The sequence below is a fragment of the Callorhinus ursinus genome, unplaced genomic scaffold (genome assembly GCF_003265705.2).
Source record: "Callorhinus ursinus isolate GAN/ISIS: 27379988/994484 unplaced genomic scaffold, GSC_fseal_2.0 scaffold3, whole genome shotgun sequence".
Classification (NCBI taxonomy): Eukaryota; Metazoa; Chordata; class Mammalia; order Carnivora; family Otariidae; genus Callorhinus; species Callorhinus ursinus.
In genome coordinates, this window is record NW_027397065.1 from 86,758,857 (window position 1) to 86,830,945 (window position 72,089).

The following is a 72,089-nucleotide window of genomic DNA, read 5'->3' on the forward strand; positions in this document are numbered from 1 at the left end:
TATTGACCAAAGCAAGTCAATGGCCAAACCCAAAGGCAAGGAGTGTGGAAGGGCACCCTGGCTATTGTGAGGCCGTTCTCCAGAGCAAAGAATTGGGACCCAAAATTCAATCTCCCACACTAAATTTGCCATAAGTAAAAGCAAGTTCCCTGTCACGACCACTCCCACTTTCTTTCAGGAAAGGAAAGAGGAAAAGTGAGCCTAAACTTTTGAAGAGTGTGTATATGGGGGTGTGTGTGTGAACAAATGCTAAATTCAGTGTTTCCCTGAGGGCCAATCCAGGATCAATGATGCTCTTGGGAGATAAAGTTCTGGGCTCAGACAAACTACAGAGATTAAAAAAAAAAACCACACTATTGCAGTGGGAAACATGTATTTTAATCATTTATAGATTAAGTAGTCCAAAGATGAGACAAACTACAGATTTCGAAAATATAATTAATATTTGACTTAATAGGTACATACAGAACTGTCCCCTGACTAATAGTGAATGTTCATAAAAACACTTGAAATCTAAAAAAAAGATTGACAATAAACTAGATCACAGAAAATTTCAGAGAACTGGTATTATATACATTATATTCTCTAAAATTTTTGTAAATCAAATCAGAGGTTAATAACATAAGATATACAAAAAATATCTCATATAGGTATACACTAAAACATATGCTTCTAAATATTTACTGGTCCAGGAAGAAAGGGTAATGTAAACTTTAATAACTCAACAATAATAAAAATATCACAAATCAGAACTGAGGGAAAACATTAAAATAAGCACTTAGAGGCAAATGTGTAGTTTAAAATACTCATGTTAGAAAAGTCTGACAATTAATAAGTTAAGCATTAAGTCTTTAAGCTAGATAAAAAAAAAAACAACAGAAGAATAAGGCCAAAGAAAAGGGAAGAAAATGGAAAATACAAGCAAAAAGCAATGAAACAGGAGACAAAGTCACCATAGAGAGGACCAATGAAGCCCAAAGAAGTTTCTTTAAAGAAACTGAAGAAATGAACAAACTGTTGTAGACTAATTAGGAAACAAAACAAAACAAAAGAAAAAGCCCAAATAAATAATTTTAAATATGAAACATTTAATACAAAAGGAACAACATTTATATATAAAAGAGGAATTAAAAAGATCACATATGAGTGCTATGAACACTCATACGACAGTAAATGAGAAACTGTAGATTAAATGGAAAAGTTTCTAGGAAGATATTACTGTTCTGGGGGTCCCAAGACCCCCCTCAGGGTTGAGGGTTTGCTAGAAGTCACAGGACTCAGCATACAGCCATATCCTGGCTAGGATTTGTTTCAGCAGAATCAGCAGAAGGAAGAGGCCTGTGGGGTTAAGTAAGGAGGCAGCCAGATGCAAGCTTCCAAGTCCTCTCCCAGGACACGGTTCATTCCTCTAGGAACAAGCTGTGACAACACGAGTGGAGTGTTGCCCACCAGACCAGCTCAGGAGAGACCCTGCGCCCAAGGTTTGCAATGGTGCTGGTCACCTTAGCACTCTGCTTGGCGTGTACCAAAATTTCAGACTCCCCAAAGGAGGGCAGGGGTGCAACTGAAACCACAGCTTCTACAAACAGCTTAGGCACAATGAACCACTCTAAACAGTTTGTGGAATCATGGAAACCCTCCCTACATCCGGGTTTCAGGTAACAGCCAAGGATCAATCTTGTAAGCAAGACTTTCTGTGTTAGGATAGCAATCTCAGGCCTGCTGTGGTAACTTTTCCACACAATTACACACCAAAACTAACTCAAAAAGAAAAAGAAAGCCCGAATGGCTATGTAACCATTAAAAACAAAAGCAAAACAAAACAAAACCAGATCAGTCGTTCCAAGTATTTCCGTAAATAAAATCATTCCAGGCAGAGATAGTTTTACAGTGAGTCCTACCAAAATTTCAAAGAATAGATCATTCAAATATCATGCAAACTCTTCTAAAAATGTAAATAACAGGTTGCACTCCCCGAATCAGCTCATATACTAGGCAATAAATGTGATACTATGCAAGAACAGTATGAGAAAAAAAAAATACAGGTCAATCTCATTCTTGAATAAAAATGTTAACATTCAATACAAAACTTACCAAAAGAAGACCTAGAATCTATTACCAAAAAAAAAAAAAATGGACTAAACTGATTTTTTTCCTTGGAATGCAAATTTATAACTAGAAATATCTATAAATGTCATTTCCACATGAACTGATTTAAAGGAGAAAAAAACAAGATTATTTCAACAGATTGAAAAATAGCAATTTATACCTGTTCATGAATGGCTAAGATATATAATTCTGGAAGTCCAGGAATCGATTAGAATCTACTGACCTGATAAAATCTATCAAGCATTTATTGCAAACATCATTCTTGATGGTATAACATTAGAAACATTTCAAATCAGAAATAAGATATGCATACCTACCATTACCATTTACATCCATTGTTACTAGAGCTATACACATACTGTAACGTTACAAACAAATTAGAGAAATGTAATGTATATGAATATTGGTAAGCCAGAAATATAACTCACATTTACATACAATATTTTTCTATACGTTAAACCTAAAGAATCTATAGATGAAGTTTTAGAATTGATGAGCAAGTCTGCTACATATACAAGATTAATTCAGAAAAATCAATCATACTTATATATACTAGTAATTATGGCTTAGAAAACGTGACTTTTCAAAAGACACAATTTTAAAAGATTTATTTATTTATTTGAGAGTGAGAGAGAGCAAGCCCATGAGCAGAAGGAGGGGCAGAGGTAGTTCAAGTTCAAGGCAGAGCAGGGCAGACTCCTGCTGAGCATGGAGTCTGCATGAGGGCTCCATCTCACACCCTGAGACCAGGACCTGAACTGAAATCAAGAGCTGGACGCTTAACCAACTGATCCACCCAGGCGCCCCACAAAAGACACAATTAACAAAAAATGGGAGAGATTTTAAATCTAAAAATAAATTAACAAAAGATGTACAAAACCCATATAAAAAAAGAGAAAACTTTAGTGGGAGACACTAAAACCCTATATAAATGGAGAGCTATAACCTGTTCAAGGACAGAAAGCTATAAAATGATAAAGATTCCATTCCCCAAAAATTGATTCATTGATTCAATACAATAACAACCAAAATCCCAAAAGTGTTTCTTGAGACACTCGACAAGAGAATTCAACATATAATTATATTGAATTCAAAGACCCAAGAATAGCCAAGATATTCTTAAAAAAAACAAAAATAAGATTTTCCTAACATAATATTGAAAAGATGCTTGAATTTGGACATATTACCACCTTGGAATACATATAGCAGTACAAATGAAGTAAATAACTATTACAGCCAACAGCATGGAAGAATCTTGAGGAAAGGAACATGAACTTGCAGGGCAGCCTGTGTGAGGTGTCCTTGCTTGGAAAGCATTCACACCTCCTACAGGGAGACAGAGCCCAAGTAGGGTGAGAAGAGCGTCCTTGACAAGAAGCTTGGTTCAGTGTATCAAAGTCCTAGGTAGGTAGAGAGATGTCCACGCAGGGAAGGGTCAGCCTCATGAGAAGTGTCGAGGGTTGAGTAGACAGGAGTATGTTCAAGTGCACAATCAGCTGGCATGGGATGCTGGGACCCAAGGGGGAAGTGGACATAGATGGGTTTGGGATGTCAAAACCTGAACATCACGAGGAGGGATATTTTATATGCCTAGCTCTGTTCAGTGTGATCATCTTGGAACAGTGATAGCCCAACAGTAGATCCTGGTTTAGAATATCATTCTCTGCTAAAAGAAACTGGGGTTTCCTGGAGAAATGGCTAGTACCTAGGCAGGGGTAGGAAACCAGTACAAGATGAGTTTGGAACATCCTGGGCCCCAAAGCAAAGAAGGGCCACAAGAATCTTGGTGACACATGTATAGTTTCAGAGAACTTCACCACAAAACATACCCTCATTACCAAGGAAAACAAGTAATTTTACAGTGGAGAAGCCTGATCACTTGCCCTCCACCTTAATCAAGTGTTCAAAGTGAACATTATTGGTACTGGGACAAATTGAAATTGCTTGCTACCTGATAGAATGCAACGAGATACAGAAATTGTTCTGTGACATTCCCATCAAAGACACATAACTTGAACTTAATCTCAAAGACTATCCAACTGAACTTGAGCAAAGGTCTACAGAATAACTGGTCTGTAATCTTCAAAACCATCCTCATGAAAGTCAAGGAAAGATCATGGAAATATTCTAGACCAAAGGAGACTAAAGAGCCATGACAACCAAGGGCACTGTAAGATTCTGAACTGATCCCTTTCACTATAAAGGGCATTACTGGAACAATTTATAAAGATTGAATGGAGATTGAGGATGAGAAGGTGGTAAGGCATCAACAGTAATGTCACGATTTTGATGGTTGCATTGCAGTTAGGCAGGAGAATGTTCTTGTTTGTGGGAAATACACACTAATGGGGCATCAGGTTGGTAAAATTCTCAAATGATTCAGAAGAAACCTCTTTCTGTTGTACCTGCAACTTTTCCATACATCTTAAAAGCCTTCAAAATTAAGAAAGAAAGAAAAGAGGGAAGATAATGATAAACATAATACTCAGGTTACTGGTTTCCTGTGGGGGATCAAAGAGGAGGATGAGAGAAGAAAGAGCCTCAAAATGGCCACAGTGATAGATCTAATGGTCCTCCCTGTTCTGAAGTTGGGTAGTGACCTCATGGGTGCTCATTTTATTATGTGCCATAATTTACATATATGTAGCACTTAATATTTTGCATTTATAAAACACTATATATTATAATGATTTTAAAATCTTATGTTTTAAAGACCATAGATTTAGGAGCACAGCAGACCTAACTTTGAAGCCTGACTATTTCATTTACTATCCACATGAACTTGATCAAGATACTTAAGCTTTTTGAGCTTAAGATTCCTTATCTGGAGAATGAGAATAATAACTGATCACAGAACTGCTGTAAAGATTCAGTAGATAACGTGATGTGATGAGCACTGGGTGTTATATGCAACTAATGAATCGTTGAACACTACATCAAAAACTAATGATGTATTGTATGTTGGCTAACTGAACATAACAAGAAAAAAGTTTCAGTAGATAATATACACTGTCAACATCCTTTAGCCAAAGCCCACCAGAAATACACGTGATGTAAACAGGTTGAATTTATTACTCCATGTAATGAGGCAGAATGCACATCACAGGGAGTTACGGGAATCTCCCAGTAAGAAAGAACTTACTAGAGGATTGGCGCTTTGGTTGGGGCATTTGGTGGGACATTTAAGGAAGTGGAGTTTGCCCTAGATTGGAAGATGTCACAAAGCTGGGTTGATTCTATAACTGAGTATCTCAACAAATCCTACCTATAGGGAGGATACACTAGTGTGAAGAAAAGCTGTAAATGGCAGAGCCCTTGGCACCCTTTCAGCGAGTGAGAGCAGTGTTTGGTGGTTCACGTCACCCAGTGACCTTGTTGATTCTCTCTGTGGTCGTCCATGTCCACGGGGAGAACACCACAGTCTAGACTTGCACATCAGACTAGCTTGTAACAACACTAAGGTCTAACTATGAACTCCAGATCAGTTCCCGACCTCAGGGGCTGTTTTGGTGAGTTTTCCACATAAACATTTGGCACAGTGTTTTAGCTCCCTTCATCAGGAGCCCTGATGAACTGTGTAGACCAGGCAAACATCTGCAGCTACACCCCTTTCCAGAATCTGAGCTGGGCCTTTTCTTCTCTGGCTTTGCCACTGATCATACTAATGAGATCACACTGTTGCAGCACTGAAGATAGATTGGTCAGACATAAACTCATCTACTTTAACATCGTCTTGCTCTGACAAATTCTTTTAAAATATTTCTTATCCTGAGAAAACCCATCAAATCCTCTAGCCATGAAAATCTACGGGATGTCAAAGACAGTATCTGGATAATGCTAGCATTAAATAAATATGGCTGAAAATCTGGAATTGATTTAACATCAACATATACTCACAACAGGACTTTTATAAGCATTTGTGTGAATGTTCGTATTCGAGTGGGACTTTACCATATCAGTTGAAGTATTTTAAACTCATTTATATTATTTGTTTTTATGGTTCTGAGGTACAAGCTACTTTGATGTGTAGTCCACATGCTTCAGAGCCTACGGTTTTAACCATCATGTCTTGCTGCCCCTCCCAGGAGTTGTGGCTCCTAAGTTTTCTGACTCCAGACCTCAGGACTTTTCCTGTATATCACAAAGATGTAGATATGGGGCCAATAAATCATATCAAGCAATGCATATTCTTCTAGATATTAAAAAAAAAAAAAAACCTGGGGTGCCTGGGTGGCTCAGTGGTTTAGCGTCTGCCTTCGGCTCAGGTCATGATCCCAGGGTCCTGGGATGGAGCCCTGCATCAGGCTCCCCGCTCGGCGGGAAGCCTGCTTCTCCCTCTCCCGCTCCCCCTGCTTGAGTTCCCTCTCACGCTGTGTCTCTCTCTGTCAAATAAATAAATAAAATCTTAAAAAAAAAAAAGAAAGCAATCCCAAGAAAAAGTTTAAAAACAAAACAAAACAAAAACCTCTTGTATCTACAGTTACATACCCCTTTCTCATCATGCTTATTGCTCCTCTTTTTCTTCATGTCGTCATCAATCATTTCAAAGAACACAGATTTGGGTTATATTGATTAACCGCAATTTTTTTCCTACTCTCTTTGCCTAATTTTCCTCGTTATTTGCTTCCTTCTACTTGCTGTATTTCATTATTCTTTTATCAAGCTCTGTTTCTTGATTCTCAGTGCCTTGAACTTGACTTCCTGCACTCAAGCCTATGGAAGTGACCTACAGTCCCGAGGGACCCCCATTCCTCCACCACATCCCTTTTAAAACCACTCTAGTCAGGCTCTGTGCCCGCCACTCCACGGAAACTGCTCCTCAGCCCCCAAGACCTGCAGATTGTTAACGCCCACGCATATCTCCCTGTGTGCCTCTTATTTTTTTTTAAAGATTTTATTTATTTATTCATAAGAGACAGAGAGAGAGACAGGCAGAGGGAGAAGCAGGCTCCCCGCTGAGCAGGGAGCCCGAGGCGGGACTCAATCCCAGGACCCCAGGATCATGACCTGAGCCGAAGGCAGATGCTTAACGACTGAGCCACCCAGGCGCCTCTTACTTTATCTGTCAACAGTGATGGACCCATCGCCACCTACATTCCCCTCGAAACACTCCATTGATCTCCAGTGCGTCACATTCTTCAATCTAACTGGTCATCCCGGGCTCACTTGCAACTCCCTCCTGCCCCAAATCTCTTAACCAAAAATCTGTTGATCTGGTCCCCAGAGCATGTCATTTAACACCCCTTTCAATATACAACAAGAGTATAATTATGTAATAATTGGTAATAATCATGTAATAATCATTATTTTCTTGATTCATTAGTTTCAAATAACAAAAAAGAAAAAGTTTCAATTTGAAGTTTTTATTTAAATTGAGAAAAATATTTTTTTAGAAAAATATTTCACGTTTGAATGAAAATTTGTACTTTCCAAACAAAAATTTACAATTTGCAGTTCATACTGTCATAAAACTTAAAAATGTTGCATTGTCACATAGAAGGACAGAATCAAAGTACTTGCTATCTGCTTTCTTCATCCACAGTTGCTGTGCTCCTGACACATTCACCATTCAGCCAGAGAGGTTCCTCCCTCTCAAGGCCCATGAACCTTAGACCAAGGCCATCCACAAAATCTTCAAATATGATGCTGTTGAGATGGCCACAGGAAGTTATAAAAATGTAAGTGCTCAATTATCATTTAATATTATTTCCTTGGACATTTTCAGCTTAAAATGGCTGTTAACTTGGCCTTCAGTTCCTTCCCATGCATCCAGTATACATAAATCTCTTATTCTGAAAGTCCTGGTAGAAGGGACTAGAGGTAACTCACAGGGTTAGGGGAGGGCCAAAGATAGGGGGTGGATTAAGTAACACCTGGAACAGCTCTAAGCAGAAAGAGAAATCCCATTTTCACATCTCTGCAGGAACCTCCCCTAGCGTCCTCAGAGTTCAGTGTAATGCAGATTACATCTGGCCAAGGACCTCCCTGTGCTACTTTTCATACATGTTGCTACACACTTGCCACAAACTCAAGGATGTTAACAAAGACATTTCTGCTAAGTAATACTTTATATCCTGGGTGGCTCAGTTGTTAAGCGGCTGCCTTCAGCTCAGGTCATGGTTCCAGGATCCTGGGATCGAGCCCCGCATCGGGCTCCCGGCTCGGCAGGAAGCCTGCTTCTCCCTCTCCCACTCCCCCTGCTTGTGTTCCCTCTCTCACTGTGTCTCTCTCTGTCAAATAAATAAATAAAAATAAAAAAAAATAATACTTTATGTCCATCATCTTAAAACATACAAAGCCGTTTTCAAAAGTATAAACTCATCCCAAATGAGAATTGTCAAAACACAGATAAAACTTGATGCGGTATTTCCTTGCATTAAATTACAAGTATTAAATTGCAAAGAGGAGTGGCTGCTGTATTCCTGCGACATTGATTTTGGCCTGGCCTGGAGCTAAGAGCTGTGGGTATCCTGTGTGGGTATGGGGGTGGGGGACGTGAGGCAGGAAGACTGGAGAACAGGTGTCAGGTGGTAATGAGTACAACACAGATTAACTCCTGAAGCTCAGTGGCTTAGCAGGACAAAAGTTTCTTATTCACACTTTCTGACCACCACAGGTCAGCCGTGGGCTCTGCTCTACTGAGTCATTCAGGGACACAGATAAAATGGAGGCCATACCCTCTGGGTTGGGATATCTCCATGGTCTCTCCACAGCTGCTGCAGTGGGGGACACCAATTGGAGGGTTACATGTGGCCCTTAAGTTTTCATGTCCAATTGGCCGGACTAGTGTCGAGGTCCCTCCCACCGCAAGAGGCCTGAGAACCTGAGGGGAGTGCATGGATGTCCCATGAGCCATCATATCTCCATTGCTGGTGTTCACAGGGAGTCCTCTCTGACACAGTGAAATCTGACCGGAAATTTAACAAGGAAAGAAGCCATACAGGTATTGGGAGACGATATTTATGATTCTGACAAAATATGTCCTGCCTGCTATTTGTGTCTAGCAAACAGCTACACCAATTTTTCTTTACTGGTCCTCCCACCAAAGGACTGGATTTTTTGTTTGTTTTGTTTTGTGTGGGTTTTTGTTTATTTGTTTAAGTAGGCTCCACACCCAGCATGGAATCCAATGTGGAGCTTGAATTCCAGATTTTTAAATTAGATATCCTGATAGGAATAACTAATTATCTCAAAAATCTGTCCCTTTCTCCCTCTGTTCTCCAACCTCCATCCCTTCCTGGTTCAAGTAGTAATTAACATCTTTCCTTGAGTAGCAGCCCTGCAGATCATGTAACATCACTGCTCTTACCTTACACCCTTCAGTAACATACTGACATCAGAATTAGAATTTAGAATTCACCCTTAGAATTAGAATAAAATCATTCAAAAGGCTGATGAGAGGACATTCCTGATCAACACTAACCCACATCCCCAGCCTCCTCACTCACTGCTTTTCCACATGGACTCTATTGCTCTTGTGTTTTAAGTAATCAATATGAGAATATGAGAATCAATATGAGAAAATCCATTTATTACCAAGCACATGTGCATTGTTTCATACCTGCCCTAAAATGGTGTGAAATTTGACAATGTCAGTTTCATCAAAGTCAATGTTAAAAGTGAATATTAAAAAAAAAATCACAACGAAATTTCCAAATGTACTTTACATTTCCAGCCTCATAAAACATGAACTTTATAAGCACTTTAAAATATTATCAGAGGGGCGCCTGGGTGGCTCAGTCGATTAAGCATCTGTGTTGGCTCAGGTCATGATCTCAGGGTCCTGTAATCGAGTCCCACATCGGGCTCCCTGCTCCTCTGCCTGCTGCTTCCCTTGCTTGTGCTCTCTCTTGCTGTCACATAAATAAAATCTTTAAATAAATAAAAAAATAAAAATAAATAAATAAAATATTATCAGAAACGTAGCTTTGATAATAATTGTTTGAAAAAGTTCTATAAAGGGCGCCTGGGTGGCTCGGTCAGTTAAGTGTCTGCCTTTGGCTTGGGTCATGATCCCAGGGTCCTAGGATCTAGTCCTGAATCAGGCTCCCCACTCAGCAGGTTGTCTGCTTCTTACTCTGCCTCTGCCCTCCCCCACGCCCCTGCTCTCTTTCTCACGTGCTCTCTCTCAAATAAATGAAGTCTTTAAGGAAAAAAAAAGAAAAAGTTATATTAAATTACAATCTGCTATTCTGTACACGTGCATTTAAATGCAGTACTCCAAAAATTCAATATATTATTAAGGGGACTCCTCCTAAGAATTCTAAATTATTTTTAAGTTACTAAAATAATTTTGGTAAAGTTCACAAGAGTTAAGTAGCTACCCAGTCAATGCTGGTAACTATGTTATATCAGGAAGCCTTTACACATATACAGATTCCCTGTGTATTGGTTAAGAACTCTGCCAAGTCCTCCGGGATGTACACACAGCCCTGGGCAGGTGCTGAAGAGTAGTGAATGCTGCCTCTTAGCTCAGGGGCATGCAAGCAATGTGACAGTTTGGGGGGTGGGGGTGGGGCGCAGGAATAGACTTGGCAGACAGAGATCATGTCATATCAGATCAGGGTTTCTTTTTTGTCATTCAGTGTTGACCAACCCTGTCTCCAGACAAATACATACAAGACAAAGTCTTAGCTTCTGTAAAATGGGGTTTCAGAGTTTTGAGCCAAAAAGTCCTCTTTTCTTCCTTTAATTTTTGGTTTTCTGACCTCATGTCCTGAAGATTAGGCCTGATTCCCTTTGCTTTAAGTAGTCAGCATTTTCAATGCTCCTAGTTTTCCAGCTCGGACTACCCATCATTTAGATCCTTGGCTATTTCTCATCTCTAGAGAAGAAAACAAAGGAATATTTGAGGATGCAAGGATTTTTACAACAAATCTTCTACCAAATCCTCCTTAATTCACTAAACTCTCTCTCTTGCTCTGACTCCAAGATCACCACTAGAGTTCTTTCCACACCTTCTTTGGGAAATGGACCATTTCCTACCTGCTCTCTCCACTCCTCCTCCCCCATAGCCTTGGGCCTGCAGAGAAGGTTCTAAAATGCAAATCCTGTCAAGTCCTGCCCATACTTAAAGTCTTTTCAAAAACGTCCCACTTACTGGCCCTTGGGTGAAACCTCATTTCTTCAAGAGCAGTCAAAGGACTTTCCAGCCTGGATAGTGTTCACCTGTCAGCTCCTCTCTGGCTCCCATTCCCTTCTCTCATCTTTCAAGCACACGGGGGACTTACTCATCTTCAAAGTATCAAGCTTTTTTACACCTTTAATGCTTTTTCACTCTTGCCCCTAGGCTTGGAATATTTCCTGGCTTTAGTTCTCAGCTCGATACATGGCTTGGAAAAGCCCCCAGTGATGACACTTGCACACAGCGCACACTCTCTCACAGGGAAACGGGAGGTGGTCCTTCTCAGGGTTCTGCTGCACAAACTGAAACCAGACTGCACAGATACACTGGCTTGGCCCCTGAAGAGCCCGCAGACCTCTGGCACAACGGTCTCTGTGCCTCAGTTTCTTCATCTGTAAATGGGAGTAATACTAGTCACTGGTGTAAAGATTTAATGAGTTAAGTTATGTTTAATACGGCATATGTGCTATGTAAATGTTGCTATTACTCTTAATAGACACACTGGGGACTATGTGCCTGGCCCTTTTTTTTTTTTTTTAGAGACAGAGAGTGTGAGCGGTGGGAGGTGGGGCAGAGGGAAAGGAAGAGAATCTCAAGCCGACTCTGTGCTGTTCATGGAACCCAACATGGGGCTCAATCTCACGACCCTGAGATCATAAACTGGGCCAAAATCAAGAGTCAGACACTTCACTGACTGAGACACCCAGGTGCCCCAATGCATGGCCCTCTTCTTAGTGGTTTTACATGTCTTAACTCATTTAACTGACAAGACAGGGTGAAGAGCCCCTACCCTGTGCTCCAGCAGCCCTCTAAAATAAACTGTCCTGAGTATTTTTGTGACCTTCCTCCCTGAGGGGAGGGCACATATCATGTGTATCCTTATATCCTACAACATCTTAACGGTGCCTGCCATTTTGTATGCAATGAAGAAATGGATTTTGTTTTAACCTGGCACCTCTTAGCAAAGTACTCTGAAAAGCTTTTTGTTAGGATTCACCTTCTCCTCAAACCCTCTGACGTTTACCGCTCCTCAGCTAAAACTTCACAAGGTCACCAGTGCCTTCAAGTTGTCAAATCCAGTGTCTCGACAGCATTCAACCCAGCTGACCACTGTCCTCCTCTCTGAAACATTTTTCTCCTGGCCTCTATGTTGTAGGAGTTTTTGATGGGCTAAGTTTTGAAGTACCATGGGTGATTTAGCAGCTCACAGGTCATTCTGTGGTATAGGAGCTTCTGCTAGCTGGAAAAGTCTGAAACAGTACAATACAGAAGTCTAGAGACAAATAGCTCAATGTAGAACATGAAACTGCTCTAGGTCCTATATGCCCTTGCGCAGTAACTTCTGCAGAGGCTTTACTGGCTAACAGTGTAGGGGGACCACCAGAACACCACAGTAGGATACGTACATCCACTTTCAAGCCCAAATTTACTACCATTCTCTCTCTCCTTCAGGGTATTTTCCCACTAGCTCCTTTGGTAATAAGCTTATACATTCATAAGCAATCTTAGGCCCTACTCCAGTGATCTCTCGTGGGCCAAATATCTTGTTAATAATTACAGGACTTGTAAAATTAAGCATGGATTCAAAGTCACATGATTAGCAAGTAAGAGCATGAGGCAAATTCCCTGCACAAATTACACCATTGTTCCTCAACCCCAAAATCCTTATCAAAATAATGCAAGGGGTTTGGGTCCCTCAGTAAAGGTACTGAATCAGACTAAGAAGGTAGGATTTAGACACGTATAACCTACAGAGGCTCCCATGAAGATTCTGATGAGTCGCCCTGATTAAGGCCTCAGATGAAGGTGACTGTGAACGCATATCCAGATTTTACCCTGAGCTAGGTGAGGTGTTCCAAAGACCGGCGAAGCAATTCCTCACTAGCAAAGACATAAACACAAGGCCACAAGTGCCCATTACCTAAAGAAAGTTTTAAAAAATTGTCATAGCATGTCAGGAGACTTCGCTTGCTATAAGCTACACAGCAATGAAAAACAAATTTAAAGCTTTTTTAAGAAGATTACACAAAAACAGACTTGCAAAGACATCAAGTCCCTCAACCTTTAAGACTACAGCAATAGCCACACAAAAATGCAAATAAAAATTGTTTCAATAAAAAAATACTAGATTTTTTCTCTGAATGCTTCTGGCCCCTCAAGGATTATACAATGCTCCTATGTGTTAAATAGGAAAACGTCCCTTCACGTACAAAAGCAGACAGGTAAGACATACTCTAGCACAAAAACTCTAGAGAAGAGTAAACGTGTACCTGCTCTGCTGGAGACTCGCTAAATGGGCCTTCTGACTAGAGTTACAGCATTAACTCTGAATGTACTTAAAATATAGAGGGAATATTTACCGTTAAACAGGGTTAATAGAGAAACTAATCCCTAATTCAGAAACAGTGCTACTCAGTCAGCATCTGAGGCAGACTACGTGTTTGAATCCCAGGATGGGCCATTTATGAGACGTTTAACTATGATCAAGCTACCAAACTGGCCTGGTTTTAGATTCCTCATCTGTAAAATGGGCACAATAACAGCTATCGGATAAATGCAGTTGGAGAGTAACTGGAACACAATACTCACAAAATGGACTTTTTTGTTTTTGCTCTTTTTGAGAAAAAAACAACAAACAATTCAATTAAAATGTGTAGGTTTCTTGATGGGTCTTGCATTCTAAAGCTGAACAAAATAATCATACCACACAGGGGAACTTGCCTATACCCTTCAGGAGTGAGGCTATCATCGCTGAAAAACATTTCAAATATGCTCTAACAATGCTGCTTTTGCAGAGATTATCAAGAGTAAAATAAAACTCATTCACAGAATTTCATACTCATCACAGGGTCTCTATCTAGGGCAACCGTCAGGAAAGAGTTGTAAGAAAGACTTAAACTGAAACTCGAAACGTAATTTAGGCTTTTGAGCTGAGTTAAAACTAAGTTGATGCTCCTCTAGACAATTACACCTGACTAAAAGCAAATTAAGTCTTAAAGAAGGTAATTTGTAAAATAATCATGGTAAACAACACATTAAAACAAAAAATCACTAAATACACCTAATTCAATTCTGTTCCTAGGCTTCAGAACAGTACCTGGCGAACAGCCCCAGACACTTATTTGCTAAATGAACGGACACTTCAATTCTCAAACGATAATACAGAAAGGGCCATATACAGTGATTATCCACTACCGTGAAAATTTAGTAGTGGAAACTTAACTGCCAATGACATACCACTTCAGGGCGCCCCCGTGCAGGAGCGACCCCTCGGACCCACCACCGCCTTCCACAGGTCTGTGACCCGGTTCTCAGAGGCGGATCCCCGGCACCCGCAGAGCACCGGCAGGCGGAGCAGGGGGAGCAGCACCCCGCGTCACCCCTTCCCGGCGCCCCCGCGGGTCCCGTCGCCCCCCAGTCTAGGGAAGTGTTCTGGACGGAGACGCCCACGGAGGGGCCCGCAGCGACCTGCGGGGCCAGCGCCATGCGTGTCAACACCGCCGCGCGGACGGACCCGCTCCCGGGGGGGGGCGACGGGAAGCCCCAACCTCCCGCGCAGCCGGCTCCCCACCCGCGCCACCAGGGCAGGGACGCGGAGCGGCGCGGAGGCGAGCGCCCTTGCCCACCCTGGGCCGCCGCTGAGCGGATGGCCCGCCCGAAAACAGCCGACGCCCTATCCCCGGCTGTGCGCGTGCAGCCCGACCCCCTCCCGGGGACCGTGGGGACCGAGGGCCCTGCTCTCGCGCCTGCGCACAGTCTCGCGGGATTCCCGCTCGGCGCCCGGGACCAGTAAGAACCCGGGCCCGTTAGCCCGGAGGGGAGCTGGAGCCAATCACAGCGCGCTCCGCGTGTGGGCGGTGCCTTGGCGGCCGCCCGCCCCACAACGTTCCGGGGAAGGCGGTCGTCGGACCTCGGGACTCGGGGGCTGGCGGCGGCTTCTCCTGCGGCGGGGCCTCCGGTGGCCCCGGGGCGCGAGCTCAGGTGCCCTTGGGTGCCGGGCCGTGGGGGTGGGAGGTGCCTCCCTCTCCGTGGAACTCCCCCGGGCCGGGCGCCTCGGGCGGGACGGGCCGCCGCGTCCTCCCCAAGCGCGGGCCTTCTTTCTCTTCTCTTTTTTCCTGTTCGCTGAGGCCGACCTTCTTCCTCGGGGCGGCCCCTAACTCCTAGAGTACCTCAGAGCGCCACCCCTGCCTTGACCTACCCGAACTTTGACCATGCTACCCAGAGAACCCTTGAATGTCTGTGGCTACCTTTTCCCTTACGTTTGATCTTGAGCAACAACCGCTTTGTTGAACAAACAGGAAATGCACAGGCGGTGAAGACCCACGGCCAGAGTTCGAACTCCTGCTACTACGTGGGTGGGGCGGCCAGCGCTCTTCCCCGTGCTCGTGTCACGCGGAACACGAGGGCGGTAGTTCCCTCGGGGGGAGGGCGTGGCGTTGTTAATGCGTGGGCGCGCGAGAGCGGTGCCTGGCACTTAGCGAGCGTTCAGAAGTTGGTGTCATTAGGACCGGTCGCCGTTGTAGGCTTCAGGATGTGGAGCTCGAAGTCCCCGGTGTCCTGGTGCTTAGAATTTAGCGCGGACTCTGCATACAGACCCTTATTTCATAAACACTGATCTTTTTTGTTGAGTGAGGCATGTTCTCAATTTAGAATCTTTTCCAGTGTTTAACCAGACTGTATTTCTTTTTTCTTTTCTTTTTTTTTTTTTTCCAGGTACTGTTCAAGGGAATATTAGAACAGCATGATTTTGACAACGTTGTAGAGGAATCTTTTCGTTTATCTGGTCCTGCCATATGCCCACCTCTGGCTGTTCTGAAAAAAATCAACCTACGAATCGTGTTCGCAGAAAACAGCTCTTCCCGTGGTTCTTTGCTCTACACCCAACATCTTTCAGGCTCAAATTTTTCATACCTGCTGTTAAAAGTTCTAGGGCAGAAAATGGAATTGAGCTCATCTAGGTGGTGTGCTACTGTTTTTGCAAGTACGCCACTGGGATAGTGAACCAGAGAATGAACACGTAGAGGAATAGATGTTTTACTTAAAAAAAATCATTTCATCAGAGGAACTGCCTGATATTCTGCAGCGGAAGTTTTGCTATAAATTTTGAAAAGGGAAGAAAAAGGCATTCTAGAGAATAACATCTTTAGTGTTTATAATCTCATTTTGAATCCTAAAAACTTGAATACTGGTGTGGTGACCGCTTTGTAAGCCCTGACTGTGTTCTCGTGGATCCCTAAAGTGACTTGTCAGTAAGCCTGATGGCAGAATGCCGAAATTGGCTTAAAAGAATTCATGGAGAAAGTCCCGCTAGTGCAGCACTGGGAATGCAAAGTGAAAAATGGGAAGACTTTATCACCAGTGGTATTGTCTCATTTAATAGACTTTTCTGGGCTGAAAAAGTGGGGATATACAGTGAACTTTTTAAAATAAGATGAGCAACATCTCTCAGTTGATGGTTTCTAACCTGAGGCCGACATTTAATAAGCCAAAGTGCAATGTACTGGTGCTTCTTGATCAGACACGACCTCTGATAAACGTGTTAACGGTGCTATAAAACACATCCCTTTATTTTTTCTAATGAAGAGCAAGGTAAAGCTTCAGAGATATTCACAATCATCATTTTCTTAAGTCTTAGAGTAGCATGTTGCTGTACTTTGTGTACATCGGTAGAAAACGGATTCCCTCAAAGCCCATTTTGGATACAATAGCAAAAAGTTGTTTCTCCTACTTGTCAAACAGAAACTTTCACCCAGCCAGGTTTCTGAGTGAATCAGTACAATTAGAAAAACTTACTTGCTACTTGCTACCAAGACCCATACTTTGTTTAGAAAACTAGAAAATATGCCATTCCCTCATTTTGATTGTTTTCTGCCCTGAATACTGTTGAAATTCCTGAATTCATATTTGCTGATTAAATGTCATCTATTTGACTTTATGGTAAACATATTATTTTCTTCATTAGTTTCCAGGTAGGCTGGATATAACTTCTAAGACCAGAGAAACATTTGGAATTTTGATGTTTTATTAGAGCCTAGGAAGACTTTAGGTGAGCAATGTTTTGCCTCTTCTCCATAATCTAAAGAGGTCATGAAAAGGCGGAGTACTTGAATGATTAAGACAAAGGTTAAGAAAGATAAACCCTTTCATGGAAAAGGGAGCTGACAGTTTCTGGAAGTACAGGCTCTTTACTGACCTGGCTGAACAGTTGTAATATTCTTTTAGGGATGAAGGTGGGTGGTGATAGTAATAGTGTGATAGTAATCACAGTAACAGATGTTAGAATCTCTGATGAAAGAGACAAAGTTGCTTTGTTGTCTTTGAGAGAGTTTATTTTTTGGTATCAGTTCAAGTCCACCTAAATATGTCAGGTGGCTGGATCTCAGTTAAAGGGAGTATATAGTGAGAAATAAACATAGGCTATAATAATCTTGAGATTTTATATAAATATAAATTTATTGGGGCGCCTGGGTGGCTCATTGGGTTAAGCGTCTGCCTTAGGCTCAGGTCATGATCCCAGGGTCCTAGGATTAAGCCCCGCTTCTCCCTCTTCCCCACTTGTGTGTTCTCTCTTGCTTTCTCTCTCAAACGAAATCTTAAAAAAATAAATATAAATTTATTAAAATGTATAAATTAGCATTCATAACTATTGGAATGTGCAGAAAATTATTTTAACTAAATCAAAATGATTTCTCAATGTGAAATTGGGGAGGATAAAAATACAAAGAGGTAAAAAGGAACTTAGGGGCGCCTGGGTGGCTCAGTCGGTTAAGCGTCTGCCTTTGGCTCAGGTCATGATCCCAGGGTCCTGGGATCGAGCCCCACATCGGGCTCCCTGCTCAGCGGGGAGCCTGCTTCTCCCTCTGCCTCTGCCTGCCTGCCTGCTACTTGTGCTCTCTCTCTCTCTCTCTCTCTCTGTCAAATAAATAAATAAAATCTTAAAAAAAAAAAGAACTTAATTCAGGTGAGCTGTTCATATTGGGATGGACTCAAGGGACACCTGATTTTTTAAGTCAAAAAAGGGGAGTTATTTTCATTTAGTCAAATACAGATGGCTTATTGTCTAATGGTGGTCAGTTTGAGGGACGGGAGGAGAAGGCAAGGAAGGCACGAGTGAGGGTTTGTGGGTATGAAAACCTCTGGAGTTGGGAAAATGGAGTTCTAGTCCCTCTGCTTTCCAATAGTTATGTTGAGAAAGAACAAGAAAAGGGGGGGAAACCCCTGTTATTATTTATGCACTTAACTCCTATTTATGTCAGACCCTGTATCAAGAACTTTGATCACGTGCCAACCATGTGCCTTATGACAAGTTAATTTCCCTCTCAAGCCTTAGTTTCCTTGGAGATGGTAGTACGGTTTTTACATCAGAATTAAATGATTTAATATATATAAAATACTTAGGAAAAAAGTGTCTGGCACAAAGAAAGTAAGTACCGTGTAAATATTAGTTATAATTTTTATTTTTATGTGTGATTTTCTATTATGTCATAATTGTACTTCACCTTTTGGGTTTGATTTTTCATCAATAAAATCTGGGCCAAGGGAAGTTATGTTAGTTAATCTCTAAGATCATTTACAAAATTTTATGGTTCTTTCTTTAAAGAGCAAAGCAGAGAAAATAAATGACGCTGGGTGGGAAACAGACAGAATAGATTCCGGTATGTTTAAGTATCCAGTTAACTGTGCCCCTTACTTGGGGGCTAGGTCCCAAAGGATTTTAACTTCCTTTTGAAATCTTGTAATTAGTTGATTCCTAGTTGTTCACAGATCTGTATTATTTAAAAGATTTTCTTGACCTTGAGTCAAAGAAGTTTGTAGGTACAGCTAAATTAGAAGGTTCATGAGCCTCTAGAAATCATACAGTATGGACAGTGTGTGTGTTTTTCTGGATAGAAGCTCTATATAGCATTAAGTTCTTAAAAGCATCTGTGACTGTCCCCCAAGGTCTAAAAAGATTTGAACTTTTTTCCTACTCCCTCCTATCCTCCTACATTTCTTTCTAGCATTGACAACAAGATGAAATTATCTCTATACTGTGAACATTCAGAGAAATCTAGCCTCTTTGTCACCCATTTTCTAAATCTGTTCCTTTGAAGTTCGTGATCACCCAGCCAACCTGCTATCCATGGCTTCTGAGTCAGTGTGGGTATGTACCTCTGATAACCTCTCCCCCTCCCGTGAAAATAAACACCTGCGGCATTGCTGGAAGTTGTGACCACTGAAAGGGTTTCCCTTTGTCACAGTACTTAGTGGCTCTGAAAAGCAGGGTTGTGAAAGGGTTCCCCAGAGTCGGGATGTCATGCTGCAGCTGTCCACGTTCAGGTGATGCCAGCATACTGTGCAGCGTATCTATAAGCTAGACTTGAGTTTTTTCTTCCTTCATCAGCAAGTCACAGGGAAGTCCCCATGTGGCCATGTGTGGCTTGGAGGAGGAGGCCGTGCAGCAGGAGGAGTCATGTGAGTCTTAGTCCCTTGTCTTACTTTTAGCTTCAGGTCCTGTTGAGCCAGATCTCATATCTAAAACTTCAACTGGTTGGTAGAGTGCTGCTGTTCACACTCAGCTTTATTCCATGGTGGCTCAGGCATCTCCCAGTTCTTGAAGGGCAGAGCAGGTCAACAGGTACGCTATGGCACATAGTCAGATATTGTGTCCCTGCTAGAGTACAAGCCAGAGCTATCAGAGGAGAACGCATCTGCAGAGGTTGAAAGAGCTCTGCTGCAAAATCCTAAAGTTTTGCAATGTGATTTTGTAGAGACTCGCCAAAGGCTCTGCGTAGCATTTTCATCTGTGATAAACACCCCAAGCACTTTTGGATCTACTGGGACATAAGGCCGCAGTGGCAGATCAAGTTGTATGGTAGCCGAGACCTATTGCAGAACAGTATTTTGATCTGGTCCTCATTCAAAACTGATAGCCTTTTAGGATTCTTTTTAAGTAAGTCAGAGTCACACACTACAGATCCAAACGGCGTTCACTTTGGAAGAGATAGCTCAACATACCTACAGAACATTGAACCTCTAGATATTTTACCAAAGTAGTAGGGCTTTATGTTTTGAAGTGTCCATGTCTCATCCCTGGCATGTAGGTGTGTAGACAAGGTATCTAGCACATTTGCTACTTTTTGCTCATTGGATCAGATCAGCATGACATCTTCAATGTAGAGGGCCAGCATAAACATATCGTGGGATATAAAGGCCCTCACAATCCCTGTGAACTAGATTATTACATAGGGCTGGAGATTTAATACAGTTTTATTGATCTTTCCAGCTGAATGCAAACTGCTTTTAATACCCTTTATTCCAAGGTATGTCATAAAAGCCACTGATGTAACAGGACTCTGGGAAATGTAGGTCACAAGCTTAGCCAATTTGAAACAGTACAACCCAGCAAAAGGTAGATAAGTGTAGAGTTGGTTACAGTTTAATGTGATGTGCACGCTCATATTGAGGTTTATGCAAAACATTATGGTAGTAAGAAGAATTTAGACTCCAGGGAAATCAGGATAGCTAATGAGTGATTTATGATCTGAATTTTGGAAGGAGGAGAGGTGATGGGTGTGAGAGGAGAACATGTCAGGCCACAGCCAGCAGGTAGGACTCATTTGGCCACCGAGAGTGGTTTGCCATGGCTGGAGCTCGTGATTCAGTGCATGCAGGCTAGTTCCAGGAGATGGGGCAAGATGCGACTTCTTCCTTCCTGGTATAAAAACAATATTTAACCTAGAAATTGTGTACCTGTTCTATAAAGAAAATTTAGGCTTATAAATAAATTAGGCTGGTAACTATTAACTTGCATTCATGAAAATAGGAGACACATTGAGAATTAAATGGAACTTAAGTATTGCCTCCATGTTGTCCACTGATCATATTTAGTGGAAGCACTTTACTGGAGACACTGGGACAGCTCAATGAACAGTTATTTTTTTCCCCAAACCATAATATAACATTATTTAATGGTCAAATACTATCATATTAATTATTTGGATAAATTTATTAACTAATTTCCTTTGTTTCTTCTGAATACACACATTCTGTTTCTGTCTTGGAGGGAAGAATATCAAAACTGGATATGGATGTTTTTGGTGGATGGTGATCACATATTAACCTGTGAAACCAATGCTTTTACTCCTGTCTATGTGAACCACACAGTATGTCTTTAACTTGAGTCATAACAGAACTTAATGATACAGGACTATGACCGTTGACTCTATGTGTTAACATGACTAGGCCATGGTAACCAGTTTTTGGTCAAACACCGGTCTAGATATCATTGTGAAAGTCTTTTTTAGATGACATTAACATTTTAATCAATAGAGTTTAAATAAAACATTAACATTCGCAAGTGGTGGGCCGCATTCAATCAGTTGAAGGTCTTAAGAGAAAAAGATTGAAGTCCCCAAGGAAAAGGGCATTCTGCCTTTGAGGTTAAGACGGCAACATCAGCACTTCTGTGAGTCTGCAGAATGGTTGTCTGCTGTGCAGATTTCATGTTTGTCAGCCTGTACAATTGTGTGAATGAATTCTTTAAAAATAAATCTCAACATGTACACATTCTATTGGTTCTGTTTCTTTGGAGAACATTGATGAATTCAAGGATAAACCAAACAGCGGTTTAAAATATCATGTTTAAAATGTATCTGTGCACAAAGGAGTTCCTGCTTAATTTAAAAAAAAAAAAAAACACTTGTCAACTTGAATAAATATTTCATAATTTATATTCAAGGCCGGATTATTAATAATCTTCAGAACAATATTGGCATGAATAATTATGTTTAAACCTGATTTTCAAATTCAGTTTTTACTAGCAATTTTCAATCTATTTACTAAAGAATCAATTGGCCCTAAAGTGGAATGATTTTCTCCTATTTTACTTAGTTGGTGAGGTACTAATAAGTATTAGTGTAGCAAACAGCTAAGTTCAAAAGAAAAAGAACATGTTTTCAAACTGGATAAGCAGCCTATACATAACAAATAAATTAATATGGGGTACACATATTGGAAAAATAGGTACTATGGTTATCAGAGCAAAAATGGAATTATACAAAATCCTAGTTGTTACAGGTTAAATCGCATCCTATAAAAATCTGTATCTTGAAGTCCTAACCCAGAGCACCTGAAAATATAACCTTACTTGGAGATTATTCCCTCATAAAGGTGGGAACTTGGAGACAGACATGCATTCAGGGAAAACTCCATGCTAAGATAAAGGCAGAGATCAGGGGCACCTGGGTGGCTCAGTTAAGTGACTGATTCTTGATTTCAATTTAGGTTGTGATCTCCGGGTCCTGAGATCGAGCCCCGAGTCTGGCTCCACACTGAGCGAGGAGACTGCTCAAGATTCTCTCCCTCTGCCGCTCCCCTGCTCACGTTCTCTCTCCCTCTCTCTCAAAAAAAAAAAAAAAGATGAAGGCAGACATCAGAATGATGCTTCCATAAGCCAAGGAATGCCACACATTGTCAACAAACCACCAGAAGCCAGGAGAAAATCAGGGAACAGACTCTTCCTCACAGACCTCGGAAGAACCAACCCTGGCCACAACTTGATCTTGGAATCCTAGCTTCCAGAGCTACGAGACAATAAATTTCGGTTATTTAACCCACGCAGTTTGTGGCACTTTGTTACAGCAGCTTTAGAAAAGTAACTTAATAGTACTAATTAATTTTTAAAAATTATAATAAAAAAACAATAAATATTGTAAAATTCCTGATTATTCAACTAATCTCAACTATTATTTATTAACTACCATTTTATTATTTTCAAGTTAATATTTCATTATTAGAAATAATTATGCTAATAGCTAACTCTTATGGGACATTCATTATTTTCCAGGGAGTTTTAAATGCTTTAAGTGTGTTACCTCACAGATAATTCCATTAGCCCCATTTTACAAAAGAAACACAAAAGCACAGGAAAGTTGAGTTGTTTCAGTTAACGTATGTCGTCGTGGTAGGTCCAAGGCATGAACTCAAAGAGTTTGGTTCTGAAGTTTTCAGTTTTAACCACAATGCCATATTATCTATTGGTGACATAAGTAATAGAGATTTTCCTGCCCCCCAAAAAGAGTTTTCCATGCTCAATGACTGGTTGCATTTGGGATACTGAATTCGCAACAAATATCTACATGATATTGGGATGTCTGCCTGAAATATTTAGGTCCCAAGGGGCTAAATATCCTCATACATTTTCACATAACACACATCATTTGGGGCTATTTACTATATTTGAGATTTATTTTAAGAGAAGATAATCTATACCAATCCTTTATTTTGGTCTTTATTTCTGTTAATATTTAAAGATTTCATTTTTATTATTATTTATTTGTCGGAGAGAGAGGGAGGGGGTTGGGCACGAGCAGGGGGAGCAGCAGAGGAGGAGGGAGAAGCAGGCTTCCCGCAGAGCAGGGAGCCCAATGTGGGACTTGATCCCAGGACCCTGGGATCACGACCTGAGCCGAAGGCAGATGCTTAACCGACTGAGCCACCCAGGTGTCCCAACTTCTGTTAATATTTAAGTCAGCTTACTTAAGAAGAAAAACATAATGATCATTTATGCATTTGTAATAAAAAATATACAATAATCTTATTTGCATAGATAGTATTGACTTCATATTTTGTAAATACCCTGTGGCTTAATGGCATGGATTCCAGTGATTGCGAAAAAGACACACACACACACACACACACACACACATACCCACACACTCAGGGGCTCATTGTCTATCCAGGACTATACACTGTTATTTCTGTCAAAGTCAGAGTATAAAATGTCTTTCATTTATTTTATGATCTCTGGAGAGCTTGTTGTAAATACTTCAACTAAGATGCTGGTGGAGTAAACTGTTGGCATCATTAAAGGGGTTTCCACGGAGAACTAACTTTGGGTCTCTCCTTCTATTCTGCAGTTGAGTAACATGACTGAGATGCCCCCTACAGTCCATGGCTCTCCTCCTGTTGAGCAGGGAGCTCTGTGCTTCACAGGCCCTGCATTTCCGGGGACAGGCTCCCACTATTTCCCGAAGTCTGGATACCTTATCTCCCGTCTGTGCTGTGCAGTGCAGCTCCCAGTGGCTCAATGGTAAGGCATTTCCAGTTACCCACCTTGGTTTTCTCTGATGCCCGTTCCTTAGTGCTTAGAGGCAAATTTTCAAATTTCTAAAGAAAAAAAAACTTAAGAAATTAAAATGTTACGTATTTAATACTCAGACGTTACATATGGAAGGGCACTGCATGACTCTTTTGTATAAAGAATACAAACTATTTCCAACATCACAGAAGACGTGGAAAATTATAACAGGTTAAACTTTAAATGTTAATTAATCATAGATTTAAGGACTGGTTTTTCTATACAGGTTTCATCTTTTAATCTCATATACTACATACATATTACATATACTCTTATATACCCATGTATACTACCTATAGTGCTTTGAAGTATGAAATTTAATGCCATGTCAAGGATTTCTATCATCTGTTTATGTCCCTCTTTTTTGTTCTTTGTTAGATCTCAGGGAAGTAAAATAGGCAACACTTTTAATGAAATTTGCAGCTAGTGTCATATCAGTTAAAATGCTTTTGGCGCAAAATTGCTTAAACAGGAAGAACATGATTATTATTTCGCATATCTGGAAGTTGACAATGTCCCTTCATTTACTGCCTCCAGAGGAAACAACCCCACATCCTTCCCATTTTCCACTCTGCCATCCTTAGCTTGGTCCTTGGACTAATTACCTGGATGGATGCAACAAGGTTATGTAAAATCGGGTATCACATCTGTAAAACCCAGAGGAACTCTTACCTCTGTGGGTCTCTTTTTTCATGAAGAAACCTTCCCCGGCAGCCCCGCTGGGCAGACCATACTATACATCTCCTTGGCCGGAAGCATCACAAGCCGATCCTTGAACAAGTCACTGTCAAAGGAAGGGGATCCTCGTCGTTCACTTAGACCTGACGTCCCCCAGAGCCATGTGATGGAGGGGTAGATATCTGAAAAACCAGGGATTGATCTGCCCCACAGGAAAAACGGGATAGGCATTTTGGATAGGCCACGGACAATCATGGCTTCCAGGCTCTGCTATATAAGGACTTGCTATCTACATGGGGAAACATAGGGAGGTTCAGAAAGTTGGGGAGATGGGAATCAAATCCTCCTGTGTCCTGAGCCTCTTTGATTTCCAGCTGCCTCTTCTTGCCTGGCTCACAAGCCTCCTCTGCTCCCGCAAGCCTCTTCTTCCCATAATTATATGCATCTCCTAAAATTCTGCAATCTCTCCCACATCCTTGGTATTCTCTTGCCTTAGAGACCTTTAGGCCTTCCAGGTTCCTGCTAGCCAACAGAAACACCTGCCTTCCTCTGTGGGCTGGGTGTTTTCTCCTCCCAGGGCAGACGAAGAAATGGCCTTGGCCCTGGTGGATCTTTCCTCTGATCCTACTCAAGCACTGTGTTGCTTTGGTCAGCTCTCATTCCTGCAGCTGGAATTTCCTCTCTAACAGCTACTTCCTACTAACTCATTAAAAACACGCTCAGGGGCACCTGGGTGGCTCAGTCGTTAAGCGTCTGCCTTCTGCTCAGGTCATGATCCCAGGGTCCTGAGATTGAGCCCTGCATCGGGCTCTCTGCTCAGCCGAAAGCCTGTTTCTCCCTCTCCCACTCCCCCTGCTTGTGTTCCCTCTCTCGCTGTCTCTCTCTGTCAAATAAATAAATAAAATCTTTAAAAAATATATTAAAAAAAATAAAAACACACTCAGATCCCTTTATCCTTAAGCAATGAAGCCAACAAAGAGAAACAAGCTGACAGCAACTCACCTGTCTTCTTGCTTTGGTGAAGCCAGTAAATAAAAACTCATTCTCTTCATGAATTTTCACCCAGTTCCGACCAAGTTCAGACCAATTTCAACCAAGATACGAGAGTCTGACAGATGAAGATCAAATACGTTTTGCTTGTGTTGCTGTTTGGAGACAGATGGTTCGTGAAATTGTGTGAGAAATGGTATGACCTTCAGATTTTCTGTGTATTCCCTCCTGGTGAGAGAATAAATATTTTCTCTTTTCTGTAAAAACGTCGGAAGAATTGAATGAGTACTCTCCTCCATCACTCATCTGCTGTTCACAACCAAGTTTCTTGAGTCCAATTAATCTTAGTTTATTACTTTTAACAACTTCTGAATGTCCCAGTTGCTGCCCATCTGCTTTTTTGGCTTGTGACCTCCATCCCTTGACTGAAGCAATCCTCCCTATACCAATGATGTTGAATTGCTAAACTCAAGGAATGATTTTTCAGCCCTAATTGTTATTGGAAGGCTTTGACATCATTGACTACTCTTTGTGCCTTGAAGTTTTTATTTTTCTTTTTAGAGAGGTTTTATTTATTTGAGAGAGAGAGAGAGAGAGAAAGCATGAGCAGGGGGGAGAAGGCAGAAGGAGAGGGAGAAGCAGACTCCCCATGGAGCAGGGAGCCCAATACGGGGCTGGATCCCAAGACCTTGGGATCATGACCTGAGCTGAAGGCAGATGCTTAACCGACTGAGCCACCCAGGCACTCCTAGAAATACTATTTTTCTTTAATGAATGAATGAACAACAGTTTACAAACTCCTTGAGGTTCAGGGTGACATCTTATTCATTTGAGTGCCCAGCATCTCACTCATAGCCTAAAACATAGTCCAGACTCAATCAATAACTTGTGGATGAATAAGAGAGAAACAAACCATCTTGAGATTTAGCAGAAATATTAAAAATGTTAAACAAGAAGGGGAAAAATTCTCCATTACTTATGACCAAGAAGAAAACAATAGGTTGATCTATTTTAAACAAATCAGGGGGCAGGGGGGCAAGAATGGACAGATCTTACTTTTTCCATCTCTTGTACCTGTATTTTCAGCTGCTTTGTTAATCATCTATTTGGGCAGTGGAATCATCTAGATATATCACTAAGGGAAATAGGAACACAAGTGATGTGTTTAGTGATAAATCTGAGTCTCAAAGTCAGATCTGTTCTTTTTGCCAAAATCGCTCTTAAAATTAAGTGTATGATGGGCATGAAGGAGGGCACATGATGTAATGAGCACTGGATATTATATGCAACTGATGAATTACTGAACTCCACCTCTGAAACTAATGATGTAGTATATGTTGGTTAATTGAATTTAAATAAAATAAGATAAAAAGAAAAAAAAATCAAAGATATGTGCTAAGGGACATGCCTAAACTAATCCAATGCCTTACAATCTTAATCAGTTAATAACCCTCTTTACATGATTCTATAAGGCATGATTACTAAAAAGAAGTAAATGCTTAATGTATAATACCCAAAGTAGAGAAGCTCCCAAGTAAGCAGAAGCAAGAATGGCTCTTCCAAATAAGAATTTAGGATTGAGCTCCTGAGCTCCCAGTGAGCTACCTGCCTGTCAGTGGATTGAAAAGTCAGTGGGAACTTAGAAAATCTTTTTCACAAGCTTCACTCTCTCAACATGGATCTCAGTTTGGCCTATGCTAAATGATTCCTAATTTTTCTTCCATTTGTGGAAAAATCATTATTATTCTGCCCACAGTAGTCACAATGAACTCCACTGTTTCCTTCCTTCTTAGGGTCATGACCTCATATTAAATGATCTTATATGAAATTCACTTACTTATTACTTATCTACAACCCTTCTTATTTTAACAAAGTCATTTTATGAGCTATTATTTGTAATAAAAAAGACTCTTAGGCATACTTAATCGTCCTGGTTTGAAATGTTTTGAAGATGTGAGCTAAGCATGAAATAGACTCTCTATGGTTTAAAAATAACAATCATTAACTTTCTAGTAATTAAAGGTAATTTAGTTGGAGGAAGAAAATCCCATCTATGCTTAACTCAAGAACTTGTTTCTGATTATTGTGAAGAGAGGGGCTTGGTGGAGCCTGGTGCCCCTCCCAGGGAGCCCACACACCTCTCAGCCATCCTGCCAGCCACTGTGGCCAGGCTGGGATGGCTTTGGGGGGGCTCTGTCCCGGGGCCAGTGAGAATCCCTTTGGCAGAGTCCACACAACTCAGTGCCCAAAGGTATGAGTTGTCTGTCCTAGGCTCCTCCCAGACCGGTGACATTTACTAACCCTGGAAATTTATAAGCAGAAAGGGAAGATGGAGAAGAAGCGAAGCAAAGGTAAATGCAGTTAGGGAATGAAGGATATTTGTGAAGGGAAGTGTCAGAATTCAACACAGAGATGAGGAAGGGCTGGGTATGAGCAGGCTGGGCATGTATTTTATCATTGGAGAAATACTTAAAAAGGGGTGTCTTTGTGAACAGTGGGCTCTCTTCAGGATCCGCAAGCACACTGGAAGCTCTAAGTTTAAGCCGGCTCGGCTAACGACGTGGACACAGCGCGTGTTGGAGAGTATCATCATGTGCGAAACTCGCCTTCCTACCTTTCAGGCCTGATTTGGCTTCACCAGAAGTCACTGGGCAGATTTTCTACATTGGGTAGGACAGATGCATTTCAGAAATCTTGTTGCCACTCACCTTTGGTGTCAGAGTGTCAGAGGTTATTTTAATGACATAGCCTCCCTGCCTTACTTACAATGTGCCAGGTAGAGGGAGACCCCATTTACACCGCCTTTGCCGTCCTCCACACAATTCTCCAGGTGGGTAGGGTTGTCCTCATTTGACAGATGAGCAAGCTGAGGCTCGGGGGGATGAGACATGTACCTGTGCCCGACGGCGTGCTAGGCTTTCAACGGATTGAACTGCCAAGCTCCTCAAATTCTTCGCTCTCCACTTGCTCCTGGCACCCCCTTGTTTGGTCAAAATGTTTAACAGACACCAGCATCATAGGCTTCCCTAGTCTCTCTCCCCGGGTTAGTGTTACAAGGCTGACCCATGCCAAATTTTGCCATTGAAAAGGGACATGTGGAAATTGGAAAAGTTCGGTCTTAATCTTTGCTTGCTAAAGGCTTGCCCAAAAGATGAATGAAACCAGGCTGATTAAACCCAAAACAGAAGATCTGGGGCAATTTAATAAAGTTTTTTATGTGTTCATACGTGTGATAAACGACACGCAGGGATCCATCTTTTTGGTGCTTTAAAAACACTGTCATAGTCTGTCTCTTTCGCTCATTCATCACTCGCTAAGTGACTGAAAGTTGAGGAACCGTGAAATCCCTTCCAGACTTTAGATGAAAGCTCTGTACTTGTGAGGTTAAGTCATTCAAAGCATTTGAGGTTAAACTTGCAGATTCAAGTTAGAATGGTTTAAGGAACCCTTTCTGTTTATCAGCTGCCTTACTTCGGTCAGCAAAATATCTTGAGGGTAAAGGGGCAAGCTTGGGCACGTTCAGTCACAGGAAACTGTAGCTTAAACATGAAATCCACACAAATACCACAAAATAAGATAAGCCTCATTACACAACACTACAGTGTCTTTCATGGAAATGTACTATCATATCAGCTCAGTGAGATGGTTGAATGTTGATTGTCTGAAGATTAATTCTGAAAAGAGTAAGTCTTGAAAACATTTCATTCTTCTGGCATAATAATAGCATCCTGTTTTCCTCTCAGAGTTGTCCCAGCTTGGATTGCCAATTATATTGTCACCCTATTTATAAAATGCTCAGGTCTGGGTGTTTTAGTAAATTTTCTCCAAATCATTACAATATATATTTTTTTCAAGTAAACACTATAAAACAATCAGTAAACACTGCATTTTGGGAAATTATCTCTGGGTGCTCCTACCTTCTCTTTCCCTTGGCCGACATCAACTCCTTAGTTTCTAAAACTAGTTTTCTTTCAAGAGGTAGGAAATCAAGGCCCAGGCAATGAAATGGATTATTCTCTAGCTGAATGCTGGAGATGGCATTGGATAGAAACCAAGTAATGTTGCTGTCTGATATATTCAGTTAAACTTTAGTTTTTCAAAAACTTCAGACCTTTTATCCTTATCAATATGTGTAAAATACTTAGAGAATCTTTGAATTCAACTTAATGTTTTCAAAATTATTTTTCTTAATCTTTCACTTTTAAATGTTTCCTGCACTTATGAGAGCTGCCGTTTCTGATCCTGCAGGTTAAGTTATAAACAGCGACAACCACAGTCACTTTTGATTTTGAAAATAAAATCAGGAAACACAGGTCATGCTAACTAGAGTGTTTTTGTGAAATATTCACAGAAGCGTGTTGTGAAGAAACTTCCACATGTAACCAGGCAGCCAGTCATGCTGGACTCTCTCCCACTCTTTTTGTGGTTATTCATTTTCTCAGTGCCAAGTGTTTCTGTCAATTTTGGATCTTTTCAGAGTAATCTCAGAGACCTAGTTTTACAGGGCCATTTTGGAAACAAAGTTGTAAAAACAAAATCCTTAAATTAGGTGTAATTCCTTTTCTGTACATGAAGTTTTATAGAAACTGTGGAATTCATAAGTATATATCTTACCCAGCGCCTGGGACAAATGTTGCATCTCCATACGTTTACCCAGTCACACACAGCACATGAAGTCATTATGCAGACTGACACAGTCTTGTGCCTATTCCCAGCCTTGCTTAGTTAGCACATCTATTCATGTGCAGCCATAAGAATTACGTACAAAGTCCTTTCAGCTCTTGTTCACTTCCATTCATCGCAAATTAGGGGATGCCTGCTTTATTTCTTTGATTAAGTCAGAAGTGACACAAATTAGATTTGCGGCTAATTGCGTTTTAGCAAGAAACAGACTTTAAATATTTAAGTAAAGGAGGGAAAATAGTTTGTATCCTCTCATCCTTTGTGGTGAGATTTAAGACCCCTCATGTCCGTCTCCAACAGGACTGCCTCTGTAATTGCAGGCCAGCACAGATATTTGCCATCTGAATCCTCCGTGATGCTGTGGCGGGCTTCAACATGGTTCCTTTTCTTTGGTGTCTTTGAAAATGGATAAGAGGTTGGGGCGCCTGGGTGGCTCAGTCGTTGGGTGTCTGCCTTCAGCCCAGGTCATGATCCCAGGGTCCTGGGATCGAGCCCTGCATCGGACTTCCTGCTCCGTGGGAAGCCTGCTTCTTCCTCTCCCACTCCCCCAGCTTGTGTTCCCACTCTCACTGTGTCTCTTTCTGTCAAATAAATAAATAAAAATCTTAAAAAAAAAAAAAAAAGAAAATGGACAAGAGGCTGCTGGCTTAGTTTCAGGAAGCTCTGCATTCCAAGAAACGGAGCTTTTCCATTCCAGCAGAAGGACACACTGAGGCCAGTCCATGTCCCGCAAGGCCACACTATGGGGCAGCACAGGTGTTCCCAAACATCATTTGGCTCCGTGACTAAAGTGGCCCATATATACTAAAAATAGGTTAGTAGGTTGACATGTGAGCATTTCTATCAAAAACATGCATTTCTTTTACAACATCATAAAAGGACTTTCTGGAGGTAGGCAAGATGAGGGAATTCTGGAGCCATTGGACGAGGTCTTTATGATGTGGGACAAACCTCCATGAGAAATCCAAGCAGGAGGTGATTTCCTATGGTGGACAACAAACATGTGACCGACACACAAAGTGCACATCACACTGAGGGCACGTGGCTGCTACTTGAAATGGCGGATCCAGAGCCAGGTCACATGTTCTCCAACAACATTCATAGTTAACAAGGTCTCGAGTTACTGTCACTTCCTGCCACTTGCTTTCTGCATGCATTTCTGAGAGCCCTTGGAGCGTGAGATTCAGTTCCATGTGGATGTTTTTCTCCTCCTGCCATTTGTTCTACTATTGCTCAGCCAGTCCCTGTAAGTACCTGTTCACCACACCACTATCATTCAGGGATTTTCCGAGAAATTGCCACTGTAGAGAAATCTAAACTCTGTTCTTGAATATTGTTAGCACAATTGATGATCTCTGTGCTTATCATGCTTCTTTTTTTTTTTTTTTTTGGCATATTTTAGATACAGGAGCTCTAGGTCAGATGGTGTGGTTTCTGACAATGGTGAATTCCAGTTCTGCGTTCAGTCTTTAGGAGAGTGTTTGTAACTGTCTTACTCTAACATTGCCAGCTCTTTTTTGCTGTGCAATGTATTTTAATTGCTCTATTAATTTTATGTCAATTGGTACAATTCAGTTTAACCTACCAGAGCACACAACCAATTCAGTTGCCCCAGCAGACATTTAATTATCCCTGAAAATGTGTTCTATGAGATATAGTTGTTATCTGTACCTTACCAGTCATTCTGAATACTAAAGGTTGTTTTGCTATAATTATCCTAATTGCACTGTAAAATTCAGTCACTTGCTTATTAGAATGTCTTAGAAATAGAAAAAAAATGTAAAAATCAAATCTACTTGTTAGAATTTTAAAAAATAAATCTAAGGGACAACTGTGTTTGTAAAGGCATAGATAGGTTCAGTGTATATACCATCTAACAAAATGTTATGCAAATAGCATTTGAGAAAAGGAAAAAAAAGAGAGAGAGAGAGGGCAGTTCCTAACATCTGGAAGCTGACCAGGTATTCACAGCTAAGCTATGTTATTCTTCTATTGTACATAAACAACTTCATATAAAACTGGTTGACTGAGGCTATAGGAAAATGAGACGAAAAAAAGCCATTTCATAATTTTGTCTAAGCACAGTCAAAAACAAAGTCACTGTATGGACTGAAGGTTTGTGTCTCCCCCAAGTTCATATGCCGAAATCCTAGCCCCCAGTGTGATGGTACAAGGAGGTGGGTCTTTGGGAGGCAATTAGGTTGTGAGAGTGGAGTCCTCATGAATGGGATTCGTGCCCTGAAAAAGACCCCTAGAACCTCTCTCGATCTCTTTCCACCATGTGAGGACACAAGGAGACGTTGGCAGCTTTACCAGATCCATCCCAGGACCATGATCTTGGCCTTCCCAGCCTCCAGAACTGAGAGAAATAAATTTCTATTGTTTATAAGCCCTCTAGTCTGTGCTGAGACAGTCACTAGGTCACACACAGAATATCACAGAATACTCCCCCTCTCACTAAATGAGTGACTGTTACTTCTTTTTCTAATGATAGAATCACCCCAGCTTCCCCATGGCACCCAGTCTACAGTAGCCTTAGACCCTATCCTGAATTACCTAACTAAAATCCAAACACTATAATAGCGTCAGTTTCTTTAAGATTTTTAAAATTTATTTGCCAGAGTGAAAGAGAGAGACAGAGACAGAGCACAAGCAGGGGGAACAGCAGGCAGAGGGAGAAGTATGCTCCCTGCTGAGCAAGGAGCCCTATGTGGGGCTCGATCCCAGGACTCTGGGATCATGACCTGAGCTGAAGGCAGACTCTTTCTTTTTCTTTTTTTTTTTAAAGATTTTATTTACTTATTTGACAGAGAAAGAGAGAGAGAGCACAAGCAGTGGAGTGGTGGGTAGAAGGAGAGAGAAAAGCAAGCTCCCCACTGAGCAGAGAGCCCAACGTGGGGCTTGATCCCAGGACCCTGGGATCATGACCTGAGCTGAAGGCAGACACTTCACTAATTGAGCCACGCAGGTGCCCTTATTCTACATCTTCTTTATCCATTATGAGTCATGGATAAAGTTACCCTGACTAGTAATCATGTCATCCATCAGTAGACACTTAGGTTATTTTCATATCTTTGTTATTGTAAATAATGTTGTAATGAGCATAGGGTTGCACATATCTGTATGAATTAGTATTTTCATTTTCTTTGGATACCCACTAGTGGATTTGCTGGATAATATGGTATTTCTAGTTCTATTTTTATTTTTATTTTATTTATTTATTTATTTATTTATTTATTTATTTATTTATTTATTATTTATTTATTTATTTTTATGTGCTGTGATGAGCACTGGGTGTTATACTTAACTAATGAATCATTGAACACTGCATCAAGGACTAATTATGTACTATACAGTAGCTAACTGAAGTCAGACTTTTAACCAACTGAGCCACCCAGGCCCCTATAATAGCGTCATTTTAACCCTTTCTCCCCAAGAAACTCAGCACTCACCATGGTAGGCACTCACCCTTGCTGCAACAAGTAACAAACCCAACTTACCCAACTATAGGTATGCTCCTGGTGCTCTTTGGCTTTATTTCAGTGTTAAAAATAAAATTTAATTGAAAGTGTGTATAATTCCCAAATTTACCTTGAGTTTGCTCAAAGCTTTGCACAATTTTGTCAGCTCTTTCTCCCTACTTGGGGAGAAGCTTCTAGATGCTTTCAAGAGCTTTCCTTTGTCTTTTGGTTTTCAGATATGTCTTGGTATAGATTTCTTTGAATTTTTCCTGCTTGGAGTATCTCAACTTCTTGAATCTGTGATTGTATGTCTTTTGCCATATTTGGGAAGTTTTCAGCCATTATTGCTTTAAATACTCTTTTAGTCTTACCCTCTTTCCCTGCTCCTTCCAGGGTTCTGAGAATAAACATGGCGGATCTTTGGTTATCGTCCCACCAGTCCCTGAGGCTCTGCCTCTGTTTATTTATTTTTTCAGTCTATTTTCTCTCTGTTGTTCAGATTAGATGAATTCTATCGATCTGGCCTCAAGTTCATCCTCTGTCATCTCCATTTTACTATTGACCCCATCCAGTCATTTTTTTTTAATTTCCATTATTGCATTTTTCAGTTCTATAATTTCTATTTGGTCCTTTTTTTATGACTTTTATTTTATTGATGAGATTTTGTATCTTTTCATTTGTTCCCAGAGAGTGTGTAACAGACTGTGGAAGTATTGTTATGATGGCTGCTTTAAGATGCTTGTTGAATAAATCCAACATGTGACTTATCTTAATGTTATTGTCAGCTGATTGATTTTTTTTTTCAGTCCTAGTTATGATTTTCTTGGTTCTGGTAGGATAAGTGAATTTTGATTGTATCTTAGACATTTTGCCTATTATGTTAGGAGATTCTGGTACTTTATAGATTTAAAAAAAAATGTTTTTAAGTAGGTTCCACACTCAGCATGGAGCCCAACACAGGGCTTGAACTCATGACCCTGAGATCAAGACCTGAGCTGAGATCAAGAGTCAGACACTTAACCGACTGAGCCTCCCAGGTGCCCCTATTTAGATTTTAATTTCAGTATGTAGTCACTCTGTTCAAGTTTACCACGCAGGTCCTGCACTGCTTTGAGGGCTGTGGTTCCAATGATAGTTGGATTTTTATTGCAATAATGGTGTCACTTTGATCTGTTTGGTGCATGTGATGCCACCTGAGCCCCTCACCCACACCCCTAAGCCACTGCTGGTGCTGCCTGATAGAGCAAAAAGTGTGTCCCCAGACTAGATATAGGGTATGTCTCTGCTGGGGAGAGGAGTCTCAGAACTGCAGGACCAAAAGATTTCTCTAGATAGGCACTTGCTATGGAAAGATTCCCCACCACCGCCTCTGGGGGATGGAGGGTGTTTCCCAAGCTGGGTAGGTATGGTTGTGAGACACCCTCACTAGTGCACTGTGGCTGTCCTAGTGTCTCTGGGTGGGGGAGTGGGGTCCCAGTTGAGTAGAGTCAGAGTCTTCCGCGTCAATCTGCTTACTGTGGCCAGGTCCTTCTCCCTGGTTCTGCATGCCCACCTCAGTATTTCTCAACAGAGGACAAACATCTCACTTTCAGGAAAAGAGAGCTTCCCCTGGTTGCTTACTGTTGGAGAGGGTCCTTATCACCCCCAGGTGCTCAGCTCACCTGGTGTTGTCAGGGAGACTCCTATTCACTTGGGGGAGGAGCCAACATTCTGTTGTTAGGTCAGAGGTCAGCAAGCATCAGGCCTGAGTCACCTTCTTCTGTTGGATGCAGGGTTGTAAGGCATTCCAGCACCCGAATCAGTTCATGCTTGTGCTCCCTTTCAGAGTTCTCCATTGGTTGTGTTTTGCATTCTCCCAGGGTCTGTAGTTGTGTTCGTTGAGGAGCAGGGAGAAATGGGTCTATCCCAGCTTGTCCAGATGAAAAGCCCTGATTTGCCCAACTGAATTTTGACAAAGTTGTCACAGCAATTCAATAGACAAAAGATACTTTTGTCGACAAATGCTGCTAAAGTGACTTTATATTCATAGGCAAAAACAACAACAAAACAAACCAAAAAACCCTTGATCTTAACTTCACATCTTAAACTATAAGACTTTTGGTTTAAAAAAATAACATAAGAGAAAAATTTCATGATCTAAGGCTAGGCAAAAAGTTCTCAGGCTTGACGTTAAAAGCCATTCGTAAAAGGAAAAATCAACAAATTTATACATCATCAAAATTAAAAACATTTACTCTCAAAAGAGTAAAGAGAGAATGTTAAGAGGATGGAAAAAAAGACCAAACTACACCCTGGTAGAAAACTGTTATGAACTACGCATCCAGTGAAGGAGTAGTATCTAGAATATATAAGGAAATTTAAATGTGCAACAGTGAAAAGAAAGAGCACAAAAGCAAAAAAACAGTTCAATTCACAAATGTCCAGAAGACATGAAGGGATATCTTGCCATAGAGGGTAGTCCAATGGCAAAGAAGCACATGAAGAGATGTCCATACAACATCTTTTGCTATTAGTGAAGCGCAGATTGAAACCACCATGAGATAACACTGCACACCTATTAGAATGGCTAAAATGAAAAAAAGTGACAATATCAAATGTTCACAAGGATGCAAAGGAACTGGATCACACATGCATTGCTGGTAGGAATGTAAGATGGTGGAACCACTCTGGAAAACAGCTTGGCAGGTTCATACAAAACTAAACATGCAACCGTCATACAAGCTGGCAATTGCAAGTTGGGCATTTATCCCATATCCCATGACTACTACTCTGAGATACAAATGCACAGACTGATGATACGCTCAACAACATGGGTCTGCAGGAAATTATTCTGAGTGAAAAACAGCCTATCCCAAAAGGTCATATATTGCATGATTCCCTTTCTATAACATCTTGAAATGACTAAATTATAGAAATGAAAACAGATTTGTGCTGCCAAGAATTGAAGCAGGGAGAGGGAGGGAGGTAGGCATGACTATAAAAGTCAACAGGAGGGGCCCATTTGGTGATGCAACCATTCTGGATCTGCACTGGATTGATGTCAATATTCTGGTTGTGATATTGTACCCTAGCTGAGCAGGATGTTACCACTGGGTAAGGGTACGTGGAATCTCCCTGTATCATTTCTCAGAACTGCACATGCTAAAATCATCTCAAAATAAGATTTTGATTAAAAGATAAAGGCCACATTATCACCTCCATTACTGGTAAGAGACACATTGGTTATGATCTGCAGCTTGACTACCAGCCAGAACCAGGGACAGGGCAGTGCCCTTCACTGACCTTGTGAAGCCTCTTCATCTGACTGGTGGCTGCCATAGGAAGGTTTGGTCATTGAATCGGGTATTGGACCTGGAAGGTAAAATTCATTTAGCTCCAACATTCTAGAATTCTTCAGTTTTTTCTCTTATCTTGTAGTGTGAAGAACACTGTATCAAATGCTTCCCATGTATTTCTACTTTTAAAATGCATTGTATGTTTTGCACCTCTCATCCATTATTAAAAGCAAGGATTAGAATGGCGTGTTATAAATGATAGTTTCATATTGTTATAGACAAGTAAATTCATTCCTATCAAATCAACCTATGTGAAATTCTGTTGAGTATCAGGCATTATTTTACAGGATTTAGAGTTTATAAATGAATTTTAAAAGGCTTATGGTTTCATGACTCAGTCCTCTGCTTCAGGGAAGTTTCAAGTTCTTTCTTAAACCTTTTTAGTTCCTTCTTGCTATAATTCATCACACGTGGTACTCTCCCAGCCTCTCTGCAGCACAGTTCAGAATGAAATTCCCAGCAATTTCCAGATCTTTCTGTCCCTTTAGATTCCATTTCCTCACTCGTGTTTTTGAAAATCAGTCTCTCTTCCTTTGTCCTTTTTTCTCCTTCCTTCTCTCCCCGTCCTCTTTTTTCCCACTTTGCAAAATTTGACACATTTCTCAGATTTCTAGTAAGTTTACTATTTCTTATAACTTGGAATAACTATATAAGACAATAGGGGGAGTATAGATTTTTATAGCGCATATGAATGATGTTGCCACAACATTACATCCTCTCCAGGTGAAACCAGCATAATCCTCTCTTCATGGTCTTATAGGCCCATTGCTCCAACAGGGAAAGTAATAAATCTAAATGATGTTCTTGATTGCTGCATTTTCAATGTGGGCACCTGATTTATCAGACAGATATAATAATAGGCATTTAGACAGATAGCTCCCAAGTGACTTAAAATATGCTGACGAGTTTTTATGCATATGCTGTTCAAATTAAAGTCAGCAAAAACGTCCATGCTACATTTTTTTCACTTCTGGTCATTTCTTTTTATAATGGAGTCGAGAGGCTCCCCAGATGTGATGAGTTCCAATCTGGAATGGGAGGGACACTAAGGGCGGGGAGTTTGGGGAAACGGAGAAACGCCCATGTTTGCACGAGGCAGTGACTCAGCTTCCATGTCCCCTCCGGCCGGGTGGCCAGGATCAGCCGTGGGTGTCCAGGCAGCCTGTGGGTGTCCCGTCACGGCCTGCTTTCCCTTGCAGTGTGGCACGGTGGACCAGGGCCTATACATGAACCTGACGGAGAGGAACCTGCAGGATGCTCAGAGGTTCATTCTGATGCATGAGGTGGTGCAGCCCGTGACCTCGGTGCCCGCCTTCATGGAGGACAACAGCCGCTTCTCCCACGTGGCCGTGGACGTGGTGCAGGGCAGGGACATGCTGGTCCACATCATCTACCTGGCCACAGGTAGAGGCTCTCTCCTCTCTGAGGAGTTTCCTACTGTCTTCTGATTCCGTGCTTTGCTTTTGAAACATGAAATTTCAGTGTCAAGCTTTTGGTCTTTTATCCTCACGTAGGCACATCTATGTGGCTCCGTTATCTTTGTCATCCTCTGCGGTTCCTATGGGAAATTTAATTTCTCTCTCTCTCTTTCATACTTTGTTCACTATAATTGGAAAGACAATACTTAGTACCTCACTATTGCTTCTTCACTTTTCATAAGATAAGTCATTTCCTGACAAGACCATTTGAATTTGGGTGATTGAAGACAATTGAGCATTTTGTCAGATGACATTTTTAAGTGAAGTATAATCCTGTGTCTATCATGGTAATTTCCTATTGGCTAAAAGATAATATAGCAAGATACTTTTGTTGTAGGATGGTATGTGGAAGCTTACTTGGAACCATTCTCTTGGGACAAGGGACAGAGCATCTTATGAAAGATCTAGGGGCAAATCCTCATTAGGTATGACAAGCAGACTGTTCAGTTTCCAAAGTACTGTAATTCCGTGGTGCAGTAAGAAATGCAGGTATGTTCCATCTCTATTAGTTGCACATGCAGCTCCGGGCACTGGAGGCCAGCTTCAGGAAACTCCTTTCAGTTCAGCAAGTTTGTCCAGTGATTCCCTGCATTTGGTCCTCCTACACTGGATCCCCTTGACCTGGAATTATACACACTCCCTCCCCATTTATAACAATTCTCTGTTCAGCGAATAATTTCTTCACTCTTCAGGTTCAGTATAATTCACATATCTCATTTTGTAATTATTCTTTTATTCGTTTATTTTATTCACTGACTCACTAAAATTTATTGAATTTTTACAATTTTGTGGTTCAGCTGAGCACTGATGAGTAAGATGGTGAACTTACTGGCGGCATCCTTCTCTCTGGGAGCTTCCATTTTAATGGGGGCAGCAGATAACAAACCAACCACTATCACTTTCCATGGCACCGGCCCTTTGAAGGTGATGTTTGCTTCCATTGTGTTTATAAGGACAGGGTTTTGGAAGCTTCTGGTGACTTCTAATGAAACTGGGTTTGCACTTTAATTCTGGAAGAGTTGGCTTGTTCAATCACTATTTAAAACATGCCTACAAGGATGGTAATATACATATGAAGATTTTTATTCTACATAATATGTTTGAACAGAATCATAATGTGGTCAAACAGAAAAACTTACCTAAATCACAGACTCTTAAATGAAATGACCATCGCCATTGATTGCTTTTCAAACAGTACAACCATCTAGAAACTTGAATGCTGAGTCTTCTGGGAGTGATCTCATGCCTAAACCAGTCTTCCTCCTGGACACTGTAGTGAGGGGATCAGCTCAGGCCTCAGCAACAGTGAGATCCCAGACTGCAGTGGACTCTGCCACAGGCTTGTTTGTTTGCTTTTAATTCACAGCTATTTACAAATTGAAATTATGTAGTGTACATAATTAAGATGTTGCTAATTCAAATCAGAGGTTAGGATTTTCCCTGAAGATGCTCAGACATATACAGAAATCTTTTGCTCTTTCTATTTCTCCCTAGCGGGTTTGTTAAATTCAAAGAGAAGAACCGTTTACAGTGAGACAAGGCACCTTCTAGCAGGGCAAAACTATGGATACATGGGGTCCTAAGGTTAGAGCCCTGTTCCAAAGCACATTCAGTGACACAGGACAGTTACATAAGAATTTCTACTGGAAGCTGGACTCCCAGACCAAACCTGTTTGTTTAGTCTAGTCTGACAATTCTTCATTACCTCTATAAATTAACTTCATCACCCCATAAATTACAAGTTTTATGTCTTAGCTAACTTCTGGATCTTTTTGTTTGAACAATGTCAGCATCTTTCATGTATTTTGTTAGAAATGTCATTTTTTGCAGGAATCTGAAATCTTTGGTTTGGACTCTAGAAAAGGAATCCAGGTTTAGAGATAAATTTATTTTCTCACACTTTGGTTTCACTTGTAAAGACACACATTAGAGAAAACTTGACAGTGGCCATTTTAAAAGCTGGTTTGTAGCAACAATGTCCACAATAGCCAAACTGTGAAAGAGCCTAGATGTTCATCAACAGATGAATGGATAAAGATGTGGTTCATACACACAATGGAATATTACTCAGCCATCAGAAAGGATGAATACTTAAAATTTACATCGATGTGGATGAAACTAGAGGGTGTTATGCTGGTGAAATACGTCAAACAGAGAAAGACAATTATCATATGGCTTCACTCATATGTGGAATGTAAGAAACAGCACAGAGGATCATAGGGGAAGGGAGGGAAAACTGAATGGGAAGTCATCAGAGAGGGAGACAAACCATGAGAGACTCTTAACTCTAGGGAACAACCTGAGGGCTGCTGGAGGGGAGGTCACAGGGGGGGATGGGGTAACTGGGTGATGGGCATTAAGGAGGGCACGTGATGTGATGAGCACTGGGTGTTATATGCAGCTGATAAATTGTTGAACACTGCATCTGAGACTAAAAAAAATAAAATCTTGTTTGTTTTATTTGTCAGGGTTACATACCGATGGAAATGAACTAGACCCCACCTTAGTGCTATTCCCAGGGCCTCATGCATTTCGTGGGGCATTTCTCTGCTGCCCAGCACTGGGCTGAGTCAAACAGTCTTCCCCAGACACATCTGGGTCCATTTTCCTGCTGCACTCATGGCTCTCTGCTGTTGGAAGTCCAGCCAGGGTGAGGCACACTATCCAGGCCCTATCTTATAGATATTTTTGCAACTTCTTTGAAGGTCTTCTCAGAGCACGAGGCAAAATAGTAAATGGTATTGTTCGGATGTTGACGAATGGAGTTCTGGAAATGACTGAGTCCTATCCAGACAGCCCCTCAGTCTCCCTCTGCACGCATAAGATCACAGGTGTGGTGACCATCTGCGTGTCCGCAGAATTGTTTTCTTACTGGATTTGCAGAACACCACCCCCTTCTGCTCTCATCCCGGCTCTGTGATCGTTCTTTTGCTGGCCCCACCTCATCTGCCTGCCTGTCCCTCACCTGTGGCCGTTTCTTAGGGCTCCACCTCTGGCCACAGACAGGTTTTCATGAGTCATGGGGAGGGTGCAAGGTCAATGAAGAAGAATCAAGTCTGGAATCCAGGAAACCCACCTCCACTTTGTTGGCCAACCAGATAACAGTGAGTGAGAGAAACTCCAAGGTGCCTTTTGTCCCAGGCACCATTTGTTGTCATTTTGTTCTCATTGACATCTATTAGGATATAAGTGTGATTATGTGATTGCACTGGGACCGATGGCTTCAAGAACAGGGACAGGCTTTTTTTTTTAAGATTTATTTATTTATTTATTTGAGAGAGAGAATGAGAGAGAGAGAGAACATGAGACGGGGGAGGGTCAGAAGGAGAAGCAGACTCCCCGCCGAGCAGGGAGCCCCATGCGGGACTCGATCCCGGGACTCCAGGACCATGACCTGAGCCGAAGGCAGTCGCTTAACCAACTGAGCCACCCAGGTGCCCAAGGGACAGACTTTTTTTTATTTGAGCTCATTACACTCAGTCACAAAGGGATATGAATTATGGTAGACTTTGCCTTGTGCAAAGAGTTGTAATAGATAATAATGCAGTATTATTTTACTTGAACACATGAAGTTCTGCATCTTAAAATATAACAAAATAAAGGCCCTCGGTTCCCTTTTGGCTGCTGAGGACACTTTGCTCTAATATTATTTACTTTGCAGTACAGTTTAGCCTGAGATGTACTTGCCTTGAATTCCAGACAGGGAGTTTATTAATTAATAAAGTGAAAAAGGTCACAGTCGTGCAGTGACTCCGAATATATATCTCTGCATTGTGTAGCATACTTTGTACATTCAATAAATATTTAAAACAAAATTGTGTTGTACTTGGAAGCTCTTGGATATCCCTTAAGCTTAAAGGTTTTATGTTCACTGTCAGGAGATGGGCTCCATGATGTTATTTTAAAATAATATGGTGCAGAGGGCTAATTATACCATATGGGAAACAAAACAAATAAAAAAAGGCCACGAAGTGGGTAGCAGGGGTGGCGTCCATTCACAGCTTCAATAAAATGACTTGGTGGGACTGTAAGTTGATCCGTGGCCACCAAGCCCTGACTCTGAGAAGGTCCTGGAAATACGAACAGTCTTTCCTTACCATTTCCCATTTCACCGCTCTCTGCTGTCAGAACTTTGTGGTGCATAGATTAAATGGGATTGAGGACTTCCCAGATGCTGCTGAATTGGGCAAATCTATGGAAAGAACTTGGGGAAATGAAGGTACTGACTCTTAAGAGAAGATCAAATTGGATCCTTTTCATTGTAATGAAATGACCATGACTTTGGCTGGTACATTACTAAATTTGGCATTTGAAGGTGTCAAACAAAGAAATATACCCACATTAATTTTTTTTTACAGATTTAAAATTAAGGGAGCCACTTCTATTTTCCAAAGTCATGCAAATAGCTGACACAACTTGGGATAGAAACAAACTAAGAGCTGTATAATTGGTGACCCAAGGCACGTGCAGACAGATTGAAAGTAGGCATATCATAGTAAAAACAAAAGTGATAATTTTTGAAACCCAAGGTAACAAAAGCACAATATACTTACAATGACCTGCATAGTTTGCAAAGTGTGAATTCATCTGATCTTAGTGATACCCTTCAGTTCCACAGGGCTGAATTTTACTGGCACAGACAGTAAGATACATGTAACACACAGCACAGGTAACTGTGTGGTGGAGCTGAGAGTAGCTTTCAGGTTGGCTGACCCTCCTGCCTCCCCATGAATTTAGACTAAAATATACTGAGCCCTGGCGGGGTAACATATTAACTATATGTTACCTCACTATTTTATTAAGTTCTTTGCTCATACCTCAGTCCTTTTGATGAATACTAAAACTAACCTAAATGCAAATTAAAATAATAATAATTGTAATAACACATAAATAAATCAGTAAAATGCAGCTGCATTTCCTTAAATTAAGACATGCAATCTTAAGTGATAAATGTTTCAAAGCCACAGATCATTTTTGTCCTATGCTTTCACTTACATTGAATAATTTTTTAAAATATCACTTGGAATCTAGAAAGAATTACTTCTTTTTTTAAAGATCTACTCTCAGGGCACTTGTGTGGCTCAGATGGTTGAGCATCTGCCTTTAGCTCAGGTTGTGATCTCTGGGTCCTGGGATCGAGCCCATGTAGGGCTCCCGGCTCAGTGGGGAGTCTGCTTCTCCCTCTCCCCCTGCTCATGCTCTCTCTTTCTCAAATGAATAAATTAAAAATAAATAAGTAAGATAAAAAATAAGATAAAATAAAAATAAGGATCTACTCTCTTAGGAACTTTCAAATATGCAATGCAGTGTTATTAACTATAATTTGAGGATTATTTCTTTTTTAAGATTATTTATTTATTTGTCAGAGAGAGAGAGCTCACAAGCAGGGGGAGCGGCAGGCCGAAGGAGAGGGAGAAGCAGGCTCCCCCCTGAGAAAGGAGCCTGATGCCAGACTTGATCCCAGGACCCTGGGATCGTGATTGAGGATTACTTCTTTTTATTTTTTTAAGATTTTATTTATTTATTTGACAGAGAGAGAGACAGCGAGAGAGGGAACTCAAGCAGGGGGAGTGTGAGAGGGGAAGCAGACTTCCCGCCGAGCAGGGAGCCCGATGCGGGGTTTGATCCCAGGACCCTGGGATCATGACCTGAGCCGAAGGCAGATGCTTAACGACTGAGCCACCCAGGCACCCTGAGGATTACTTCTTAAAATAAATGAATAATAGAGGAAAAACCATATTTAGAATGAAAGTGTGATCAAGTCAGTAATGCGCACAGTAAGGAGCTCTCCTCCATGCTAAGAACTCTTGGAATTTTGTGCCAGGTTTCCTCCAGATCTCTTCCCCATGCGTCTTTTCCCTTTGCATCCCCCACTGTAATAAATCTTCGTTATAAGTACAAGTACATGCTGAGTCATGTGAGTTCTTTTGGCAAATCACTGAACCTGAGGATGTTCTTGGAGACCCCAGACAAAGACACCAGAATGGAATTTTTTTTTCTTAAAGTAAAAATACTAACTTACACATATCTGATCAATAATTTTGCAAATTCCCACATTATTATTTTTTAAGCGATTGCTCACATATATTACTTATCACATCAAGGAAAGCGTTAACATATCCCTGAGACAGAGTCAGAGGCACTGTAGGAAACAGGCTAATTATGAGGTTCTCAGTTACTAAGAATAATATTTTAAAAATGATGATCATACTTTGTATTTTCAAACAACTCAAGGATGCAGTTGATAAGTGTGACGAAAAGGACAATTAAATGTTGGCTGACATTTTGAGTGATTTGTAATGTTAAGAGCTACACATGCCTTGTCTCTTTTTATCAATTTCCAAGTTATGCACTATTAAAATCTCTAGGCTACAGGATGCTGAGAAAGCATTAAGTGACCTGCAAATATCAGTCAGCTGGTCAGTAACAGAGCCAAGCCTCCACCCCAACAGAGCTGTGGGACGGCACAGCTCCAGCACCTAGCCACTGTGATTCATTGTTCCACATTCTGGGCTGGCCATGGAGGCCCATGGAGATGCAATAATGCAGACAGCGTCGTGTGATGGATGCCTGTTATCAGTAGCTAGAAGCGCCCACCTTTCATTGTCCAGTGTCCAAGGGCGGTATCTCCTACCTATCTGTTACCGTGGAGAGTAAATGGGGGGAGGCTATCTGAACTTTAGTTTGGGGGGGGTGATTGTGGGAATGGGCAGAGGTTCTTTGGCCACATTTAATTTCAGGACCTCCAACTCAGGAGTGTATAAAATGCCAAGCTCCTATCACCTTTTTTACAGTTCTCTCTCTCCTCTCTTCCAACCTCAGAAATGGCTGATGAGGGGTAATTTAGCGGGAGAAAGAACTGCTGCTTATGCTTATCTCCTGAATCATGTTAAATCATTTCTGTTATTTTCCGTACAAAGTATCTGTGATATCTAAGAAAGAAGATTAACTTTTTTTTTTTTTTTTTTTTGCCACTCCTTAGATTTTCTTTTCCCCAAGTATCTTCTATTTGATCTTGGAAAAAGTGACCTCAACATTATTTTTAGGATCTAGAGGACACCATCAAGGTGCTTCTGAAGATGTAAAAATTGCCCACGAATGGTGTAACATTTGGTACATAAATTTGCCTGACCATTGTATGATTCTCATTAGACAACATTTCTTTTCACATTTGATTTCTTTTCAGATGTTGTAAGTACTATTTTCCCCCAACTTTACTGAATAATTATTATAATTGTATATATGCAAGGTGTACATATTATACTCCGGGGCTCTGAAGCACATTTTCCCAGAAGGGCAATTAGGATGAGAACAGGTCTAGGAATAATACACGTGGGAATCCGAGTCTCTGTGTTTTGCTAGTGAGCCACGCCAGCTCCTCATCACTGCTTTCTTCCCTAGAAATCAGTCACCTCTCCCAAAGCATTTCCACGGCCAACACTGTGGACAACCCAGGGTCTGGACATCATTGTAGGGCACATGCCCCCTCTGTTCCATTTGGTCTCTGTGTCTACGCATTTGACCAAATGGTGGCTAACATACCAACGCGCACATTAGTGGGGCAAGTCAGCTGCTCCCTAGTTAAAACTAGTAAGTGAAGGAAAAATAAAACTAATTATTTAGGTGTCCCCCCCAAAAAAAATCTTGCTACTGTTTTAGCTGGAATTTATAGGCACAGAATTGTTCCATCCTCTAATCAACTCAGCTAGTGTGGAGTGAAGACTTGCCCATGAAACGGCCCATGTAAGCCTGTGATATGGTTTTGGCATACAGGTGAGTTTTGGTGGGGTGAGGTCCAGAGCTGATGACCAAGAAAGAATTCTTGAGATATCTTTGGTGCAAACTGGTGGTTTATTAAAGCATGGGGACAGGCCCCGTGGCAGAAAGAGCTGCTGTACCAGGGTTGTGAGGGGTGGCTGATGATATACTATGGGGGTTGGGGGAGGTGAGGAAAAGGGAGGTTTCAAAAGGATTTTCATATGTTAAAGAAGACGCACAGGATACTGAGGGCTTGCCATTGTCAATTTAAGTTTGTTTTTCCCTCTAGCAAGGCATTAATGTGAAGATATTTGGGAGCTTCCTGGAAGGAACATTACTCTCTGCCCACTTCAAGTATTTGTCAATGGGCTGCAGGTTATAAGGACATTTAATTTTATCTACATTCCCTTCTGGAAGCTAGGTTATTGACAGAAATGTTTTGTTCTTGTAGATTGCTAAGACATTTGTAAACTGAGGGAGACTCAAGTCTTGCAGGATTGTGATCTCTATTAGTCACTATTTGTTTTTCCTTAGCTTTAGGGCAGCCAGGGTTGCATGAGGAATGTCACATATATCCATGGGGCGGGGTGTGTGGCGTGTCAGCTTCGGCTTTGTCCTCAGCTTGCCTTCTGTTCCCTCATCACATGGGCCTCACTGTGACAGTCATTACTGTCTACACCCCGGTCTCAGTCCCTGAACAGCAAGTGTTGACAGAGACAGTGCATTGAAAAATAATGGTCTCAGTGTTTGGAATCAGAGAGAGCCTATTCTTATAGATTCTTCCTCAGATGTTTAAAGGAATGAAGAAAGAACAGGGTCAGCAACTTCCAAAAGGAGATATAGCAATGACATTATTATTATTATTATTCTACTACTACTACTCCTCCTCTATCTCTAGTTTGAGCATATCTGTAAAAGGCTACCACCTTAACACATCAAGTACTCACTTCTTAGTCTTGATATTTTAAAAATTTCAATGGCTACACTTAGTCTGTGCCCTGCCTCTTATTAGATCTTTATCTTGGTCAAGTTACACAAGCTCCCTGACCCAGTTTTCTCATCTGTAAAATGGAGGTTAACAATAATAGTATCTACATCTACTATGTAGAGGCAGTGTGAGAATTTTATGAGTTAAAATAAGCACTAGCAAACAAGTGGGATGACATCAAACTAAAAAGCTGCATGGCAAAGGAAACCATCCACGAATTGAAAAGTCATCCCTACTGAAGGGAGAAAATATTTGCAAATCATATATCTGACAAGGGATTGACATCCAAAATATATAAAGAATTCAATCAACTCAATAGCAAAAAAAAACAAAAAACAAACAAAAACCATAAAAACAGGTAGAAGGTCTGAATAGACATTTTTCCAAAGAAGACATACAGATGGCCAACAGGTACATGAAAAGACGCTCGGCATCATTACTCAGAGAAATGCAAATCAAGACCACAATGAGATATCACCTCAACATGTGTTAAAATGGCTATTATCAAAAAGACAGGAAATAACAAAGGTTGGTGAGGATGTGGAGAAAAGGGAGAAATAAATGTTTATAACTGTGTCTCATATAGAGTAAGCATTACACACACACACACACACACACACACACACACACAAACTGCTACTAAATTATTACTCAGTAGTAGCTGATTTCAAAAGCTTGAATGTAAGCATCAGTGTGGTATTGAACCATTGTCCAGTTGCCAAACAACATACTTGAGATACTTGACAGTTATCATCAATAGCAATGGCTGATTTAAAGGACAAGGTGGCAATCTATCTTCATTTCTTCTGGATTAAGAATTATTGTCCACTTTGGTGAGTCTCATGTGCTAAAATACTTTAAACAAAGAACAACAGCTACATTAAATATGGGCTTTCTTCTTGAAGATGGTACACATCAGAAATCAGTGGAAAAAAGAAAAAAAATCCTATCATTTTTATATAATTTATATAAAATAACATTCATCCATTTAAAGTGTACCATTTGATGTATTTTTAGTATATTTACATCAACATCATCAACATGGTCATCAACATGATCAATTTTAGAACATTTAATGACCTCAGAAAAAAACCCTACAGCTTTTAAGCAAATGCCTGCATTTTTTCCCCAGTCTCTCCTCCCTAGCCCTAGGCCATTGCTAATCTACCTTTTGTCTTTATGGATTTGCCCATTGTAGACATTTTTCATAAAGGAAATCAAACAAGTCCTTTATCAGATATATCATTTGCAAATATTTTCTCCCACTTGTGGATTGCCTTTTCACTTTCTCAATGGAGCCCTTTGAAAAGCAAATATTTTGGTATTGAGGACAGCCAATATACAGGCTCCCCCTGCTATTGATAGTAGTACACTCCTAGGAAACTTTTGTAAGCTGAAATGACCCAAAGCTAAGAAGCAATCACCATTTTGTAAAAGCAAAAATCTTTTTTGGGTTTTTTTTTTTTTTAAGCAAAAATAGGTACTGATGTAGATCTTTTCTAAAAGACAAACAGCACAAATTGAACTTTTGGGTGGGGGAAACTTGTATGTATTTTTGTTTTGGTTGCCTGTGCTTAGGGGTGATATCTAAAAAACCATTGCCTAATCCAAAGTCATGAAAATTGATACCTATTTTTCCCTCTTACATTTAGGTGGATGATCCCTTTTGAGTTAATTACTGAATATTATGTACAGTAGTGATCCAACTGCATTCTTTTGCATGTGGATGTCCAGTAGTCCCAGTACCATTTGTGGGAAAGGTTATGCTTTCCTTCTTGACTTGTCTTGGCACCTTTATTGAAAATCAATTGACTGGGGCATCTGGGTGGTGCAGTCGGTTGATCATCCAACTCTTGGTTTTGGATCAGGTCGTAATCTCAGGGTCATGAGATCAAGCCTGCCATCAGGCTCCATGCTCAACAGGGAGTCTGCTTGAGATTTTCTCTGTCTCTCCCTCTGTCCCTACTCCCCACCACCCTCCCCCAAGTGAGCTCTTGCTCACTCTAAAATAAATAAATCTTAAAAAAAAAAAAGAAAACCAACTGACTGTAAATGCGAGAGTTTATTTCTAGACTCTCAATTCCATCCACTGATCTATGTGTCTGTTCTTATACAACATTGTCTTGATAACTATAGCTTTATAGTAAGTTTTTAAACTGGAAAGTATGAGTCTTCCAACTTTGTTTTCCTCTTCAAGATTGTTTGGTTATTCAGTCAAGGTCCTTTGCATTTCTGTATGTTGGTTTATAATATTTTCATCCATTTTTTTGGAAACATCACTATTAACCAAAACATATTTTATACAATTTATATCTTGTCATTTTTAAGTGGAGTTTTCTTTACTAATGGGCAATCCTGAGGTCATTTTAGATAACCCCACAAGGGTCATAAACATTAATAATAGATTATTATAAAGCTTAGGATGGATAGAACTTATGTCCCTGAGAGTAGCTGGGTAATGAGAGGCATTGTTTTTATGTGATTCTTTCAGATTTACCTTTAGATTTAGTAAGTACCTACTCAGAGAAGCTGAGAGCATGAACTTTGCTAATGAGGCATTTATGCACAATCAATGCAGCCTTTACTTAGCCAACTACCTGAAGGCAAGAATACCTGAAATTATAATTATGAAGGAACTGATCCTTGGAGACCAAATAAAAGTCAACATGAAGAAAAAAGTATTTTTCGATTTCCTATGTTGGCCAACCCTAATTAGTGCTAAATAATTGTTGAATAGTTGAGATGGAGAGAAAGCAGCTAGCTGTTAATCCATCTATCATCCATCATTCTCATCCTCACTGACATTATTTTAACTAGTCCAAACTATTAAAGATAATATTTAAGTGCATTCAGTGTACCCTTTAGAATTCTGAAACCTGAAAAACCCTAAAATATGTTAACATTTGGGGACAGTTTTGAGATTAAAACAATATTCAGATTATAGTTCTAATTGCCTGATTTTAGTCCAAATCCTGAGCCATAGAAGAATATAATAAAACCAATGAAATATGCAGCCCTTTTAGAATTAAAATTGAGTCAAGAGAGAGGAAATGAAAATTTGGGTAAGAAAGAAGATTTCTTTCTTGAACTAGTAAATATGTGTAAATGTTCCTATACCATGAGGATAAAATATTGAGCATTGCCTACAATTAGTAAGACGCCCTTAAAATAATACTGGCTTGAGTCTAGTAGACGTTGGTTTAAATTGTCACAAATTAGTTTAAAAGCTTTTATAGACAACATTTTTCATGTAATTTTGCCAATGTGAAAACTTTTACTAGTTAATTATATGAATGTCTAAATATCTTTTGGAATTTTGGAGAAAAACTCTGACCCTGAGTATTCGAAATATTCTCTAAGTTTAATTACTGGGATTTAGAACTTCATTTTAAGACTTACGGATGTAAACGCTTAATTTTTAAAATATGACCTTGACTATAGAAAAAGAACACTGGCTCAAAGTGAGAAATAGCATCAACCATAGCAGCCTTGACTTATCCTTGGTAAGTTGGGTATTTAAAGGCAATCTTCACAATGAGCTGCTACACTTTGAGTTAAACTATAATTTTTTTTCTTTCAGGGAGCCTGGGTGTCTCAGTGGGTTAAGTGTCTGCCTTCAGCTCAGGTCATGATCCCCGGGTCCTGGGAGAGGGCTCCCACATAGGGCTCTCTGCTTGGTGGGGAGTCTGCTTCTTTCTCTCTCCCTCTTCCTCTGTGTTTTCCCGCCCCCCTTTCTCAAATAAATAAATAAAAATCTTAATTTTTTCTTTCAGTTAGAAATTGTATTGATTACACAATGTTGGCATTTTAAAAAATATTTGTAGGCAGCATTAATTATTTCTGAATGGACCAGATAAGAGCCAGTTGTCTTGGTCTTTATTGAATTGCTGACCTGTGATCATTCTCTGGGCAGCTTATTTTTAGGAATCTCTAACTTTCAAAGGGGGGTCCTTAACCTGCACCTGTTGCTTGCTCTGATCCCTTCCTGGCCTTGGGCACAGAGCATGCTGGGAGCAGGAGGGCTCAGGCTCTGTGCCAGCTCATCGTGTCCTGGCTGGGCTCTGGCCTCTCGCCTAGTTTTAGTGACAGAGCCTTTGACATCTTCTCTCCCGAGCACTGTTCCAGTCTTTTCTCTAATGTCTGAGTTTTGTCCTGCCTCCTCTGACACATTCCCCTCCCTGGAATCACGGTACTGCTCACGTGCCCTGTGGTTGGTCCTGCTCTATCGCCAGTCACCGACCTGTTGCCTCCCCGCTGCCCCGCCCCCAGTCCTCTGTCTCCTGCTGTGTGATTGGGACCCTCACCGTGGCCTTCATGGTTGGACGATGTATCACTGGTGTTGGGTTTAGGCCGTCTCTCAAATATTCAGATACGAGTTACGGAAAAACAGTGAATTTTGTTAAGACTCATAATTTGCCTTCTGTGTGAGTAAGAACTGGCTGGGATGCCACAATGATCACCAACTAAACCCACAAAAGATTTGGGGAGCCACACTGGAAAGTCAGCGTGGAAGCCAGCATGCTGAAGGGCTCGGGAAGCTGCCCATCAGTGTGGGGCCCATCATCTCAGAAGTGTTACAGTGGGAGCCTGTTTCCCTGCACAGGAACATTTGAAAACACGTGTACACCTGCCCAGTGAGTCCAGCTGGGGCTGTCCTGTCCCCCGGATATTTGGTTCCTTATTTCAGATCCCACTTTCATGCCTTTGGACGTCCACAGTTTTCCCCGTAACTTCTGTTGAGTAATCTCTGGTCTTAGGCTCACAGAGTCCTATCTATGTTTAGGTGGAATGTGTTTCTCTTGTGGTCAAACAAACGTAAACTCAGTCCTTTTACTCATTTCTGTATTTAAAAAGTATATTATGGGAAGCATCACATGAGTTCAGAAGCTGTTGTGGGGTGTCCAGTGGTGATACCTTCCTGCCATCTCATGGGCTTCCTCTCTCTTCCACCCTTTCTTTTCTTACTCCTCTTGCTCCTTATACCAAGAAGGCACTGAACTACTCCTCCAGCTCATGCAGAATTTCTTCCTTCCTCTGACCCCTTGATCCAACCAACATTTAAACTCTGCTTAGTTCAAGGTGTCCTGCAAGAAAGCCAGCGCCCTTCTAAAGAGCCCTGCTGTGAATCAGTTTTTCTGCTCCATCATATACCTCTGTCCCTTCATTTGTCGTCAACACACACTCCTATTGGAATATATTTCTTTCTAAAAGTAGCTTCCTATTTTATGGTTTTGTATGTGTGTGAGTGTGTGCACATGTGTAGGACATGGTCCAAGTGATGCAGGTCTCAGCTACATTAAAATGTAACTTGGCAAGGATCAAGACTTTCATCTTATATGTATCTTCCCATTTTTTAAAAGATTTTATTTATTTATTTGCCAGAGAGAGAGAAAGCATGAGTGCACAAGCAGGGGGAGTGGCAGGCAGAGGGAGAAGCAGATTCCCTGCTGAGCAAGGAGTCTAATTCAGGACTCGATCCTAGGACCCTGGGATCATGACCTGAGCTGAAGGCAGATGCTTAACCAACTAAGCTACCTAGGCATTCCTCTTTCCATTTTTTCAAAATATTTATTTATTTGAGAGAGCAATTGGGGGGAGGAGTAGAGGGAGAGGAAGAAACACTCAAGGAGACTCCCCACTGAGTGTGGAGCCCAATATGGGGCTCAATCCCACAACCCACAAGATGATGACTTGAGCCAAAACCAAGAGTCGGATGTTTAACCAACTGAGCCACCCAGGCACCCCTGTATCTTTCCATTTTTAAGAAAGTTATCTGTATTAAATATTGTGTACATAATAAATATTGAATAAATATAAGTGTTGGCTGAAAGCAGTAATAATAAAATGAAAACACCACCTTACCCACCAGTTAGCTTCAGCACTAGGCCCTCGCCCAGACCTTTCACATCTGCTTTGAACCCTCTTCCAACCCACCGTTCTTTGCCCCTGGGAACCAGTCTCCTGTGAAGTTTGTTATTCCCAACCTTTCTTTTATCATTTTGCCACATAAATCTGTGGCTATAGCAACTCTCAGTTCCATTTGTTTTGACCTAGACTTAAGTGGAAGGCCATGACATTGTTCTATGACTTGCTTTTGTTCATTCACATTATTTCTGAGAGGTTTATCATGTTTGTGCAGGTAACTAAGATTTCATCTTCACCTACAAACTACACAATATTCCTTTGCATTCCTGAATTTCATGTTAGTGCACTGACTGGCACTTAGGTTGTTTATTTAATTTAATTAATTTATTAATTTATTAATTTATTTATTGTGGTTAAAAACACTGCTGCTATGACCATCTCTGTCCACATCTCCTGGGGCAGAGGTTTTTCCAGGTTTGGGCTTCCCAATCATGGCAATCATAGAATTTGGCATTATCTGTACGAGCCAGTGGGAAACATATAAAGGCACATATGATGGTCTCAAGAATAGAAACCTTGTCCAAAAGTGGAAGAGATCAACATCCTGGTGTACTTGATGCCTCCTCCTGGCCCAGGGGTTGAAGACCTGCACTCTGGGGGTGGAGCCGCTGGTACATCAGATATATGACTCTTCAGCTCTGCAGTACTTGAAATTATTGTCCAAAGTCTTTTTGCAAACCTCACAACTTTCATTACACTTGACCCACTTAGTTATATCATGAAAACACACATAGGATGGGATGTTTCTGTGGCTTTGAAGAGCCAGGAGGGGACAGACAGGCTGATGCCCTAGCTTCAACCCAATGCACCGCCCTTCTAGGAAACACTGAGCCCTACCTGTCCACAGGACAAGGCCCCGGCTTCCATATTTTGCTCAGGGCTCCTTCCTTCCCATTTCCTTATTTCCTTTCTCTGCCTGGCAAATGGCTCTTCATTCTTCAAGGTCCAGTTTAAAAATGTAAGCTTTCCCTTCTCCATCCTCTCCCTAAAGCCTGGCTATGCATTTCCAGGTCCCAGAAACACTGTCTCCACTCTACTTTTCTAATGATGTCTGGTGTGCCATGTGACCCTTCCCTCCTTCCTGCCAGGCCAGGGGTAAGGGTGGGTGTGGGAGGAGGAGGGCAGGGCACTGAACCAGCTAGAACCCTTTGGAGAGCCGGACTGTGTTCATACTTAGACTAGAAGAGCACGGTAACTGAATTTCCAGACTTGTAAATGGGTGCTCGTCATTCACCGTAGCTCACGTGTCCAGATGAAGAGAAGGTCCTCCCAGTAACTCACTCCTTCCAACCAGAGGAAACTGGTAGACACTGTGCCCAGATCCAAATGTTTGAGAAACTTCTAAGTTTGATATAGTAGTAGCAAAAGCAGCTAAACCAAAACATGACCTAAATTAAGTGCTGAACAAATACTCGCTAAATGAATAAATGAACAGCTAATTAGTATTTGTGTCTGAGGGCAAATGGTTGTCATTTCTGTGACAAGAGGTAATGGAAGGACAGTATCTCCTGAGCAGCCTACCTGCAGACCTGAGCAGCCTGTGGCCCCCTGTTGTCATAACACAGCCATACCCTTTGTATGTGCGGAAATTAGAAGGACTCTAGTCCTGAGCAGAGGCCATGCCAGAGCTGCTTGGCTGCGTTGCAGAGACTCCAGCTGCTGGGGCGGGGGTGGGGTGGGGTGAGGGGGACGGGAGGGAAAGGGGGAGGAGACAGATGGGAAATGACAGAAGAATGTTGACAGGTGAGCAAGCCTGACCAGTCCTGTGTGAAGTTGCCATCACGTGCACATTACACAATGTGGCTTCTGCAGGGAGAATCCTGCTAACAGATGCTAAGCTGTCAGATGCCACCCAGCATACTCCACATGTTACATGTCTTGGATGTCATCCAGTTCCCTGAACATGGCCAACCTCTTACATATGTGTTAATTACGTGGTTAATAAACAAGCATGGATAGAGGACACATATTTACCAAGTTAAGTTCAGGATATACTAGAAACATAGAACATGGTTCCTAACTTCAAGGCATTTGAAGTTACGATATTGGGGGTGATTATATCAGGCCAGAGGAAGTCATTTCAGAATGTTGCAAATTTGTGTTAAATATAAGTTTTTAGATGATGATTAGGCATTAGGAGTTCAGACCAGGAGGAACTGGTTATGAGATGGTGGAACTGGAAAGAGTATGGGGTGCTGGGGAAAACATAAGCTTTAGTTCCAGAAAGAGTTGAGGTCATATCTCTCCTCCACCTATTATAAACTGTGTGACCTTAGTAAGTTCCTAGATCTTTGCAAGTCTCCATTTCAGTATCTGTCAAATAGTAATCACAATAACTATTCTGCAACATTTTAAATGAGAATAAAGAAGAGATGCACATAGAGTGCCTGTTACCTACAAGTTTAAGTTCAAACACCTTCCATCACTTACCCACTGGCTTTGTCTGGACTCATATGTGTGTGCGGCATTGCTCCTGCGCTGCTCTGGCTCTGCTCATTCTGCACTTTGGGTTCTCCCAGATGTAGACACTGACATGGACCTTTTGCGGGGAATAACACCTATGGAAAGAAAAAGGTAGGAAGCAGGATCTGGCAAGGGGAGCCATCAGACCATGGCACAGACCTCTCAGAAGTCTCCTCTAGCACAGTGGATCTTCAAACAAGTTTTTCTGTTGGAGAAATTGAGCAGAAATTGCAAGGACCTTGACCCACTGCTTTGCCCAACCACTGAATGTGGGAATCCCTGAGAAAAACATGCCCTTACCTACCGCCATCTTCCTCAGGCTGAGGATTTCCCTGAGAACAATTGGGCCTCATTCGAAAGGTAAGGCAGTCCCTGAAAGAGTTAATAGCTGGAGGCTGTCAGCTGACCATAATCCTTGAGGCTTGGCCACAAGTAGGAGTCCTGCCTGATACACCTCCATGTCTGCCCCTAGAATTGTAGAACCTGTAGAATCTCCCAAACATACTGTATAGGACTTTCAATCTTCTAAAGAATATGGCTTACTACTTGGGACCAAATTAGATGATGAAGAAAATTGGATTAATTATCTAATCATTAATTGTATATCACCCATAATTCTCTTAATATTCTCTCATGCTATAGACATGAGTAGTTCTCAACTATGGCTCCACATTACTCACCTTGACAGCTTTTAGAAACTATTCATACCTGGACCAATTAAATCAGGTCTCTGCAGATGCCTGCAAGATCCAGGCATTTATAATATTTTATAGCCCCATAAGTGAGTCTACTTGTAGCCTGGTGGAAGGTCCATGATATCTACTTATGCTCTATTAGGAGCTACTTTTGAATGTGGGGAATTAAGAGCTTCTGGATTAGAAGGAGGGCCTTTGGCCATGGTATTCTCCTCCTCCTCCTCACCAGCACCATGACAATGGCTCAAACACAGTTAGTGCTCCCTGGGGTCCAGACACTGTGCTAAGTGCTTTCCATGTAGTAGCTAACAAAGCTTAGGGAAGTTAACTGATAGTCCCCATATCTCAAGGCTTGTCTATAACTGACTATTACCTTTAGCATCTTTGATGATGTGCACTGGAATCAACAGCCCCTAATTGTTGGTCAAACCATCATCCTACGCCACTTGTGTTAGATTCACCTAGAATTCTTTTTAATGACGTTGATCTCCAAGCCCCATGGCAAACCTCCTTTGTCCCCCTCTCAGGGGTTTGACCTGGAATTTCTACTTCAGCAATACTACTGAGTAGCCTTCATAGTCACTGAAATTTGAGAACCAGTCTGCTGTGCCTGTAGATCTCCTGTCATGTCTGCCTTTTCAAATTCCTGCCCCTGTCCCCACCTCACTTCTGCTTCTCACCTTTTAAGTAAGTTTCAGTTGAATGGACAGTAAGAAGGGTGCATAGAAATATAGGGGTAACCTGTGTACTCTGGACACTTCAAGTTGTCAAAATAAGTGATAGAATTTTTCATGTGACCATTCTTCTGCTGTTCTTTAGTAATAGCTGGGAAGACTGAAAGATAAAAGTTTAATCCTTAGCTCAATGATTGGCTGCTGAGGCACATCCTCAGTTGAAATCTTCATGTATTCATTCAACTAGCCTTCACTGATAGCCTACCGTGTTCTGGGAAAATAAAAGTATCACAGACAAGAATAAGAATCAGCACTTGACCTCAAGGAATGCTCACATCATACAAGAAAAGACAGACACTTTCCCCACAGTTTGACTAAATGCACTATCTTAATTGAAGTAAGAATAGCCTCCAATGAGCACAGAGATTTGGGAACACGGACCTGGGACAAGAGGGCTGGCTCTTGGAAGATAAGGAGATGGTTGCCTGGTGGAGAAGGTCTGGCATGATCTTCCTGGGAGAAGGCACAGACTCTGCAAAACACATAGCTATAGCAAGGCATGGAATGTTCTGGAAAGGGTGAGAAATTTAAGTTAGCTGCAGTTGCGGGTGGAGAGACAGGAGATGAAGCTAAAAGGTACAATAGGTCAGACTAAAATTTTTATCCTAATAAGTGAATTCAGGATTCCAGGCGCATGGGCAGATGTGGGCCAATGGGGAGGAAAGACATCTCAGTTTGGAACATGCTGAGTTCCAGTTGTATGTGGTTAGTCTGACAGCCAGGTGAAAATTTTTCTTTGAAGCTCAAGAGACAGGTTTGGGTCAGTGAGAGACCTCAGCTCAGCTTTGAAGCCACAGGAACGGATAAGATCATGCCTGAAGGAAGCATTTGGAAACTCTACCAGATAACTTGGAGTGATTAGTAGAATGTAGCAATTCAGAAAAATGACATTTTGATTTTCTATCTATCGAGTAGACAGGTCCTTTTTTTTTTCTTTTAAATTAATGTACCATAAAAGTACTTAGCATAGATTTTTCTCAGCCATCCCAACTCACACTGATGGGACCAGAGGCTGTGTAAATTTCACCACTGGGGTGTGAGGCTGATTTAGACTGTTTTCCTGCCTGGTGACTGTCAGGGAAGGGCTGCCGACTCTGCCCAGTGGGTGGCTATTGTGTAATTTAGATACAATAAATCCAAGGCAAGTAATTTCCTTTCAGAACCTTGAATTGCCTCCTTAGCAGAATCATTTTCGGTCTAGTTGGAGTTACATTTATGCTCAGAACTGAATGAGAACTTAGAAAGGACACCCAGAGGACTCAATTAACTGTGCTCTTGTTTTAAATATAATTTGGTTTCCATTCACAGAAAGTGTAGTGGAAAATTTCTTTTAAGCTATCAGCTTCTGATTTTGCATAAAGGAGTGTTTGGTTTGGTTTGGTTTTGTGTAAGGCAGTAGAAGGTGTTGGGACGGAAAGCATCTCCCCTCCAGCTTCAGGTGAGGCGAGGACTGATGGAGGCAGCAGCTTGCTCATTTTAGGCAGAACTTGAGTAGAGCTTATAATCCTGGAAGTAGCAAGAAAATAATAATAGTGGGTTTTTACATGCGCTGTGTGCCAGGCACCAGCCAAGCCCTCTGCATAGAGAAGCTCACTGTGTGGCCACCAACCTAGGAGCTGCACTCAGGGCGAAGGAGACACACAGGTGTAACCAGCCTGCTCTTGGCCACGTGGCCTGTAAGAGTTGGAGCGAGGAGTCTAACCTGGGCCATTGGGCCCCAGAGTCCACACTCTGAACCCTGTGCTCTGCTTGAACCTACTTTGTACCAGACACCGTTCCAGATGCCAGCGGGATCACAGTGAAGAAGCCAGGCTACATCCCCCACGACCTGCCGCCCTGGAACTTCTATACCAAGGGCGAGGATGGGGAAATATGGTTTAAAATAATACTTTGGGATCAAAGAATGTTGCATGCAATTTATGACTAAGATGCTTCAATAGGCTAACATATTCTTTTTTGGGGAAAAAAGCCATTAGTTGAATCTGATAAACTGAGTTGATTAAAATTTCCTGTTCAGGTATATGCTAGCCAAGACCTATTTTCTTCTTTTAATTCCCCTTTACTATATAAATTTAATCCTGAGTTCCCAGTGCCAAGGCCAATATAATTCCCTGGTTCAATTACAACTTAAGAGCAAGAACTTTCATAATACGTTAGCAGTCTGCTACTTTGGGATAATGACTAGCTGAATTGATGAACTTTACAGAATGCTCTGTTACTATGGCAACATGCCGCCCAGTGAGTGGAGGAGGGCATTTCATCATTACCTCATTGATAATGCCTGGAACAGTAATGGATGCAAATACAAAAGGTTTCCTTTTACTCTGCAATAACTCTGGGTCAATGAGACAAACACTGAAAATATCTCTCTGATACAGCAATGAGGAATCAAATATAACCACAGATGGGCGCCTGGGTGGCTCAGCTGGTTAAGCAGCTGCCTTCGGCTCGGGTCATGATCTCAGGGTCCTGGGATCGAGTTCCACATCGGGCTCCCTGCTCAGCGAAGAGCCTGCCTCTCCCCCTCCCTCTGCCTGCCTCTCTGCCTACTTGTGCTCTCTCTCTCTATCTCTGTCAGATAAATAAATGAAATCTTAAAAAAAAAAAACAAATATAAACACACATAATGCCTTTCCAGACCATATTCAATTTGAAATAAAGTAATTTAGCATTCTGTGTTAGTAGTCTTGGTGTCTGCAGTGAATCTCTATGCCTTGCCAAAAATGACCACTGTTTGTGGGACTATAATTTCTTCACAATATTCAGTGCACAGAAAGCATAAATGTTCCCTTAAACTACAACAAAAGTAAGAGGAGAAAAAAAAAACAATTGTTGATCTCTCATACATTGGTAGTGGGGATCTAAAATGATACAGCCGCTATGGATAATAATTTGGCAGTTTCTAGCAAAACTAAACATATGTTGACAATATTAGCCAGCTATTTAAAACTCCTTGGCCCGTATCCCGAAGAAATGAAGGCTTATGTCTTGGTCCACCATGCACATGATTGTTCACAGCAGCTTCATCTGTAACAGCCCAAAGCTAAAAACAACAAAAAAAATGTCCCTCCGTAGGTGAATGATTGAGCAAGCCATCGTACCTCCATACCAGGGACTATTACACAGCAGGATAAAGGGGTGAATTACTGATACAGACAGCAGTGTGGATGGATGTCCAGGGCATTACGTGGAGTGAAAAAGCCAATCTCAAAAGGTCCTATACCATGTGATTCTATTTATATAACATTCTCAAAGTGACAACGTTATAAAGATGCAAACTAAACTAGCAGTAGCCATCAGTTGGGGTTGGTGATAGAGTGGGAAGTGACACAAAGGAGATCTTTGTGGTGATAAAATGAATCTGTATCTCGACTGTGGTCGTGGTTACACAAAACTACACAAATGATGATAATCACATGGAACTATACACAGTTGTACCGAAGTCAATATCCTGGTCTTTGTAGTGTACTATAATTAGGTGACATGTGACCACTGGAGGGAAGCTTGGTGAAGGGTACTTGAGACCTCCCTACATTCTCTTTGCAACTTTCTGTAAGTCTATAATTATTTGAAAGTAAAAAAATTTCCAAAATTAAACAAAAACAAGCAGGATCATTTCTTTTTCTTTTTGCATTTCAGAACAAGTGAGACAGAAGCTATATTTCAAAAGAAAAGTAGCGACTAGCTTGACCTCTGGTTAAAACAAAACTCTACAAAGCAAACAAAAATCAGAAGGAAACTTCTCTAATGTTCTGATTGCTTTGGGCAGCCAATAAGCTTCTGAAACAATCAAACAATATTGCATTCTCTCTCACAGGACATTTGTCACTTGCCTGTGGGCACATTCTCAACGGGTGGTGCCCGTGCCCGGTGGTCAGGTGAGGAGCTGGGAGCCAGCTTCAGGCCCAGCACTGCACTCACTGGCTGGATAACCATGAGCCATTAGTTAACCTTTGGGGACCTGGATTATTTTACCTGCAATAGAAAGTCTAGAATGGGGATTTTCAAACATTTTGAGAGATGGAATCTTCTGTTCAAAGGACATTTTATGACAGGTTTCAATATGTGAAATGCAATCAAATGAAGCTTGTGTTGTGAATCCTTCAACTCTTTGGTTGTGAGTACCTGGTTCCCCAGGATGGCATGGGGACACCTCTGTACATCCCCAAGGTCTAGCTCTCTGTTGACCAAAGCCAAGGCTACTGGCCACAAGGCTCTCGGCACTGGAAATATGGCTAGTCTGAAGTGAGATGCTCTGTTCAATACAAAGTACATCAGATTTCAAGCATAGCATGAAAGAAATGAATGAAAACGGTGTCATTCATCAATCTTTTATGTATAATGGTTATATGTGTTAAGCCCTAATATTTTATATAGACTGGATCAAATAAAATTTGTAATTAAAATTAATTTCACCTGTTTTTCTTTTTACTTTTCTAAATGTGGCTACTGGACAAAACTCAAAACTACTTATGGGGATTGTGATACATCTCTGCTAGACAGTGCTGGTCTAGAGAAACTCAGTTCCTACATCCAGCCATCAGTGCTCAAGGGTTGCGTGGGGATTTTAATCATTGTTGCTGCTTCCCCAGGTCCCACGTGCATGTCACCTTGTTCCCATGAAATGCTTTAGGAATCTGTCCTGGCAGCTTTATTTACTACCACACTCTGCTCCAAGAATATCATTTCATTGAAACCCAATATTTTTTTTATTTCCTGCTGAGAACACATATTTTTTCCCTAGTCACTGTTCCCATGGTGTGCTTTGTAACTCATGCACACATTTTCCTGTGGGGTGGAGGTTGGGGGAGCAAGTTTCAATGTTTCACACATCACTGTTGTGGCTAGAATTCTTTGGAGGACTGTCTTCATGTCTTTTCCAAGTTACATTCCATTTTTTTATAAGTCTCGTGCAAATATTTCTTCTCCAGCAGTCACTTTTAAAATTGAATTTATTACTGTTTCATGTGATGATGGGCAAGCTGTACCTCTGTAAGCCATTTTTATTCATGACCTTTGCCTTTTTCTTTGATCATTTTCCTGATGTCTCAGATCACTGAGGTTGAAATGACTGTCTCTGTTATTATGGCAACCCAACCTACCTCCACATTTTTTCTTTTTCTTTTTTAAGATTTTATTTATTTATTTGACAGAGATAGAGAGAGAACACAAGTAGGCAGAGCAGTAGGTAGAGTGAGAGGGAGAAGCAGGCTCCTCACTGAGGAAGGAGCCTGATGCAGGGCTCCATCCCAGGACCCTGGGATCCTGACCTGAGCCCAGGGCAGCTGCTTACCCGACTGAGACACCCAGGTGCCCCTACCTCCACATTTTCTACCCACTATCTGACTTGCTCCTGATCTTCTGGGACTTCATTAGTTACCAGCAAAAATCAATATTATGAATTGTTTAGACCCACAATCTGATGATTGTTGCCCAGGGGAGTTCTCTTACCACAACTAAACACACCATGAAGCCCTTTAGTAGGTCCAGGGAGGGTGCCTTTGTTTCTTTGGACAATCATCTCTTCCTCTGATTTCTAGAAATATCATTTTATTTGTGATTTTTTTGTTTACTTCTGTGTAGTTTTCCATATTTCTTGATTTAAAAAAATAGGTATTATACTTTATAAAAAGCATTAGATTATTAATTTATTGAATGATGATAAACATAGAAGTACACATCATTTTACAAAAAAAAGTTTGAAGATAATTTGGTCGTTTCTTACAAAACTAATCATGCTCTTACCATACAATCCAGCAATTGAGGTTCTTGGCATTTACCCAGAGTTGAAAATTTATGTCCACACACACACACAAAAACCTGCTCACAGATGTTTATAAAAGTTTATTCATAGTAGCCAAAACTTGGAAGCAAATAAGATGTCCTTCAGTAGGTGAATGGATAAATGAACTGTGGTCCCTCCAGACTGGAATATGATTCAGTGTTAGAAAGAAATGAGTTATCAAGCCATGAAAAGACATGAAGGAAACTCAAATGCATAATACTCAGTAAAATAAGCCAATCTGAAAAGGCTACATATTGTATGATTCCAGCTATATGACATTTTGGAAAAGGCAAAATGATGGAGAGAGGAAAAAGTTCAGAAGGTGTCAGGGGTTTGGGGGTGGAGATAAATAGAGAGAACACAGGATTTTCAGGGCAGTGAAACTACTCTGTATGATACTTTACTGGTGGACACTTGTCATTATACATTTGTCCGAACCCATAGAATGTAAAATGCCAGGAGTGAATCTTAAGGTACACCATGGACTTTGAGTGATTTTGATGTGTTACATTTGAGTGATGTGTTACTGTTACAACAAATGCACCTCTCTGGTGGAGATGCCAATAGGGGAGGCTATGCATGTGTGTAGAGGGGGAGAGGCAGACACATGGGAAATCTCTCTACTTTCTTTTCAATTTTGCCATGACCTGAAGACTGCTCTAAAAAAATAGTCTTTAAAGTGAAAAATAACATTTAAAAAAAACAAACAAAAGGGTAGGCTAGGATTCCTAGATACATATGAGAAGCCCTACCCATCTCATTAAGACATGTTTTAATAATTTAGTACATTTTACATTTAATAATCACAAATTTTTTAATTCAGGTTTTTGCCTCTTAACCACTTGGGTGGAAACAGTAAACTGCAAGACTGGGTGTAATGTGGTTTTATATTCTTTTTTAAAAATTTAAACTTTCTATTATAAAATATGAGATACAGAAAACCACATTAAACAGACATGTAACTTGGTGAATTATTATGAGTTAAATATCCTTACTTCTTTACTTTTCATCATAGGTTTGTTAGGTAACTGTGTACCTCTAAACACTGTAGGTTTTTTTTAATATATATATTTCCATGGGTATTTTTTTTTAAATAGTTTTAGTGGGTTGTAACAGCCATTGCATATATTTCACTTGGACAATCTGTACGTTTTGATATAGTTCCACACTATGAAACCAACAATACAATCACGACAGGGAACATAATTATTGCTCTATGAGTTTCCTTGTTTGAAATCCTCAATTATAATTATTTCCTCCCTCCGCTTCTCCCATTACCCATCCCTTCACCTCTGTGCTGAGGCAATTACTGATCAGGTTTCTGACACTTTAGATTAGTTTGCATTTAATGTAAATGGAATCACACAATATGTACTCTCTTTTTTGGGGGGGCTTCTTTCACTCAAGCATTATTTTGATATCCATCTATATTTTTTTGCATTACTAATGGTTCATTCTTTTTACTGCTGAATAATATTTGATTGTATGAATGTATTGCAATCTACTTATCCATTCACCTGCTGATAGACGTTTGGATCATTTCAATTTTTGCCCTATAACAAATAAACCTGTTGTAAACATTTATGTAGAAGTTTTTCTATGGACATATGTTTCCGTTTATCTTGGGTAAGTACCTAGATGTGTACCAACTTTGTCATATGATACAAATAACTTTAAATGTTCAAAAACTGCCATACTGTTTTCCAAAGTGACTGTACCATTTTTTTTTTTTTTAATTCCTACTAGGAGTACATGAGAGTTCCAATTGCTCCTCATCCTTGCCAGCCCATGATATGATCAGTGGTTTGCTGAGAACTGTGTTGGTTTCCCTTTATTTGGTGATTTTCCACATTTCTGTTGCTGATTTCTTATTTAATTTGCTGCACTCAGAGAACACACTCTTTGTGTCTGAAATTTTTTTGTTTATTGATACTATTTTTTTTTTTTGCCTAAGTTATAGTCTAACCTGGTAAAAGTTTTCATATGCATGTAAAAAGAATGTGATTCTGCAGTTATAAGACTGAGGGTTTTAGAACTCGATTAGATAAATAAGGTTGACACCATATTTCAGGTCTATCAATATCCTCATTGATATTTTGTCACATAATTCTATAACTGTTCTATTCATTTTTGAGAGAGCAGTGTGAAAACATCCAAGTACAACTGTGAATGTGTCTGTCTCTTTGTAGTTATATAAGTTTTTGCTCATGAATTTTGAAGTTCTATGACGAGCTGCATACATGTTTAGTGTTATTATGTCCTATTAATGAAATGATGCTTTCAATCCATGACAATGTTCTTGCCTTGAAATGCACTTTGTTATTAATTAAGCCACTTCAGTGATCTTTTGATTAGTGTTAGCTTGGTAAATCTTTTTCCATCACTTTATTTTAACATAACTGTGACTTTATATTTAAAGTGAGAGGGTTTGTTATTATTGTTGTTGTTGTTTATTTTCTTGTAAGCAGCTTATATTTGGGTCCTGCTTTTTAAATCTAACCTAGCAATTTATGCCTTTTTAATGGGTATATTTAAACCATTTATTTTAATGGTTTAACATGATCACTGACCTAATTGTTTTTAACCCACCATATTACATTTTGTTTTCTATTTTTTATATCTGTTTTTTGCTCCCTGTTTACTCATGGTCTATCTTGTTTTGGATTACTTGAGTATTTTTTAACATGATATTCTTAAGTGTGGACTATGTGGTCAGATGGGCCTGTACAATTTCTATCTCTGTTCTTTACTAGCCTTACTAACTCACTAATTTATGCGAGTTTGGTTAAGCTCCTGCATTCCCTGAGCCTCCATTTTATCTTACATCCTACCTCACATGTGAGTATTGCATAAAATGGTCGAAGGGGCTGTATTAGCTCAATGGCCAATGGCAGCTTCTTGACGTCTTGGCTTGGTCATGTATGAAACTGGGGTGAATACTTACCTCACAGAACTGTGTAAGGATGGAGTAGGTTATGTAAGCATTTAAATCACCACCTAACCACTGGCATTGATCCATGATTCTTAGCTCTCACTAATAAATACCAGTTCCTTTTTTGTTAAGAAAATGAGCATCTGCCTTCATTCTCTGCCACACAGAGGGAATGAAAGTTGCAATCACTTTGCTGTGCACACACGTATTTAATCTCTACAGATTGTTTCGGGACACCTGAAGTTTATCTGTTCTCCACAACACCCATGGAGAATGTGCTCACGGAGCCTCGCCCTCTGCTGGGCATCAGGAAGAAGACAGTGGGTAGAAATGCAAATATCTTGTACTCTTAGGGAACTTACACTCTGGTTTGGGAGACCATATGATTTGGTTCAGGAAAAGTTAGTCAAATAATCACACGAAGTATAAAATTGCACCTCTAAGTTCCTCAGAAGAGGTGTTCGTGAAAGCAACCAGTTTTATGGGGGTGGGAATTATCAGAGACAATACCCCAGTAACTGAGAGAAAGAGAAAAGTATTTGCTGAGGAAGACATGGGGTGGGGTAGGGAAGGTTGGGGATTATTGCAGAGGAAGTGTACAGCACTTGGGAGGGGGAAAGAACTTGGGTCCTCTGAGGTCTTTGAAGATGGTGAGTGTGGGTGAAGCATGGAGAATGGGGGAAATGTGGGAGATGAGAGCAGAGGGGTCAAGGGCCTGGGGTCTAAACCAGGATCATGTTAGAGAAGTTGAGTCTTATCCTGACAGCAATGGGAAGCCATTCAAGTGTTCTAGTCGAAGGGGGCCCAGTGGCCTGATTCCAGTGGAGAAGAGCTATGTGTTCTTATTTTCCATGAGTGGTTGATCCTTAAGAGTGAACTACTTATATCTAAGACAAGCAGAACTCAGGTCTACTGACAACTAGTTGGTTTTCCCTCCCGTTAGCATCTTTATTATGCTTTGACAGAAGGAGTAGACCATTTTCATTTTGTTCTGTATCTCAATTTGAACAGGAGGGTTTTTTTTTACCACTTTGATCATTTTTAAATGGGTCTGCGTTTTCCAAATATTTTACACATGACCCTGCTGCCCTAGAACAGGATGACTGAACTTGTACACAACTCCGTCCATCACAGTTTGGGTGTGTGGTTTCAGGTATGTGTCAGAGGAAGGGAGGGAAGCTAGCCAGTCTCAAAAAGAAGACACAGAATCAAGTGGCCAAGAATACCCCTAGAGTATCATGAGCTGCTTCATGAATGAAAAAGCAGAATGCCCTCAGTGTTCTTATTTCCCTTCATCAGGAAGAAAAGCAGGACCCCAGAACTTGAATATTCATGCCCATAAGATAGGATGCCATTTTCTCCTAAAGAAATTATTGAAGTCTTCCAACGTAGGGCTCAATGCCTCTCTTCATTTGTAAGAAAGGGAAAGCTTGAGGTCAAAGTAGTAAGAGGCCTTTTCTAGTTTTTAAATCACTTTAGATGGATGATGTGTATTAATTAGTTTATAGTTGTATTTTAGTGGATAATTATTACAATTTATAAAATTTATAAAATGATTTATAAAATGAGCTACTACATTTGCTAATTTGGCTATTAACTATTGAATTATACACACTAATAACTCCTCCACAACATAGTATTTTATAGTTTTCAAATACTTACACACATATTTATTCTTCTGTTTTCTCACTATAATGTATAAAATGAGATAAACAGATCAGATTTTAAGGTCAATCTCTTATAGATACAGAATCTGAATGAGAGAACATAAGCATTTGTCCAAGGAATCATTAGTTGGGTCAAAGCAAAAATCACACCAGATAGTGTTAAACAGGCAAGTAGACTTTATTTAAGGCTGTTGCATTAAGAGAAAGACGCAAGCACTGAATGTGGACTCAACAATGCTGAACGAAGACGGTGTAGTTTTTTAGCTGCTGAGGTGAGCTAGTGGAAAACAACTTTACAGATTTGTTAATCAATGGAATGTGTCCAACACATTGAGTTATTCCTGAGTTTGCAATGTTGTTCTCTGTTGATTAGGCCATCTGCATTTGCTGGTAGGTGCCCATTGAAGATAGGCTCCCACCCCACCCCCCCCACAGAGACTGGGAGATAAGGACCCTATCTTCCTTGGTGATTACATTTCACAGGGATGTCTCCCAGGTCCTTGAGAAAGACAATTCTGTGCTGTAAAAGTGGCAAAGACTTTAAAAAGATTTACATCTCAAAGGGGTAGAGAAATAATTTCCATTTTTCAAAGGGGTAGAGAAATAATTTCCATTTTTCAAAAACTTAAGTTTTCTAAGTCAGTGCTCCAAGAAAAGGGAGATCAGGGTCATAGAGTCAGGAAGAAGCCAGTCTAAAGTATGGCCAAGGGTGGGGGGTTGGGGTAACTGGGTGATGAGCATTAAGGAAGGCATGTTATGTGATGAGCACTGGTTGTTATACCCAACTGATGAATTATTGAACTCTACATCTGAAACTGGTGATGCACTATATGTTAATTAATTGAATTCAAATAAAATAAAATTTAAAAAAAGTATGGCTAAGCTAAGGGGAATTTTAAGGCCTGTGGGCCAGTTGTAAAGCACTAACTAGAATTCTGAGTTCTTCCTGTCCCTTCCTGTCCCTTTGTGTCCTGAGCTTCATTCAGCTCAGGGGAACTCTGAGCTCCCCAAGGCTGAGGCTTGTTTATTCCCAGGTTCCAAGCAGCCTCCAGCCTGGTGGCCAGTGCAAGAGAGGCTCAGAAAATACTTGTGGAATAAACAGATGAACCCCTCACCACTCCCCTCACCATTATTTTACTGTATAACTGGAAAGAGCATCCAAATTTTTATGAGATGGTGAAACTCTCCACTTATTGAAAAGTGTGGTGATTTAAGACAGTATCACATTGCAAACCCTTGGACCTTAGGTACTTTTTTTGTTTTCATTTTATTAACTAGCTGGGGACACAAGAAAAGTAGGCAATGGGAAGAACCTTAACCTGTACAAAACTGGAGGAGCCATGAAATTGAAATCTTCCTTTTATAAATCTGGTATGGAAAAAATGGTGCCATTAAATAAATTACTTTTCCTGCATTCATGTAAGCTGGTGTCTGGACACCATTAATCCAGTTAGCCTCTGGTAGTGTCATTTAGACCACAAAATTAACACCTCATTAAGAAAATTAGTATGGAAATTAGGTAACTACAGAGTAATTATTGCTTGAAAGGGCGAGGTTTTAAAAGGTAGAGTGAAGAGGTTGGCACTTCTATTAATTAAATATTCTCTAAAGATAGCGTCTGCCTGGTGGGAGAAATCCATGATGTTTCCATGTTTGGAGAGAAATTACAGGATCCCTACAAAGTCTTTCATCACCCCAGCCACACATCATTAGTCATTCAGTGTGAAGCACGTAAAGATCCAGAAGGATATTTTGGTATGCGCCCATGTTACAAAGTACACCTTCTCCCTTCAAAATGAATTTCATGTTTTCCAAATCTCAATGTTGAGCTTTTGTTTACATTGGCTTTGGTTTAGCCTCTATAGACTGTGGCCTTTCTTTAGTTAATTCATTCATCACATATTTATTGAACTTAATATATTCCAAGTACTGAGCCAGATCCTGGGTGTGTGGTGATGGAGGAGGCAGCTCTGACCCGACTTTCGTGGGGCTGAAAGTTTAATGTGAAATGATAGCATAAATAAATTTCCTTAATATCTATTGTGTATTTGAGCTAAAGGACTTGGCACTAACTGAGAGTTCACCTTACCTTAAAATACATTTATCATTAAAGTCAGATTCTGGAGTAGACTCAAAATGAATCTACTGGCCTAATATTTGTGTCTAAAAAGTTTTTAAAGCCATAGCTGAGGAGTAACCAGTGTTCCCAACTTGAGTTTTCAATAATAAGAGGATTATTAATAAAATAATGGCCCATTATTGTGATGCCACTGAGTGATGATTATGAAGAAATACTCATAACGTTAATTGAGGAAAATAAGCTAGAATTGTATGTATGCCATCATTACAACTATTTAAAAATAAAAAGGGTAAAAGTCAAAATTAAATCAAACTACTAATCAACTACTAGTAATCAACTACTAAAATAAAAAGGGTAAAACTACTAATCAACTACTAAATATAAAAAGGGTAAAAGTCAAAATTAAATCAAACTACTAATTATGATTACGTTAGCACATATTAAAGGGACACTGAGTGAGAAGGGCCTGTGTCAACAGGATCATAAGGTAACTACCCAAAGTCCTGGGAGTTAGGGTGTGTGGCTCAGGAGTCATTTGAAATACAACAGGAAATAGAATGTTGCAATGCATTAACTCACCAGGAAATTATGAAACATACATTATATTAATACTTGTCTTATAGTAATCAAGGACAGATCTAGACTTTATGAGGACTGAACTTAAAATTTATAAGCTTGTGCAATTGACTTTCTTAAAAAAGTAGATTTTATTTTTTAGAGCAGCAAAGCTGAAGACAGAGAGTCCCCATATGGCTTCTTTCCACACAAATGCACAGCCTCCCTCCCTAGCAACATCCCTCACAAAAGGGGTACATATGTTATAATCCATGAATCTACACTGACGTGTCATTCAAAGTTCATAGTTCATATTAGGGGTTTCTCTTGGAATGCTGTACATTCTATGGGTTTGGACAAACATGTAATGGCCTGTAACATTTATACTATTATACAGAATGGTTTCCCTGCCCTGAAACTCCTCTGTGCTCTGCCCATTCATCTAGCCCTCTCCCAACGCCTGGCAACCACTGGTCTTTTTACTGTCTCTATAGTTTTGCCTTTCCTTCTTTTTAAATTAATTTTTTATTCAAGTATAATTAACATAGAGTGTTATATTAGTTTCAGGTGTACGGCATAATGATTCAACCATTGTATCCATTTCTCAGGGCTCATGGAGAAAAGTGTGCTCTTGATCCCCTTTAACTATTTCCCCCATGCCCCCACCCCCCTGCCCTCTGGCAACCATCTGTTTGTTCTCTGTATTTAAGAGTCTGTTTTTTTGTCTTTTTTCCCTTTGTTTGTTCATTTATTTAATTTCTTAAATTCTACATATGAGTGAAATCATATGGTATTTCTCTTTCTCTGACTGACTTATTTCGCTTAGCATAATACCCTCTTGGTCCATCTGTGTTGTTACAAATGGCAATATGGTTTTGCCATTCTTGAAAAGTTGGAATCATAAGCAAGTAGTCTTCCTGGAGTGGTTTCTTTTGCTGAGTAACATGCACTTAAGTTTCCTTTATGTCTTTTCATGGCTTGATGGCTCATTTCTTTCTTTCTTTTTTTTAATATTTTATTTATTTATTTGACAGAGAGAGACACAGCAAGAGAGGGAACACAAGCAGGGGGGAGTGGGAGAGGGAGAAGCAGGCTTCCCGCGGAGCAGGGAGCCTGATGTGGGGCGCGATCCCAGGACCCTGGGATCATGACCTAAGCTGAAGGCAGACGCTTAACGACTGAGCCACCCAGGCGCCCCTTGATGGCTCGTTTCTTTTTGTGCCGAATAATATTCCATTGTATGGATATACCACAGTTTATTTATCCATTCACCTACTAAAGGATATCTTGTTTGCTTCCTAGCTGAGGAAATTATGAATGAAGCCACTGAAATATCTGTGTGCAGGTTTTTGTGTGGACATATGTTTTCAGTTCATTTGGGGAAATACTAAAGAATGTGACTGCTGGATCACATAATAAGAGGATGTTTAGGCTTGTTAGAAATTGCCTAACTGCAAAAGATACTGCGAAGTGCCTGTACCATTTTGTATTCCCACCAGCAATGAATGAGAGTTCTTGTTGTAATACAA

The 72,089-nt window shown here is 40.7% G+C and overlaps 1 protein-coding gene across 1 annotated transcript; it reads left to right on the plus strand.

The window, feature by feature from the left end:
* Positions 1-12,845: 12,845 nt before the first annotated feature.
* On the plus strand, positions 12,846-17,163 carry LOC112819813 (uncharacterized). The gene is made up of 3 exons (XM_073891141.1): positions 12,846-12,959; positions 14,479-15,214; positions 15,947-17,163. The coding sequence occupies exons 1-3, from the start codon at positions 12,846-12,848 to the stop codon at positions 15,976-15,978; spliced, it is 882 nt and encodes a 293-aa protein (XP_073747242.1). The 3' UTR covers positions 15,979-17,163.
* The last annotated feature ends 54,926 nt before the right edge of the window (positions 17,164-72,089 follow it).

Coding starts and splice junctions, on each gene's coding strand:
- LOC112819813 (XM_073891141.1), top strand. CDS start 12,846: ATGAGGCAAATTCCCTGCACAAATTACACCATTGTTCCTCAACCCCAA. Junction 12,960..14,478: donor TACTGAATCAGACTAAGAAG/GTAGGATTTAGA, acceptor ATACCACTTCAG/GGCGCCCCCGTGCAGGAGCG. Junction 15,215..15,946: donor GCCCCGGGGCGCGAGCTCAG/GTGCCCTTGGGT, acceptor TTTTTTTTCCAG/GTACTGTTCAAGGGAATATT.